Consider the following 72089-nt stretch of genomic DNA (forward strand, 5'->3'; position numbering starts at 1 on the left):
ACTCATTACGACAAGCGTGACCCTTGCCTTTGCCTCGATTCAGCAGTCTCACCCAGATCATCATGGCATTTGTAGTTCTTTATGATAGCCACATTAGCAGCTAATTAGCATTTCATTTTTGGGGGGGTAAATACAGGCAAATATATTGATAAGTCACCTTGTCCTAGAAGGATTTGCATGGTTATTGAAACGTCAAGCCAGCGTAAACCCACACGAAGCACAGCCCTTATTTGAAGTGTTTCTAAAAAAATAATTTAAAAAATTGGGAAAATTTGATGGAAAAACAATTGGAACTCTGTTTGACCACTAGGTTTTGTGGGTGTTATGACTCATACAGTGGTACTCTATGACCTGACAAGTCTACTAGATGCTAATAGGTGCTCCTGTCCCTAGTGGCTGGTGTAGCGTCCACATTTCGCCAGGTCCAAACATAATCTGATACCTGCACAATCGGCACCTCCTGGCGTATTCCAGAAGAGAATAGGCTGGAGATAATCGCACATTTATAAAATAATGGTTTTGTTTTATGGTTTAATTAGTTGGTTTCAATCTGATAGGCTACTGTGTTGATAGCTTCCTCTCCTTCTCTCCTTTCCTTTAACTACACTGGTGTGAAAGAACAGTACAGGTCAAATTAAATTCAGGTGGGGTGAAAGTAAATTAGTTAGCATCACCAATATTACTTTCTCCTCCCCTACATTTTCAGATCAGTGCAGAAAGACTACAGGAGAGGAAACAAAGGGGATGAGAAAGGGAAGGAGTGGAGAAGAGGAGAGGAGACAAGGAAGGTGAGGAGAGGAAGCCAGCCAAGACCATTGAGATGAAGAGGCAAGGAGGTAGGAGAGGTAAAGCTAAATGAGATGTTCATGTTAGCTCATTGAGCTGTACCACTGATGTTTTCTGTCAGTAAAAGGAGCTGGTAGGTCCATATTTATCAAGTGTAAAAGGACAGAACGTCCCTCACCTCTCCTCTCAGATCAATCATCTCCTGTGGGACACATTCGCTTGGTAATCTGTCAACTAGCGACTCTCTCACCTAGATAGATTTTTGTAATGTGTATTGAACAAAACTATAAAGGCAACATGTAACCATTTAAAATATTTGACTTATTAACAGTTCATATAAGAAAATCAGTGAATGGATCAGAAAACCAGTCAGTATCTGCTGTGACCACCATTTGTCTCATGCAGCGCGACGCCATACACGTGGTCTGCGTTTGTGAGGCCAGTTGGACGTACTGCCAAATTCTCTAAAACAACATTGGAGGCGGCTTATGGTAGAGAAATTAACAAAACTTGAGACATCAGTGGCATTGTGTTGTGTGACAAAACCGCACATTTTAGAATGGCCTTTTATTTTCCCCAGCACAAGGTACACCTGTGTAATGACCATGCTGTTTAATCTTGAAGCTAGGGGGCACTATTTTTATGTTTGGAAAAATAACGTTTCCAAAGTAAACGGCCTATTTCTCAAGACCAGATGCTAGAATATCCATATAATTGACAGATTAGGATAGAAAACACTCTAAAGTTTCCAAAACTGTCAAAATATTGTCCGTGAGTATAACAGAACTGATATTGCAGGCGAAACCCTGAGAAAAATCAAACCAGGAAGTGGCTTCTATTTTGAAAACTCCATGTTCCATAGCTTCCCGTTGCTCCATTTAAAGGGATATCAACTAGATTCCTTTTCCTATCGCTTCCTCAAGGTGTCAACAGTCTTCAGACATAGTTTCAGGCTTTTATGTTGAAAAATTAGCCAGAAAGATCACATCGCGTCAGACATGAGTTTAGCTCGCGCAACAGAGTTTGGACAGCTATTGTTTTTCCCTCTCCTACTGATAAAGACATTGCGGTTGATATATTATCGATTATATATTTTAAAAACAACCTGAGGATTGATTATAAAAAACGTTTGACTTTTTCTGTGGACATTACAGCTATTATTTGGTATTTGTCTGCGTTGTCGTGACCGCTCCTTCCTGTGGATTTCTGAACATAATGCGCCAAACAAACGGAGGTATTTTGGATATAAAAATCATCTTTATGGAACAAAAGGAACATTTGTTGTTTAACTGGGAGTCTCGCGAGTGAAAACATACGAAGATCATCAAAGGTAAACGATTAATTTGATTGCTTTTCTGATTTTCGTGACCAAGCTACCTGATGCTAAGTGTACTTAATGTTTTGTCATGCGATCGATACAATTTACACAAACGCTTGGATTGCTTTCGCTGTAAAACATAATTTCAAAATCTGAGACGACTAACAAAAGGCTAAGCTGTGTTTTGCAATATTGCACTTATGATTTCATGAATATGAATATTTTTAGTAATATTATTTGACTGTGGCGCTATGCTATTCAGCGGTTGCTGATGACAATTATCCCGCTTAAGGGATGGGTAGCGTCAAGAAGTTAAGGCCTTAGCAGCCTGTACGATTTTAGCCGTCTTATGCCACGATTTTGCCGTCCCAGACAACATTTAAGTTGTGGGAAAAATGTTAGGTCGTAAACGATTGTCAGACATCTTTGCTCCTCAGTGTGGTAGGGTCTAGGCCTGCCGATTAAGTACCACTATGTGTGGTCGTAGGCTCAGACAAAGTTCTGGTAGTGTCCTTTATCGTGTAGTGTAGCGTGGCTGGTGTTACGAGCCGATCGCAGTGACTGACCAATAGGAACACGATCAGCACTGAGTATGCGCACAATAATGAGATCATTGTGAAGTTATATTAATATAATAGTTTGATATAAACATTTACCTTGCTGTGCAAGAAGAACGATTTCCCCAATAATCTTGTTTACATGACACATCTGTAATCCGGCTACCTGATGGGATTTTGATAAATTCACAAATAAACTTTCTACCACAGCGACCATGTTGTTTTGGGGAAGGTTATTGGATTCTGAATTCGGACATATAACGCTTGTAAGTAAAAAACGATTTCTAAGATACATAGGCCTACTTTCAGTTTTTCCAAACTCACTTCACTCGCGTATAAGCGTTAGGGCCGGGACGATACCAGTATGAAGATACTTGTTAGAGTATCAAGAGGAGAGGAAACAAAACACAAAGCAAACTTAATTAACTTCTTGAGAAAAATGGCCCTTATGTTGGAAACAAACATATTCAGAGCATTCTCTCAAGCTTTCAGAACGTTTGTTGCTAGCTGGGATCTTTGTGTCCCTTTCTCCCTCCCTGTCTCTCTTTCTACTTCCTCCCTCCCTCCCTCTCTGTATTTCTCTCTCAGTAATGCAATCCATCTCTGAGAATCAGGAACTCATTATCAAAGTAAATTGCGAACAATTGTGAACAAAGGCAGCTCTACAATCTGCTTGTTCTCCTTTTCACAGTCGGCAGCAGTTATTCTGAACAATGTGTGAACTCAGATTGCACAGTGAATGCAACTTCCCTGAAGTTTCTAAAGAACATTAGCAATGATCCCCCCCCAAATGATTTGGCCCCATAGAGACGTGTGGCATCATGTCCATACAGACAAAGAGAGAGTAGAGGCCTGTTGAGCACTGACACACGCACACTGATTCCCAATTACTCATGGTAGACAGGAACTCTACTTACATCTATGATTAAGGCAGCCAATCTAACTCCTGGGCTATAAAGGTCAGGGTTTATAGTGTCCTCACATACAGGGAAGCTCCACTGAACAAAAATATAAACTCCACATGTAAAGTGTTGGTCCCATGTTTGGTGGGGTTTCAGGTGTCACCACCTTCCGGAGACACCTGAAACCCCACCTCTTTAAGGAATACCTAGGATAGGATAAAGTAATCCTTCTCACCCCCCTTAAAAGACCTAGATGCACTATTGTAAAGTGGCTGTTCCACTGGATGTCATAAGGTGAAAGCACCAATTTGTAAGTCGCTCTGGATAAGAGCGTCTGCTAAATGACTTAAATTAAATGTAAATGTAAATGTAAATGTTTCATGAGCTGAAATAACAGATCCCAGAAATGTTCTATACCCACTAAATGCTTATTTCTCTCAAATAGTCCATCCACCTGACAGGTGTGGCATATCAATAAGCTGATTAAGTAGTTGGAGTCATTCAGTACTCAATTACCATCTCATTTTGATGAATCATCAATTCCTAATTACTGATTGGTTTGTTAATTGTTTGTAGATAGCGGTAGTGTTGTGTGTGTGTGTGGATGCATTCACAGACACAGCGATCAGCTTGTTGGGGGGTGAACTGGGAGCACAGTGCTATAATAGAGGTGGGACCAAGGAGATGGCAACAGAGAGGGCTTTGTCATGAGCCCTATACTACAAATCAGGTTGAAGGAGTAAGCGAGGTAACTCTGGTCAGCTCTGAGTTCAACTTGGGATAACCGGTACCATGAAAGTGGCTCACCTTGTAGCCAGGTAAATTTGTATGGCAACAAATTCTTCAGAACTAACTTGCTCCAGGGCAGGCAAGCTTAAGTCCTAACTCCATTTATCCTGAATAAAGTGTCTGAGCCACGAGTTGAGGACTAATGAAATCAAACACCCTCCCTCTCGGAAAAGATTGTGTCATCATCCCCTTCGTTTGAGGAAAACAAGTGATTCAATATTTTATTAATATAATCCAAAAATGATCATGTTAAAATATCTATCACAAAACACATTTAGTTAGGACAGCATTTGCTTTCCCAAACGGTATGTTTGTAGCGTGATTGTATGTCACAGCCACATACCAACCGTAGGCACATAATCCATAGCCTTTGTTACTGTACCCATGAGTTTAATAACAGTCAAATTGCCAGGGTTAGAGGTTCCAAAACCCTTCAATGGGTTATACAGTATGTCTATGGCCCACAACAAAACAAGCTGTTCCAGAAGGATCGAGTGAGAAAAAGGTGCTTGTGCATTGATGAGCACACCAAAGCACACCAAAGCACACCAAAGCACACCAAAGCACAGCGTTAACAATAATTCAAATCAAACTTTATTTGTCACATGCGCCGAATACAAGAAGTATAGACCTTACCGTGAAATGCGTGCTTACAAGCCCTTAACCAACAGTGCAGTTCAAAAAGGGTTAAGAAAATATTTAACAATTAATCTAAAGTAAAAAAATATATGAAAGATGTAAAGTAACACAATAACATAACAATAATGAGGCTATATACAGGGGGTACAGCTATATACTGAGTCGGTGTGAGGGGGTACAGGTTAGTAGAGGGTCATTTGTACATGTAGGTAGGGGTGAAGTGCATAGATAATAAACAGCGAGTAGCAGCAATGTACAAAACAATTGGAGGGGGGTCAATGTAATTGTCCGGTGGCCATTTGATTAATTGTTCAGCAGTCTTATGGCTTGGGGGTGGAAGCTATGGGGGTGGAAGCTGTAAAGGAGCCTTTTGGTCCTACACTTGGCGCTCCAGCATCGCTCGCCGTGGGGTAGCAGAGAAAACAGTCTATGACTTGGGTGACTGGAGTCTCTGACAATTTTATGGGTTTCCTCTGACACCGCCTATTATATAGGTCCTGGATTGCAGGAAGCTTGTCCCCAGTGATCAAATCAAATCAAATGTTATTAGCCACATGCGCCGAATACAACAGGTAGACCTTACAGTGAAATGCCGAATACAACAGGTAGACCTTACAGTGAAGTGCTTACTTACAAGCAATAATGCAGTTGAAAAAATATGAATACAAATAAGAAATTAAAGTAACAAGTAGTTGAAGCGCAGCAGTAAAATAACAATAGTGAGACTATATACATGGGTTACCGGTACAGAGTCAATGTGCGGGGGCACCAGTTAGTCAAGGAGATTGAGGTAATATGTACAGTTGAAGTCGGAAGTTTACATACACCTAGGTTGCATGGCACAAGTAATTTTTACAACAATTGTTTACAGACAGATTATTTCCTTTATCATTCACTGAATCACAATTCCAGTGGGTCAGAAGTTTACATAGACTGAGTTGGCTGTGCCTTTAAACCAGAAAATTATGTAATGGCTTTAGAATCTTCTGATAGGCTAATTGACATCATTTTAGCCAATTGGAGGTGTATCTGTGGATGTATTTCTACCTTCAAACTCAGTGCCTCTTTGCTTGACATCATGGGAAAATTTTAAAAAATCAGCCAAGACCTCAGAAAAAAAATGATTGACCTCCACAAGTCTGGTTCATCCTTGGGTTGCAATTTCCAAATGCCTGAAGGTACCACGTTCATCTGAACAAACAATCGTACGCAAGTATAAACACCATGGAACCAAGTAGCCGTCATACCTCTCAGGAAGGAGACACGTTCTCTCCTAGAGATTAATGTACTTTGGTGGGAAAAGTTCAAATCAATCCCAGAACAACAGCAAAGGACCTTGTGAAGGTGCTGGAGGAAACAGGTACAAAAGTATCTATATCCACAGAAAAATAAGTCCTATATCGACATAACCTGAAAGGCCACTCAGCAAGGAAAAAGCCACTGCTCCAAAACCGCCATAAAAAAGCCAGACTACGGTTTGCAATTGCAAATGAGGACGAAGATCGTACTTTTTGGAGAAATGTCCTCTGGTCTGATGAAACAGAAATACAACTGTTTGGCCATAATGACAATAATTTTGTTTGGATGAAAAGGGGGAGGCTTGCAAGCCGAAGAACACCATTCCAACCGTGAAGCACGGGGTGGCAGCATCATGTTGTGGGGGTGCTTTGCTGCCGGAGGGACTGGAGCACTTCACAAAATAGATGGCATCATGAGGCAGGGAAATGATGTGGATATATTGAAGCAACATCTCAGGACATCAGTCAGGAAGTTAAAGCTTGGTCGCAAATGGGTCTTCCAAATGGATAATGACCACAAGCATACTTCCAAAGTTGTGGCAAAATGGCTTAAGGACAACAAAGTCAAGGTATTGGAGTGGCCACCACAAAGCCCTGACCTTAATCCTATAGAAAATGTGTGGACAGAACTGAAAAAGCATGTGCGAGCAAGGAGGCCTACCAACCTGACTCAGTTACACCAGCTCTGTCAGGAGGAATGGGCCAAAATTCCCCCAACTTATTGTGTGAAGCTTGTGGAAAGCTACCCAAAATGTTTGACCCAAGATAAATAATTTAAAGGCAATGCTACACAATACTAATTGAGTGTATGTAAACTTCTGACCAACTGGGAATGAATGTACTGAATGAAATCAAATCTGAAATAAATAATTCTCTCTACTATTATTCTGACATTTCATATTCTTAAAATGAAGTGGTGATCCTAACTGACTGAAGACAGGGAGTTTTTACTAGGATTAAATGTTATAAATCGTGAAAAGCTGAGATTAAATGTATTTGGCTAAGGTGTATGTAAACTTCCAACTTCAACTGTACATGTAGGTAGAGTTATTAAAATGACAATGCATAGATAATAACAGAGAGTAGCAGCGGCGTAAAAGGGGGGATGGGCAATGCAAATAGTCTGGGTAGCCATTTGATTAATTGTTCAGCAGTCTTATGTCTTGGGGGTAGAAGCTGTTTAAAAGCCTCTTGGACCTAGACTTGGTGCTCCAGTACCACTTCCCGTGCGGTAGCAGAGAGAACAGACTATGACTAGGGTGGCTGGAGTCTTTGGCCATTTTTAGGGCCTTCCTCTGACACTGCCGGGTACAGAGGTCTATGGCAGAAATCTTGGCCACAGTGATGTTGTGGGTCATACGCACTATCATCTGTAGTGCCTTGCGGTTGGAGGCCGAGCAGTTGCCATACCAGGCAGTGATGCAACCAGTCAGGATGCTCTCGATGGTGCAGCTGTAGAACATTTTGAGGATCTGAGGACTCAAGCTAAATCTTCAGTCTCCTGAGGGAGAATAGGTTTTGTCGTGCCCTCTTCACGGCTGTCTTGGTGTGCTTGGACTATGCTAGTTTGTTGGTGATGTGGACACCAAGGAACTTGAAGCTCTCAACCTGCTCCACTACAGCGACGTCGATGAAAATGGGGACAGCTCGCCATTTCCTGTATATTCCACAATCATCTCCTTTGTCTTGATCACGTTGAGGGAGAAGTTGTTGTCCTGGCACCACACGGCCAGGTCTCTGACCTCCTCCATATAGGCTGTGTCGTCGTTGTTGGTTATCAAGCCTACCACTGTTGTGTCATCGGCAACCTTAATGATGGTGTTAGAGTCGTGCCTGGCCGTGCAGTCATGAGTGAACAGGGAGTACAGGAGGGGACTGGGCACACACCCCTGAAGGGCCCCTGTGTTGAGGATCAGCGTGGCGGATGTGTTGTTACCTACCCTTACCACCTGGGGGTGGCCCGTCAGGAAGTCCAGGATCAAGTTGCAGAGGGAGGTGTTTAGTCCCAGGGTCCTTTTTATTTTATTTATTTATTTATCCGTTATTTTACCAGGTAAGTTGACTGACAACATGTTCTCATTTGCAGCAACGACCTGGGGAATGGTTACAGGGGAGAGGAGGGGGATTAATGAGCCAATTGGAAACTGGGGATTATTAGGTGACCATGATGGTTTGATGGCCAGATTGGGAATTTAGCCAGGACACCGGGGTTAACACCCCTACTCTTACGATAAGTGCCATGGGATCTTTAATGACCTTAGAGAGTCAGGACACCTGTTTAACGTCCCATCCGAAGACGGCACCCTACACAGGGCAGTGTCCCCGATCCTTAGCTTATTGATGAGCGTTGAGGGCACTATGGTGTTGAACGCTGAGCTGTAGTCAATGAATAACATTCTCACATAGGTGTTCCTTGTGTCCAGGTGGGTAAGGGCAGTGTGGAGTGCATCTGTGGATCTGTTAGGGCCTTATGCAAATTGGAGTGGGTCTAGGGTTTCTGTTAATGGTGTTGATGTGAGCCATGACCAGCCTTTCAAAGCACTTCATGGCTACAGACGTGAGTGAAAACACATGCCAGTTGGTCAGCACATGCTCGCAGTACACATCCTGGTAATCTGTTTGGTCATGCGGCCTTGTGAATGTTGACCTCTTTCAAGAACTTACTCACATCGGCTGCGGAGAGCGTGATCACACAGTCGTCCGGAACAGCTGGTGTTCTCATGCATGTTTCAGTGTTATTTGCCTCGAAGTGAGCATAGAAGTAGTTCAGCTTGTCTGGTAGGCTTGTGTCACTGAGCAGCTCTCGGCTGTGATTCCCTTTGTAGTCTGTAATGGTTTGCAAGCCCTGCCACATCAGACGAGTGTCGGAGCCGGTCTAGTACAATTTGATCTTAGTCCTGTATTGACACTTTGCCTGCTTGATGGTTCATGGGAGTGCATTTCTTATAAGCTTCCGGGTTAGAGTCCCACTCCTTGAAAGCGACAGCTCCTGCCTTTAGCTCAGTGCGGATGTTGCCTGTAATCCATGGCTTCTGGTTGGGGTATGTACGTACAGTCACTGTGGGGATGACGTCATTGATGCACTTATTGATGAAGCCAGTGACTGATGTGGTGTACTCCTCAATGCCATTGGAGGAATCCCAGAACATATTGGAGTCTGTACTAGTGAAACAGTCCCTCATCTGCTTCATCTGACCACTTTTTTATTGGGTCACTGGTGCTTCCTGCTTTAATTTATGCTTGTAAGCAGGAATCAGGAGGATAGTATTATGGTCAGATTTGCCAAGTGGAGGGCGAGGGAGAGCTTTACACGAGTCTCTGTATGTGGAGTAAAGGTGGTCTAGATTTTTTCCCTCTGGTTGCACGTTTAAAATACTGATAGAAATTTGGTAAAAACGGATTTCAGTTTCCCTGCATTAAAGTCCCTGACCACTAGGAACGCTGCCTCTGGATGAAAATTTAACTGTTTGCTTATGGATGTATACAGCTCATTGAGTGTGGTCTTAGTGCCAGTATCCATCTGTGGTGGTATGTAGACGGCTACGAAAAATACAGATGAAATCTGTCTAGGTAGATAGTGTGGTCTACAGCTTATCATGAGATACTCTACCTCAAGCGAGCAAAACCTCGAGACATCCTTAGATATCGTGCACCAGCTGTTGTTTACAAATATACATAGACCGTCACCCCTTGTTTTACCAGAGGCTGCTGTTCTATCCTGCCAAAGCATTGTATAACCCACCAGTTGTATGTTATTCATGTCGTCGTTCAGCCGCGACTCGGTGAAACATAAGATATTACAGTTTTGAATGTTCCATTGGTAGGATATATGTGCTTCTTATCATGCCTCAGGACTCTAGAGATGGGAAAGGGACCAATGAAACAGGGAGACAGCTTGCGGGACTCCACCCGAAGGGGCAGATCAAGAGTGAAAAGCCATACCCTCTGCCCAATGCAGTAGCAGGGAGCTGGGGTCCGGCGACGGTCCGCTTGTCAACGATACCTGGAGTTTGTCTTGAGAATAGCCGCCCTGGCTCTGAGGGTACGCTGACCTCCTGCTCTTGTTCCAGGAAGAGTGGAGGCTGATACCCCATTGAGCACTCGAAAGGGGAGAGTCCCGTAGCAGAACAGGGAAGGGTATTCTGGGCATACTCCACCCAGAACAGTTGACGGCTCCAGGTAATGGGGTTGGTTGAGATCAGGCATCTTAAGGTGGTCTCCATGTCCTGATTAGCTCTCTCCAACTGGCCGTCAGATTGGGGATGGAATCTGGAGGATAGACTGGCCGATGCCCCAATAAGGGTGCAGAACGCCTTCCAAAACTGAAATGAGAATTGAGGACCCCGGTCGGACACCATATCCACCGGGAGACCATGGATCCGGAAGATGTGCTGCACCATGAGCTGGGTCATCTCCTTGGCAGACGGTAGTTTATGGAGCGGGATGAAATGAGCGGCCTTAGAAAACCAATCCACCACTGTCAGAATGACGGTGTTGCCATCAGACAGGGGAAGCCCAGTGACAAAGTCCAGAGAGATATGGGACCAGGGACGATGAGGGACCGGTAGATGCTGAAGAAGGCCAGAAGGAGCTTGCCGTGAAGTCTTGTTCTGAGCACACACGTGCATGCAGCGACAAAAGGAGAGACGTCAGGAACCATTGTGGGCCACCAGAAACGTTGTTGAAGGAAGGCTAGGGTCCGGTGGGAACCAGGGTGACAGGTTAGCCTGGAGGAATGAGCCCATTCCAGGACCCGGGACGGACTGAGTTGGGGACAAACAGCCAGTTACCCGGGCCCCTTTCAGGTCCAGTCTGGGAGCGTTGTGCCTTGCGAACCAGGGTCTCAATACCCCAATCCACTGTGGCTGCTAGGCATGAGGTAGGGAGAATGGTTTCGGTGACCGAGGATGTGACGGAGGAACTGTATAGGCGAGAGAGAGCGCCAGGCTTCACATTTTCGGACCCTGGGCGGTAGGAAATGGTGAAGTTGAATCTGGTAAACAACAGAGCCCACCGGGCCTGCCTGGAGCTAAGGCGCTTGGCTGTAGGGAGATATTCCAGATTTTTATGGTCGGTCCAGACCAAGAATGGCTGTTCTGCTCCTTCCAGCCAGTGCCTCCACTCTTCCAACGCCCACTCTTGACTGCCAGGAGTTCTCGGTTGCCTACGTCGTAGTTCCTCTCTGCAGAATTGAGACGATGGGACAGGAAGGCACAGGGATTAATATTTTGGTCCTGGGCAGATCGCTGGGACAGGATGGCCATCCACCTCAACCACAAATTTCAAACAGCATGACCTGATACTCATAATGTCCGCTGGCTGTGTTGAGGGCTGTCTTCCACTCACCCCCTTCATGTATCCAAACCAGGTGGTAGGCATTCCGAAGGTCCAACTTGGAAAAAATGGTGGCCCCCTGGAGAGGTTCAAAAGCTGAGGAGAGGAGTGGTGGGGGTAATGATTTTTGATAGTAATGTCATTCAGTCCCTGGTCGTCAATGCACGTACGCACAAAGGAAAACCCTGCGCCGGCAGGAGATGCAGACAGACGGACAGCACCAGTTGCCAGAGACTCCTCTATGTACTACTCCATAGCCTTGGTCTCCGGCCCGCATAGAGAATATAGCCGACCCCGAGGTGGTGTGGTGCCTGGAAGAAGATCAATGGCACAATCATAAGGACAGTGCGGGGGTAGGGAAGTAGCATGTGCCTTACTGAAAACTTCAAGTAGATCATGGTATTCAGTGGGAATGACAGAAACACCCAAAGCCTTGCTGGCGTCCTGAGGAAGACGTCTAGGGGAAGGCTGTGCTGCTTGAAGAATGGAAATGGCAAAATGGGCTCCAACCCATGATGGAGCTTGTGGTCCAGTGAATAACAGGGTAAAGTTTTTGGAGCCAGGAAAACCCCAAGACAACAGGAACATGGGGAGATGCAATGAGGAGGAACTGTATGGTATCACTGTGGTTACCGGAAATCCGTATTTGAATGGGCACAGTACAATGAGTGACTGTTCAGTGCTCTAGCACCGTCCAGTGCCCTAGCATCCCTGGGAAACGAGAGAGATTGAATGGGAATACCTAGCTCAGAAGCAATAGTAGCATCCATAAAGCTTTCATCTGCCCCAGAGTCAATAAGCACTCGGAGAGACTTAGATTGGTCTCCCCACAGCACAAGCACAAAAAGGTGTGCGGGTGATGGGAATTAGGGAACTCCCAATCTGACTCACCAAATTACTTGTACCCACCAGAGACATGGGGTTTTCTAACAGGGCAGGTAGCTATGTAATGTCCTGCCCCTCCACAGTACAGACAACAGTTGCAATTCAGCCTACGTGAGCGTTCCTCAACCGATAACCTAGCTCTTCCCAATTGCATAGGCTCAGGAGAATCCAACTCACCCATCATTGATAATTCACGAGGGAGCTCGCGTGGCTTCGGATCCTCTCTGGGAAACTGCCTTCGGGAACTTCCGGATTCCTTCGAAGGTGAGCGAGCCATAGCGGGTGAACGAGTGTGCCCGAGGCCAGGGAACAAAAACATCTCATTCCTGCGTTCTCTTAAGTGTCCATCAATTTTTATGGTTAGGGCATTGAGGGAGTCGAGATCCACCGCCAATTATTTTACCACCTCAGATAATCCGTGAAGAAAGGTATCGAAGAGAGTGCCTGGAATCCGGAGTCTCTTGGTGGCCAACGTGCGAAAATCAACCACGTTGTCTGCTACACTACGGGAGTTTTGACGTAAATCAAGAAGTTTACTGGCCGCCTCTCTCCCGGATACTGGAGACTCGAATACCTTCCTCACCTCCGCCATGAATTCCCCCAGATGACAACAAAGGGTGGATTGTTGCTCCCAAACAGCCATGGCCCAGGAGAGCGCCCTTCCTGACATTAGCGTAATAATATATACGTTATCTTCGATCGGTCCGAAGGGAAAGAAGATGGCTGTAGCTCAAAAATAAGCAAGCACTGAAAAATAAAGCCCGACAGGTACCAGGATCTCCAGAATATCGCTCCGGAGGAGGTAAGCAGAGTTCTCGGGGAACCGGGGTAGGCTGTACCAACTCACCACTAAAAGCAAAAAAATTGGGTCTCTCAGAGATGGCAGATGAGTTAACTCCTTAATTAGCTCCATAGTAGCCTTAAACCCTTGGTCGTGGCGTTCTGTCAGGGAACAAAGCCCTTCCAGAAGATCCTGTAACAGCTCCTCATGTCTCCCAATGGTGGATCCCTGCAGGGAGACAGCGTGGTGAAGCTGGTCCAAGTCTGTTTTGTCTGTCATGGCCAGTTCGTACTATCATGGCAAAAGGTGAGACCCAGATGCAGAAACAGGAGGCAGATGGTTGGAGTCTAAATTCAATCATCCAAAAAGGAGTAGGCAAGAGAATGGTCGTGGACAGGCAAACGGTCAAAACCAGTTCAGAGTCCAGGAGGTACAGAGTGGCAGACAGGATCGAGGTCAAGGCAGGCAGAATGGTCAGGCAGGTGTGTACAGAGTCCAGAAACAGGCAAGGGCCAAAACCGGGAGGACTAGAAAAAGGTGAATAGCAAAGGCAGGTGAATGAGAAAAAATGCTGGTTGACTTGTCACATACACGACGAACTGGCTCAGAGAGACAGAAAACACAGGGATAAATACACTGGAGAAAACAAGCGACACCTGGAGGGGGTGGGGACAATAACAAGGACAGGTGAAACAGATCAGGGTGTGACACTTTTAGCTCGCCCAATTTATTTTCCGGCGATTGTACGTTGGCCAGTAGTACAGATGGCAAGAACAGATTAGCCACTTGTCGGCGAATCCTCACAAGGCACCTGATCTCTTTTCGAGATATATTTTCTGTCGTTTTATCCTGCGAATGATGGGGATGAGGGCCTGTTCAGGTGCCTGGAGTAAATCCCTCTCGTCCGACTCATTAAAGAGAAATTCTTCGTCCAGTTCAAGGTGAGTAATCGCTGTTCTGATTTCCAGAAGCTCTTTTCAGTCAAAAGAGACGGTAGCAGCAACATTATGTACAAAATAAGTTGCAAAAAATGCCAAAAAAGCAAGCAAAATAGCATGGTTGGTTAAGAGCCCATGAAACGGCAGCCATCTTCTCCGGTGCCATCTTAGTCAATGTAAATCAATGTAATGGAGGTTACGTAGTCAGTTGTACAACTGAATGCCTTCAACTGAAATGTGTCTTCCACATTTAACATAATCGACATCCACGTCTTCGGCGCCCGAGGAACAGTGAGTTAACTGCCTTAAGACATTAGCACAGTTAGCATTCCCATAGAGAAAACATGGATGGTTAGTTAGCTAGCGCATTAAGACTGTATCTAGTGTATCTATTTCCCTTTTCAATCAAAGAGTAATGCTTGAAAGGACAATGTTGCTAGAGACAGAATACGATTAACAAAGGACCAAAACAATGGAAATATTGTTTATGTGGATAACTGTTGTGCCACATTTCGCTAGCTAGCTAACCATCAATGTTATCTTTATAGGAATGCTAACTGCGCTAACGTCTGCGTAATTTTGCTTATACAGGATTAAAACAAACGTTGAAATTCCTCAACACAGAATAAACATATCTTTCAGATTATGTGCATTTTATTTAATACTTTTGATACATTTAATTTATATTCAGGACATCTCCTCCCTGTTTGTTGAAGTTGAAAAATGATTGCAATAAATATGTCCGGGTCCGTGTTGTCAAGATACATAAGGTGAATACATTTAGTAGAATTTGAAGAATGTCTCATCTCTTTATGTAGCACCGGCAACAATGGAAATAGCCTGTGTGGATAACGATCATTAGATACAGTCAAATTGCGCTAGCTAGCCAATCATCCACTTTATCTCTATGGGAATTCTAACTGCAATAACGTTGTTATCCACCAGCACCAACCGTGTCCCACACACGTCCGGCCTCTCCTCACACTCCTCTGGGTCACTGCAGAGGGGCTGGCCTGGGCCCAAAACTCCTCTCTGACCAGGACGGTGTTTCCTGCTGCACTCCTCCCACCCTCAGTCCTCCCCAGCAGCACCAGTCTCAGCTCAGACACACTGGGAGACACTGGGGAGTCTGGACTGCTGCTGTCTCCTCCCACTGGAACACAACACACAGCACTGCTCAACACATTGACTCTCTGGAGGTTGGACCACTTTTAATTTTTGTTGTTGCAAGATTGTATTTGATATTTTATAAACAATACAGCACATACACATACAAATGACAACATCATACAAACATCAACCACATCACCCACTAGCACACACCCCTGTCTCCAGAACCCGAATCACTTTCCGCCACATGTCCTGAAACTGCACCATTTTTTTGTTTCTCTCCGCACGCACTTTCAATGTTTAATATGAAATCATTCGATTTTCCAATTGTGTCAATGATGGCGGATTGATTGACTTTTTTTTAGTATACGTTTTTTCAAGATGAGTGAGAGAGAAGTGTAGAGAAGTGTATTGTCCAGGCCATTGTGTATCTCACTACACCCTCATATGCAATGTCTTGAAAAATGCAGACATGCGGATTCAAAGTCAAAGTTTGTAATGCTTCTAGTTCTGCCCACAAATTCTGGATTTTATAGCATTTTATAAAATAATTGATTATTGAGTCATCATTCGTTTTATACTGCTGTTGTGCTGTAAAATGTGTGAATTTTGTCTCTTGTATAATACATTATATACATGACTTTATACTGGAATAAGTGTACATTTTCATGAACTGTCATTTAATTAGTTATGCTCCAACTTTCCCTCCATCTTGTGCCAACATCAGTTATTTTTAAGTCTTGGTTCCAATAGTTTATATTTTTTTCTAAGAGATTGTCAGTTGGATATTCTCTCTGCAAGGTTTTGTATATCTTCCCTGTCATATGAACAAAATGTTCTGATTCAAATAGGGTTCCCTCAAGGTTGCTCTGATGTCCAAAAGATTTTAAATCAACATTTTGTGATATGCAACTTTTAAGTTGCATGTATTTGAAACTATCTACATTGGTCAGTCCAAAATCACTTTTTAACTCAGTCATGGAAATAAATGTATTTTCTGTTACCAAGTACTTCACGGTTTCTATGCCTTTAGTTTTCCACGTGGACCGAATTATCAGTGAATTCTGAAATTCTATACAAGGATTGTTCCATAATGTTGTGGTTTTAGGGTTGGACCACTTTAAAACACACAGTAAGCGTCATCCACATAATTATGTACGTATTGTTGTCAAAGATATATGTGTAGGAAAAGCGTGAGATAATCAGCAACATTCAGTCCAGTTTATTGCCATCAGATAATAAAGTCTGATTGGTTCCTGAGGCTGAACATTCTGGTTCCAAAGGTCAGTGACAATGACAAAATCACCAACTCAAACTGAGGATCAACTTTGATCATAGATCACATTATATACTTTACTGTTACCTGCTGGCAATAAACTTTACTGCATGTTGGTGATTCTGATGCCAGTAACCACTCCAGCTCACTCCTGCTAGATTAACCCCGTCAGCCCTGCCATTCAGACCAGCAAACCTCTGGTTACTCTGCCCACCACTCTAATCTTGATGTTACCACCACCCCCTAGTGCCACTCCCTGTAGATAAGAGATGGGTGCGCACAGGAAAAGTAATAGCCTTTTTTTGTATTTATTTTACATGGATTTATTGATATACAGTACGTTTTACTAACTTCATAAGTACTGTTCAAGTAACAAGCATTGAACAATAAACACATGCATCACTCATCATTCCTTCACTGTAGAGGTATGTTTCAAGTTGAAACATGAAACATACAGTATGTCTGTGCACTTGGCTTGATTAAAACATCAATATTGTGGGGTAAATAGTGTCGTTCTCTCTCTGCCAATAGTAAACCTTCTCCAACACTAAGTAAAAGTCTCACTCATCTTTAGAGTTCTCTGACTCTCCCAGGTCGTCCAGCCTACCTGACACAACACCCCTAGCAAGCCTATCCATCCTAAAAGTGTGCAGGGCAAGGTCACTAATGTACCTTGGTTTGGAATTTTGTTCTAAATTTCATCAAGACCTTTACAGACGTCCCTCCCTCTCCTTCTCTAGACCCAGTAGACAGGACCAGACGCTGACCGGTATTCCCCATGGCACACACCACGGTTCAGTGGACAGTAGATCTGATCTGGTTCTACACATGGACTGTGATGGTGAATCCTATCAGATTGTGAAGAAGCCAACTTGATGAGTTTCTCCTGACCCAGCCCAACATATCTCACTAAGTGGAGGTCCCTACATGCTCTTTCTTCTCTTCAGTGGAGGTTTGGGGTCACTTCTCCCACTGCAACATACCACAGGACAACATATTGACTGATCAGAGACCCATTTAAGACGGTTGTTAAATAATGTTGGATCTTATTTGGTGTCAACATTAGACATCATCTAAGAATTTTTCCTCAACAGAGAATAAACATTATCTTTCAGATTATGTGCATTTGATTTAATATTTTTGATAAATGTAGTTTCTTTTCAGGACATCTCCCTGTTTGTCAATGTGCCGGAAGTTGAAAAACAATTGCAATAAATATGCCCTTGTCGGGATACATAAAGTGAACATATCTAGCCTTGCAACAAGGGAAATAGCCTGTGTGGATAACGACCATTAGATACAGCCAAAATGCGCTAGCAAGCTAAACATCCATGCCATCTCTATGGGAATGCTAACTGCAATAACGTTGTCATCGTCGTGTTTGCACTAGCTACAGGAAAACAAACATTTAAAAAAATGCAATATTTGTCCTCAACATAAACATATAGTAGTTACAGTATATGAAGCCAACACCTAGTGACCTCGTCAAGAGATTTGGACCTCTTGGCATAACGGGTAAGGTTGGCTTCACAGTCACTAGATCTGGGCTTGAGTCCCGGTCGGGGCTACCTCCCGAATTCACTATGTTTCAAGTTCTGTGCACTTTAGTACATCGTTTTGACAAATGTAATTCACATTTACTGATGGTTTTGCTTGCCTGTCAATGGGCCGGCAGTTGAAAGACAAACACACGATAATGCAACCTACTCCGAGAGCGTTTGGGGAGCGTATTGTTAAATGTAAGCAAGCGGATATACTTTGAGCCTTGAAGTCACACTGCTGTTCACAACGCCTCTACTTCTTTATAGTATTAGTGTCATTGGTACAAAACAGACATAAGTATTTACCCACCCAATATCCCTCCTGACCATCCATTATCTACGACGGAGAGTCATGAATAATGATCATTATCATTTAAAACAAAATAGTTGAGTTATCACTCACTACCTTCAAATCACTATCTGGCACGTCATCCAATTAAATGCCAGTGAGATGTAATATGCATCAGAGGGGCATGAGCGTTCATCACATGTATTACTAATGAGAATCAAATGCTTCGGGACATCAAGCCAAGAGTGATTGTAATATGCATTATAACTAGTTCATATTCAGAATTAATATTGTCTATTAATCCTAACTACTGTGCATGGAAGGTAGAAGTGTGCTGTACAAGGAAACGTTTTGTCGTTTAGATGTTCATAAGCATGCACTGTAGTGTACCGCACTCACTTATCTTTGACCGATAAACCCACTGCAGCCGCCTTCTGTTCTCCATGGATGACCTCCATAGATTTAAAAAAATATATTTTACCTTTATTTAACCAGGCAAGTCAGTTAAGAACAAATTCTTATTTTCAATGACGGCCTAGGAACAGTGGGTTAACTGCCTGTTCAGGGGCAGAACGACAGATTTGTACCTTGTCAGCTCGGGGATTTGAACTTGCAACATTCCGGTTACTAGACCAACGCCCTAACCACTAGGCTACCCTAAGATGACCTTTTAGTAAGTGAGAAATGATCCAGAGTTTAGTAGGACGCTTATAAGTGTGGTATGACTTTGTAAAGCATTTGTGTAGAGCTTACAAATGAATGCCTTATAAAGTCTTTTTGTCTGTTTGTTTCATAAAATGTGACCCAAGTTACAGGTGTAACTGAACTGGGTCACAATGTCGAAAAGACTTCATAGCAGCCTGTTGGTTATGGTTCTAATTAATTCTATATAAAACACAGACACCTCCAACAGCAGTCATTAACTTATTTATTATACTGAATTTACAAAATGAAAAGTAAAAGACTTGAATAAACAGTATTGTACATTTTTATTCCTGTATTTAATGATCTTCTTTAGTCGTTGACTTTTTTTGAAAAGTGTTCCACTGTACACAAGGCTGATGAAGTTTAGAACCTTTTTAAAAACACCCAGAAGATAAAGTGGACTTCCCCGGTGTCGGGGCACGGAAGGAAGGCGGACACAGGTTCGGACACAACCTCTTTACTGCCAATGAGATGCAGGGAACCCAGCTTAGCCATAATAACACCCAGACTTCTACTGGTACATGAGGGGGAATAGATGGTAGAAACCAACTGATAATACTCTGCCATCTTGTGCTTCTACATGCTTATTATGAGAATGGTCTTACTACAGTCTATAGCAACTAAACATCGCTCAATGTTTCTATCCCATACATACACTTAAAATAACAGTTGCATATTTAACAGTTAATCCCCACCATGGTTTAAATGGAGCCTTTGGAGATGAAAAACTAAAATGTTTTGTCGGAGGATCTCAGTGGCCTTCCCTTGACCGCTAACACTGAGATTAGAGTTCAACCCAGGTTTAGGATCAGATAAACAATCAAACAATCTGAAGGTTAACCAGTTGGGTGATGAATAAATCTGACCCTGCTTCAGTGGTTAGGGGAGAATTAAGACCTCAAAATGTAACCTGTCCAGGTACACATCTCTCAGACCAGTCTCTCTGTCCAACACAGAGCACTAATAACTGGAACACATCTGATGTTGGCCTAAATGCAAACTTTGTCAGACACATTTTTTATAAGGCATTCAAGTTCAGCTTTCATATCTTTAACCGGTCAATTAGAAATAGTAATGGTCACAATGTGTAAATCCCCATATTGGGTTTTGTACTGAGTGAGGAGGGTACATCTCATCACTCCTCTGTTGTCAAACCATTTCACAAACACAGCTAACTGAATGGAGATACTGTCTATTTTGCCACATCAATATAAGGAAGTGTTAAACATCGCTGCCGTCTAAACATGTCCAGTAGTCATGGTTGTTAAACACCTGTAGGAGGGATGGCGGAGAGAGAAGTTCCTTTAATGTTTTATGAGCCCATGTCAAACACAGTGGTATTCTTTACCCCAGACCACACAGAGCAGCGTGACCTATTCCAATACGAACTAATTCAACAAATGGAAACTAAAACAACGGTGACTTCAACATGGTGATTTGTAACCGTGATGACCGAAATATTAAAAAATAATTGTAAAAAGCAAAAGTCAATCTCTTCGGTTTGGAATGAAATTCTTACAGTATCGAGAAAAAAAACAAAAAAAACATTCACCTTCATTGTCACTGAATGATATGATGCTAGGTATCGTACAGGGCAGATAGGAAAGTAATATAAATACTTCAGGGTTGGGTCGAGTATAGCATTGCCCCCTTAAGAACAGAAAAACAGATACTCCACAGTATTGACAGATGCCCACACAGCCCTGGGTGTGTGTGTGTGAGGGTTATCTTTAGGGTTCGAGGGGTGTGTGTGTGTGTGTGTGTGGAGGGAGGAGGTGATGGGAGTCACAGGTTTACCTGAAGGGGCACCCTGCTCTCTCCCTACACCTATGGGTGCGATGGGTGGCAACAAAAGGCATGCTGAACTGAGGGAGGGTGTATATAGAAACTCCCCTGGCCAGAGGATGGGGGACGAAAAGGGGCGGGGAGCCAGCAGGGGGTGGGGCAGACACTGGGCTGTATGGCGTGGTAATGGAGGGATGGGGGACAAAAAGGGGCGGGAAGCCAGCGGGGGGTGGGGCAGACACTGGGCTGTATGGCGTGGTAATGGAGGGCAATGTGGGGCAATTATCTGGGGCAAATTGGTAATGTGGAGCAACTGAGGGCTGATACAGGAGCATTGGATGGTAGTGTGAGGGAAGGTTGGGGACAGATAGCTAACGTTGAGAGCAGTTTAAGGGCCGCGGTGTTAGAAGGTCTTCCTGTGGATGGCCCGTGCTCTGTCCTCCTCATACTCCTTCTTACTGACCCACATCTTCTTAAAGGTGTCCAACGACGCCAGGATGGAGCCACTACACAGAACACAAGAGGGATGAGAGGTGAGTGAGAGCCATCAGGTCGGAAATCACAGCTGGCCTGGAACATTGCTTGCTGCCTCCAGCCATTAGGGATTCAGTCTCAATGACTCAATATTTTGGACAAAACGTCAACACGTTTAAACTAGCAAGGGCAATGATCACAAATGAGTCATAACGTGACTAATAGTCTAGGTTATCTATTTGTGTGGCCATTCATTTAGCGAGCTACAAACACAGAGCCTAATGTCCGCTAGCCATCTTCTGGAACGATGTCATGTCATTGGACGAATGGGTGAGTGGCCGACTTTTTGCGGCTACAGCTAGAAATGCAGGTGTCATATGGTTAGCTAGCAAGACATATGAAGCACTTTGCTAGCTAGCTATGCTGAACTCGAACGACTGTTATCCGCAGTTAGCGTCTTAGTTGTCCATCCAATGTATTTGGCATCAGTCAAAATGGGCAGGGAGGCAGGCAAGTTCCCATTCAGTTATTCAAATGTGGGTTGGGACCAGCATGCATTGGGTGACAAGCATGCGTTGGCAGGCAAGCTGCAGAATGGCGAGCAGGCTACAATTCCCCATCGTTTATCAGTGCTATTTTGGCGGCCAACCTCGAGCGGAAAAAGTTTGAGAGAGTTTATCTACTGTTCACTCATTAGATTTTAGCTCATCTCGCTCTGGCTAACATTAGTTGTTCATCTTGCTGATGTGGATAGGAAACTGAGGGAGAGAGAGCCTAACTTTTCATGGTTGTTTGAACAAAAAGACTGTAAAGTTCCCAAAAGTAAGAGGACTCCTGTGGTGTTTCCATATTTTCAGGTGTATTTTGTGGCTTTTGGTGAATGTGTTGTAATGATCTAAAGTCACGCTGTTCCAACTGCCTGTAAACACACAGTCCAGTTCAAAGTGAATGACGACAGGCCTGTGTTGCACATGGCTTATTTGCAAATAGGACTACTGTAGCTCTGATTGGCTATGGCGCACCGGTCTGTGTAGAGTCCGGTCCTGGACAAGACAGATGTTTTTATTAGGTTTTCATTTACCTTGGTGTCTATCAATTTTCCAAACACACGGCCGCTTTCCCACTCTATATTGCTATAGAATTTTCACAAATGCCTCACTCTACGTCATTCCCAAGCATTCTATGAAAGTATGAACACTTAAGATATGGTAATTTTCAAGTTGTCGCTTGTCAGAAAATGTAAAAATATGAACAGATTTTAATACGATTTCATGTTTCTAAAAACCCTTTGAAAACAGCCTGCGCCATGGTTCATAAAATTATATAAAACGCGCAGGAATTCGTGGTAGAAAGGTAGCTCCAGTAAATGGAGCAGAACTTCTGAATGGTTTAGGCTAGAGACATACGGTTTTCAGCGATGTAAAACACACGTGATTTTGAACGGAGCACTGATCCTGATCTGACGTCATGCTATTCCCTTATTAGAATGCGTAGGGATGCATTCTGTGCTCAGTCAACGATTTCCATACTTTTTTCCCCCTCTTCGGATCTACATGGACAGCCTATTCTGAGATCAAAAACGGCGAACACCACCAATAAGCGACGAGTTTGCATCCCTGGTGTGTGTGTGTGTGTGTGTGTGTGTGTGGTGATCTCTTACCCAATCCACGTGGAGTACAACCTCTCCTGAGGGGCGGAGATCTAGACATGAAACAGAGCAAGGGAGACAGGAAGTCAGCAGGGGTTTGCTGATGTGACAACATCCTGCCAACATATGCTAAAAAACATCAGGCGTATATACTAACATGCTGAGCTCTGGCCAAGAAGAGGCCCCTGGGCATGAACTTGTTAGCTACTATACCTTGATTTTCACATCTTTGGGAGCGAGCTTCTTCACTTCGCTTAGTAGCCTGTCACCGAAGCCTACAGCAGAAAAGACAATGTTAGCTAACAGGGTGTGTGTGTTTCTGTGCAATGCTGAGCTAAGAAGCCTTAAACCACATGAGAAAACAACCACTTCCCATTCACAACATACTGGTACTGGTTGAACAGTCCGTTTGTGTGTGTGTGTAACCTTTGAGCAGTGTGGATCCTCCAGACAGTACGATGTTGGAGAAGAGTGTGCGTCGGAGGTCCATGTCAGACTTCTGGATAGCGAAGGCCAGCACCTCGTGGATCCCCTCGCTCTCGTCTCCGATCAAGTCTGGCCTGAACAGCAGCTCTGGTGCTCGGAAACGGGCTGGACCAATCTGGACAGGGGGGCAGAGGTCAAAAGTCAAAGTTAGGGTCAACTGGGTGTCAGAGATTAGGCACAGGGTCATCATGATGTGGTTGATGTTTGTAAACCTTCAAAAGAAAACAAAAAAGGTGTGTGTGTGTTAAACACTAACATCCAGCGTGCTGCCGTCGGGGAGGGTGTACTGGGCCTTATCTGTCTCCAGAGTCTCATCCTTCTGGGGGTTCAGGGACAGGTAGCAGGCTCTCTGAGGACAGAAACACACACATTATCCACACATTCCTATAGACAGCTATAAAGCCCAGTGTTTCTTTTTGTTTGGTGACACGTGTGTGTGTGTGTGTGTGTGTGTGTGAGTGTGAGTGTGGGTCACACACGCACACAGTCCGTCCCGTACCTCTTTGATGGTGCGAACCACCTCAAACTCGGCGGAGGTGTGAAAGTCGTAGCCCTCCTTGCGTAGCAGCAGTCGGAGGTAGCGGGACACGTCCCTGCCAGCGATGTCCACCCTCATGATGGAGTGGGGGATGGCAAAGCCCTCGTAGATGGGCACCGCGTGGGTCACCCCGTCGCCCGCATCTAACACCACTCCCGTGGTGCGCCCTGTCGCATAGCTGAGCAAGAGAGGTATGAGAGTATAACATACACACAAAAGCGTGAGTGAGACACTACCACACACAAACACACAGTGAAACACACTCACAGACTGAGGACTGCCTGCATGGAGATAAAGAGGGCAGGGACATTGAAGGTCTCGAAGAAAACCTCAGCCGCCTTCTCCCTGTTCTTACTGGGGTTCAGGGGAGCTTCAGTCAACAGGACAGGGTGCTGGAGGGAAGGAGAGAGAAGGACAGTTTTATCGTCTGTGACTAAAGCCAGTGACCATGGCTACTGAAGGAAGCGTGTAGTAGTCGACTGTTCGGCAATGACCACCAAAACAAGGAATGAGGTTGTGAAGAGAGGAGAGCTCACCTCCTCTGAGAAGGTCTGCAGCTGTTCCTTGGAGTAGACGTACTGCCAGATCCTCTCCATGTCGTTCCAGTCCTTCACTATGCCGTGCTCCATGGGATACCTCACTGACAGCAACCCTCTGTGCTCCTGAGAGGGGAGGGGGTAAGAGAATGGTTAGATAGAGGCTTGTTGAGACAGGCCCACTCATAGTGTGTGTGTGTGTGTGTGGAAGCCTATGGTGTGAAGCCTACCTCTGCTTTGGGTCCGATGAAGAGGTCCCCCTCCAGGGCTCCTGCCATTACACGCACATGCTTGGGACGGCCCACACTGGATCACACACACAGTGGAACACAACAGAGTCATAAACACAACACAAATCCCTTGGATGCTATCTGACTGAATATCAGCGGTGTGTTGTTAGTGTAGGATAAGTAAAAATGGAGATCTTACTAGTTGGGGAAGCAGTATTTGGGGATCTGGTCTCCAGCAAAGCCAGCTTTGACAACGCCTGAACCCTGGGGAGAGAAAGAACGATATAGGTAAATAGGAGTAGAAATTAAAACAGAGAGGAGAGAAATGGGTCCATATTGAGCTAAAAACGGCTTGTGTTGTCTGTCCCCACCCAATGCAATTAGCACTCCTCGTGTGTGTGTGTGTCTCACAAGACACCGCCTGAAGCTGAAGAAGGCATCATCCCTCTCTGGATGAGATATTACACTGTGCAGCCTTTGTCTGCTGGGTCATGGCAGCATCACAGTCCCTTCTTTATAATTCAACTTTTCATAAGGGTTTTGAGTACCATTCTAGTAAAACAGTATGCTACTTGTATAGCTTTAAAAACAGAGCCCATGACAGGCCTCGGAGCTAATCAGGGCAACAGATGACACAGGTAGTACTACGGTGACAACAACCTGAAAGTTCGAGTACACTCATTCAGGATAAATATTCTAGCAAATAAAATTGAAAATGCACTTTCAAGTAGGTCTTTTTTGGATTGAAGTTGTTCATTTTTAGACTGGTATGCCCTAAGGCGCATGATCAGAGACTGATGGCGATAGTTAGCGCTTGCTAATGCTGCTAGCTAGCAAATTTCTCTGGCAATGCAGGGCTGGCATCAGGGTCGTTCCACTTCAAAAAGCATAAGAAAATGGATTGACACCCAACATCTCAGATTGCTCTTAAAATGCTGATGTAGCAACTAACAGATACAATTAGCATTCCCTAAAAATTCCCCCCAAAATTGTCAAAATCAATCCACATACTCCCCACGCCAATCCCACTCCAACAACTGGTAAACAGTATAAGTTATGTATGTTAGACAAGTAGTATGAAGCTGTGACTTGGAGTATTGCTTCTCCATACTATGTCATGTATTCCCTGTAAATCTGGTGATGTTTCTCCTCCTGTTCTGAGAATGTGTAATTGAAGTCGCTTGCAATATTTACCATTATACCAAGTTGACCACTAGAGGTCATTGTTTCTGCTATACCACCACACTATTCATTTGGCTGGACTCTTGTGTGTATTAAATATCTCACAACATTTCCTTTGCAACTTTAGATGGTAAACCAATCGATTTAGCTCAATTCAAGCCAGTCCGCCATGAAAGCAATTCAGTTTGCCCATCTCTTAGCAACCTAATACTTCAACCCAACTCTCCTTGAATAGTCCAACAAGTGGCAGCTATCTGAGAGGGCTATCCCTATTCAATTCCCATATGAATACGTTTTCCGACAAGCCCAAAATGTTGATGGATAAATGGGCTAAAATAAAACACAAATGGTGCAAAAATGTTGTGACAACCCTACTAAAATAATGAATTGAAAATGTTGTGACAACCCTACTAAAATAATGAATTGCATGGCAGTCTTATGTTTCCCAATTGTTTTTATTTTTTATCAGGAAACAGCTCTATATGTATGTGATTAGTGACATTTATCAACAACAACAAAAAACACCAATTGCAAAAACTCTATACTTTCACCATTAAAGACCATCAGAGACCATAACATTGAAACCATTAGAACTCCTCTAGTCGAATAGTTTGCTTGTTCACCAGGAATGGTCTAACAAAAATGTCCAATTTGGGTGCAATCAAATAGCTTAATTTCTCCAGGACAAAATTACATTTTATGAAAATAATGTTTCAGGAATGTCAATCCTATCGGTTTCTAACTACTGCAACAAAATATCAGAACAATCGGAGATGTGGGTGTCATGGCTTGCTGAAATGACATGGAACGACTCAGCATAGATGGCTAGCCGTTAGCAAGCCAAGGTGGGGTTCGTCTCCCGGCGAAATAATGTGTCTAGCCGGTGTTGCAGCTAGTTACCTAGTAGCTGATGCGACTATAATTTTATCATATGCATCTTGTTATTCTTCCAGCACAGAAAATATGATGGAGATGTGAGATGTAGTTAGCGTTATACAGCGTTTAACTGAAAAACCACGTAACGTAAGCTGGATAGCTAGCACTCGCAAGCTGGTTCTACAGCACAAGTTAGCTAGCAAGCTATGCAATGCAACAAAACTTCGACAAAGAGACATTCTACACGCCATGCACATGGGAAGAGCTAACTAGCTAGGTGCAACTGGAATATATTGATGAATAGCAAGCTAGTACACAGTATTCAATACTGTCAGCTAACAAAGCTTCCGACACAATAAGCTAGCTAACCTTCCTGGCTAGTCATTTAGCGGGCAAGTCAGGGTGTGGGTGAGTGACATCATACTTACATTATCGATCACAACCGGTTGGTTAGCTATAATGTCATAGGACTCCATGACGAACTGATTGTTTAAGATATGTTTCAATAATTCCTTCAATAAAATGTGGCCTATTGGATATTTTAATCATGTAAATAACGCCCTGTCACTCTGGGCTCATACGACTCGCTGCCGATGCTTGCTTTGATCACAACCGAACATGGTGTCTGGTTGTCTCGACGGACACTGGCAACAGCCAATCGCAATGCTGCCAGCTGGAGTTTACGTGCTCACTGTTAAACCCTGTATTCAGGCTTGTCAGCGTGTGCACCGTCTTTGGCTGGCTGGCTTTTCCATCATCTTCATGAATACGTTTATCTTCAGCTAAATCAACTTTGCTCCCTTTACAAGATGACTAGATGAGCATTAGAGAAGTTATATTTATGTGCATGTTTTTAAAATCATGGTTAATTAGCATTGGTAATGAGCTATTACTGAATATAAGTTATGTGTAGTGTATCTATCGTAAATTCCAGAACACCCAAAAATGCTTAGATAAAAAAAATGACAGTGTTTCTTTCCCTTTAAGAATAAAGTATCTGTAATCAGAAGGACTGTTGTGTATTTTTGGCACTGAGGTACGGATTTTTGGCGGTCAGTAGGACAGTCAGACCTCTGAGAAGCAAAGCAAGAAAAAGCAAGACCTAGAAAGAATAACGCGATGACGTTGGCGATTTCCCTTCAAAATAAAAGTATTATAATGACGATGGTAAAAAATTATACAAATGGAAAAAAAATTGTGAGGAAATGTTAGCACTTACAATTTTGTTTAACCAGTTAAATTAAACTAAATGTCATCGAAAATGTAATCAACATTATACCCAAAAGTAATTATCACGAGAGGGCAAAAAACAACTAGTAATGCTGTATACTCCAATAAAGTAAAAATAGCTGAAATACACAATACAAATATAATGAAATTATGAAATATTATGTATTTCTATTCAACCAAACTGTATGAATAAGGCTTGAAATTAAAGTCAGAAGTCAGTTGAAGTCAGAAGTTTACATACACCTTAGCCAAATACATTTAAACTCAGTTCTTCACAATTCCTGACATTTAATTCCAGTAAAAAGTCCCTGTTTTAGGTCAGTTAGGATCACTTTATTTTAAGAATGTGAAATGTCAGAATTATAGTAGAGAGAATGATTTATTTCAGCTTTTATTTCTTTCATCACATTCCCAGTGGGTCAGACAATTACATACACTCAATTAGTATTTGATAAAATTGCCTTTAAGTTGTTTGACTTGGGATCAAACATTTCAGGTAGCCTTCCACAAGCTTCCACAATAAGTTGGGTGAATTTTGGCCCGTTCCTCCTTACAAAGCTGGTGTAACGGAGTCAGGTTTGTAGGCCTCCTTGCTCGCACATGCTTTTTCAGTTCTGCCCACAATTTTTTTATGGGATTGAGGTCAGGGCTTTGTGATGACCACTCCAATATATTGACTTTGTTGTCCTTAAGCAAAATTGCCACAACTTTGGAAGTCTGCTTGTGGTCATTGTCCATTTGGAAGACCCATTTGCGACCAAGGTTTAACTTCCTGACTAATGTCGTGAGATGTTGCTTCAATATATCCACATAATTTTGCTTCCTCATGATGCCATCTATTTTGTGAAGTGCACCAGTCTCTCCTGCAGCAAAGCACCCCCACAACATGATGCTGCCACCCCCGTGCTTCACAGTTGGGATGGTGTTTTCCGGCTTGCAAGCCTCCCCCTTTTTCCTCCAAACATAACGAAGCATTATGACCAAACAGTTCTATTTTTGTTTCATCAGACCAGAGGACATTTCTCCAAAGAAATACAATATTTGTTCCCATGTGCAGTTGCAAACCGTTGTCTGGCTTTTTTATGGCGGTTTTGGAGCAGTGGCTTCTTCCTTGCTGAGCGGCCTTTCAGGTTGTATCGATATACTGTGGATATAGATACTTTTGTACCGGTTTCCTCCAGCATCTTCACAAGGTCCTTTGCTGTTGTTCTGGGATTGATTTTCACTTTTCCCACCAAAGTACGTTAATCTCTAGGAGAGAACGTGTCTCCTTCCTGAGTGGTATGACGGCTACTTGATCCCAAGGTGTTTATACTTGCGTACTATTGTTTGTACAGATGAACGTGGTACCTTCGGGCATTTTCAAAATTGCTCCCAAGGATGAACCAGACTTGTCTACAATTTTTTGTCTGAGGTCTTGGCTGATTTATTTTAATTTTCCCATGATGCCAAGCAAAGGGGCAGTGAGTTTGATGGTAGGCCTTGAAATACATCCATAGGTACACCTCCAATTGACTCAAATGATATCAATTAGCCTACAGAAGCTACTAAAGCTTCTAGTTGTTGTTGAACAATGTCAGTGGTTTCTTACCTCAATAATGCCTCTATATAAATACCCCGAAGTACCTCACAGTCAGTTTTAAACTAGAGAATGACAAGAGAAGTTTTGTTTTCAGGAATTTTCCAAGCTGTTTAAAGCCACAGTCAACTTAGTGTATGTAAACATCTGACCCACTGGAATTGTGATGCAGTGAATTATAAGTGAAATAATCTGTCTATAAACAATTGTTGGAACAATTACTTGTGTCATGCACAAAGTAGATGTCCTAACCAACTTGCAAATAGAAATTTGTGGAGTTGTTGAAAAACACGTTTTAATGACTCCAACCTATGTAAACGTCCGACTTCAACTGTATGTACACTATATATATATACAGTAGTATGTGGACACCTCTTCAAATTAGTGGATTTGGCTATTTCAGCCACACTCATTGCTGATAGGTGTATAAAGTTAAGTACACAGCCATGCAATCTCAATTGATACATTTTTTAGTAAAGTGGCATTACTGAAGTGCTCAGTGACACCGTCATAGGAGTCCACCTTTCCAACAAGTCAGTTCATCAAATTTCTGCCCTGAGCTAGAGCTGCCCCAGTCAACTGTAAGTGTTGTTATTGTGAAGTGGAAACGTCTAGGAGAAACGTAAAAATCATCTGTCCTCAGTTGCAACACCCACTACCGAGTTCCATACTTCCTCTAGAAGCAGAGTCAGCACAATAACTGTTTGTCGGGAGCGTCATGAAATGTGTTTCCATGGCCGAGCAGCCGCACACAAGCCTAAGATCACCGTGCTCAATGCCAAGCGTCGGCTGGAGTGGTGTAAAACTTGCACCATTTGACTCTGGAGCAGTGGAAAAGTGTTCTCTGAGGTGATGAATCCCGATTCACCATTTGTCAGTCCGATGGACGAATCTGGGTTTGGCGGATGCCAGGAGAACGCTACCTGACCCAATGCATAGGTCCAACTGTAAAGTTTGGTGGAGGAAGAATAATAGTCTGCGGCTGTTTTTCATGGTTCGGGCTAGGCCCCTTAGTTCCAGTGAAGGGAAATCTTAATGCTACAGCATACAATGACATTCCAAATGAATCTGTGCTTCCAACTATGTGGCAAAGGTTTGGGGAAGGCCTTTTGCTGTTTCAGCATGACAACGCCCCTGTGCTCAAAGCGGGGTCCATACAGAAATGGTTTGTCGAGATTGGTGTGGAAGAAATTGACTGGCCTGCACAGAGTCCTGACCTCAACCCCATCGAACACCTTTGGGATGAATTGGAACGCTGACTGCGAGCCAAGCCTAATCTGCCAACATCACTGCATGACCTCATTAATGCTCTTGTGGCTGAATGAAACCAAGTCCCCGCAGTGTTCCAACATCTAATGGAAAGCCTTCCCAGAGGTGTGGAGGCTGTTATAAGGGGGACCAACTCCATATTAATGCCCATGATTTTAGAATGAGATGTTCGACGAGCAGGTATCCACATACTTTTGGTCATGTAGTGTGTGTGTATATATATATATAATATATATATATTATCAGTGAAAAGTTTGGACACCTACTCATCCCAGGTTTTTTTTTTTCATTTTTACCATTTTCTACATTGTAGAACAACAGTGAAGACATCAAAACTATGAAATAACACATATGGAATCATGTAGTAACCAAAAAAGTGCTAAACCAATTAAAATATATTTTATATTGTGATTCTTCAAAGTAGCCACTCTTTGCCTTGATGACAGCTTTGCTGCTCATTTTGCAGCCCTTAAAGAGTGGCCAGTCAGCTTAAATGCAGTATGTTTTTCATATTGGACATAGATATTGCACCATAGACAAGTACCTGTACAAAACAGATGAGTTTGAACAAAAACCTAGGCCAGAGGAAGTGTTTCTGGACCTTCAGTGCTCTAGTTATTCTGTATTGCTGAAGCGTTACAGATTGCACAATAGAAATGTAAAGATAATTTCCGATTGAGCCGATATGTGCAGCGTTTACTGTCAATGCAGTCTTCACTAACACAAGAATATTGCCTTTAAATGTCAATAGCGCTGTAACGCTGAACTTCTGCGATACAGATTGAATAGAACCCTTACTGTGGCCAAACAAAAACTTAGGTCAGGAAGTGTTGCTAGATGTGGCCCTGGACATTATATGGTACAAATATAGCACTATTCGGGAAAATTGATTGATTGTGTGTCCATAAACCTAGGGTCCAGTATACTCACTAGAGTCCCTAAAGTACAAAACAGGTGAGTTTGAATAAAAAACTGAGCCACAGGACGCATTGCATACCAAAATAGCTTACAATGTAAAAGTCAAAGCCTTCTGGTGGACACTATACAAAGAATAATAATAAATGACTACATTAAAAAAGTCAAGAAAGATGCAAGTACATTTCTTTTTAAAAAAGCATGCTTTATTCATAACACATATCACAATGAAGTTACTTGATCGTCAACAGAAATTGATCATCAACAGTAACACTCATCGCTAGAATCAGCACACTGGGCACAAATCTACAGGGTTTCCCCGGCATTTTAAGAAATATAAGCAATCTGATGATTGGCGTGATACTAACCTATTCACATGATCTTACTAGTATAATATTTTTTATTTGTCCAGCCAAAACGCTTGACCCTGAGGCATATTTTGTTACAAAAGGCTGGCCTTGCACCGATTTAAAGTCTGATTTAAGGTCTGCAGCCTGCCCATCATCATTTAAAAAAGTAAGTAATTTACAGGAATGCCAGTCAGTTAACACTCCATCTACTGATCATACTGTTTCCATTGTTTCGCTTAAGCAGTTCGTTTCTCACCTAACCACCTGCTAATTGTCGGAATTATAGCGTAAATCAAGAGCGCAAGCTTTGGATTGGTGTTTTATTTCACACTGGAAGCAAACAAAGAGTAAGCTAAAGTAGTTTATTTGTTCCTTTGTAAATAAGATATCGTCCTGAATTAGTCGGTCAGCAGAGAGTTAAATTGATTGTACAAAAGTGTAGACTGGTCCCTGGTTTGATGAACACAAACAATAGTTTGTCCTTTACAGTGCTATGTTTGTACCATATAGTGTTCAGGGGCCCTACGCAAACTTTTGGTTGAAACTCATCTGTTTTGTATATTAGGGACTCTAGTAATTAGGGCTCTGGTTTTATGGACACACAATAGATTACGTACAGTGCAATATTTCAGGCCGATATGAAAAAACAACTGGATTTCAGCTGATTGGACTCTCTTGAAGGGCCGGAAAACAAGCAGTGACGCTCCTCTTGGTGTAACTCTGTGGATTTGGAAACTAGAAGTGCTCCTAAGTAGAATGGAACCTCCATTTATACTGCAAGACAACCTACAGGAAATTGTGTCTGGTTCTCTAAATGATAGGAGTGCACTGTGCATGCACCAAAAATATTGTTCACCATTTAGGCTCAATATTTATAAAATAAATATATGTCATAGAAATACTTGAAAGTATTCTTTATAATTCTGCACAATTTCGCTCTAATTATTAATTCAGCTATGAACTATGCAGAACCGAACTCTTATTCTGAAGGATTCCAAAAATCCGTAACCCGGAAGTACTTTATTATTCTTGTCTGCTTTATGGTGGTGACATAAAGCAGTTGACGAAGATTATTTAGCGATCAAAACTCTTCTCTTGTCATTCTCTAGTTTAAAACTGACTGTGAGGTACTTCGGGGTATTTATATAGAGGCATTATTGAGGTAAGAAACCACTGACATTGTTCAACAACAACTAGAAGTTATGAATTCCTCCATAGCTACTAAACTATTTTTCTAGTCTATTTACGGTAACGTTATACACTTGACGCAATCTCGGCCTTAACAAAAATCACAAAGCGATTAAAACGTTTGTCATTTTATGATCTAACTAAAACACAGAAAACCAGCTAGCGTTATCTCAGGTTAGCTTGCAGTTGTTCACTGATTGGGGCATTTATTTACCTTTATTTAACTAGGCAAGTCAGTTATTCTTATTTTCAATGACGGCCTAGGAACAGTGGGTTAACTTGCCTGTTCAGTGGCAGGACGACAGATTTGTACCGTGTCAGCTCGGGGATTTGAACTTGCAACCTTCTGGATACTAGTCCAACGTTCTGACCACTAGGCTACCCTGCCGCCCCATATCAGTTTGGCATGGCCAAGACAGCTAAATTAGTTATAAGTTTGGCCAAAACAAAAGTGAGTTAGTTGAATGTAGAAGAAGCAATCTAATACAAACAGTTGGTAAATGTTGTCTGTAATTTAACCAGATGCAGTATGTAGAGAAAGTGAAAATGACTGTTTGTGTGTAGGTCCTTCCTGGCTGGCCCATGCTGAGACAGGGACCTAGAGGAACTGAACGGACTCAACATGGCCTGTGTAGAGGAGCCCCCTGAAAGTGTGTGTGTGTCCTTTGTCTGTGTGTGTGTGTGTCCTTTGTCTTTGTGTGTGTGTCCTTTGTCTGTGTGTGTGTGTCCTTTGTCTGTGTGTGTGTGTCCTTTGTCTGTGTGTGTGTGTCCTTTGTCTGTGTGTATTCACCTGTGTCTCCCACTGTGTATGCCCAGGCACTGCTGGGTGTGTTTTGCGACAGAGAGAGAGGACCGCGTGGCAGAGTGGGTGAGCCCCTGCAGGTGTAAAGGCTGTACCAAGTGGATCCACCAGGCCTGCCTGCAGCGCTGGCTCGATGAGAAGCAGAAAGGAAACAGTGGAGGAGCTGTCAGCTGCCCTCAGTGTGGCACAGAGTACAGCATCGTCTTCCCCAAGATGGGTAACTGACACACACAGAGTATAGTCTTTCCCGATATGGGCAACTTGCAGCACACATGCACACACACACAAGGTAGTTCTACTCTAGTGTCTTCTGTCCAGGTGTGTGTATTTTACTGACTGTGTATATGTCGGTCTGTCCCCCCCTCCAGGGCCATTGGTGTACTTCCTCCAGCAGGTGGACAGGGCTCTGTCGCGGGCCAGTCCGTTCGCTGCTGCTGGGGTGGTGGTGGGGACAGTCTATTGGTCAGCTGTCACCTATGGAGCTGTGACTGTCATGCAGGTACAAGACCCTCTACTCCTGACCCCTGAACCTCAAACCATTATACCCTTGCCCTAGACCCCATAACCTTTGACCATAACTAACACTAACTTACTAACTAGTTCAGTGAATCCATTGCGAACGCCAAATGCAACACAGAACACGAGATTCACAATTCGCTCCCTCCTTACCTCCCTCCCTCTCCCTCCTCCCCCTATTTCTCCAGGTGGTGGGCCATAAGAAGGGCTTGGATGTGATGGAGAGAGCAGATCCTGTGTTCCTCCTGATGGGTCTACCTACCATCCCTGTGATGCTGGTCCTGGGCAAGATGATACGCTGGGAGGACTACATACTGAGGCTGTGGCAGAGACACTCCTCTAAACTACAGCTGCTAGTTCCAGGTACACACACACAGTGCAGTCGGGAACGTATTCAGACGCCTTGACTTTTTCCACATTTTGTTCCGTTACAGCCTTATTCTAAAATGGATCAAATGTTTTTTACCTCTTCAATCTACCCACAATACCACATAATGACAAAAGCAAAAAACAGATTTTTAGAAATGGTTGCAAATATATAAAAATATTCAGACCCTTTATTCATAACTTTGTTGAAGCATCTTTGGCAGCGATTACAGCGTCTTCTTGGGTATGACTCTACAAGATTGGCACACCTGTGTTTGGGTAGTTTCTCCCATTCTTCTCTGCAGATCCTCTCAAGCTCTGTCAGGTTGGATGGGGAGCGTCGCTGCACAGCTATTTTCAGGTCTCTCCAGAGATGTTCGATCGGGTTATAGTATGGGCTCTGGATGGTCCACTAAAGAACTTGTCCCGAAGCCACTCCTGCGTTGTCTTGGCTGTGTGCTTAGGGTCGTTGTCCTGTTGGAAGGTGAACCTTCGTCCAAGTCTGAGGTCCTGAGCGCTCTGGAGCAGGTTTTCATCAAGGATCTCGCTTTATTTTGCTCTTTTCATCTTTCCCTCGATCCTGACTAGTCTCCCAGTCCCTGCCGCTGAAAAACATCACCACAGCATGATAATGATGCTGCTACCGCCACCATGCTTTACCATTGAGATGGTGCCAGGTTTCCTCCAGATGTGACACTTGGCATTCAGGCCAAAGAGTTCAATCTTGGTTTCATCACACCAGTGACTCTTTAGGTGCCTTTTAGCAAACTCCAAGAGTGCTGTCAGGTGTGCCTTTTACTGAGGAGTGGCTTCCGTCTGGCCACTATACCATAAAGGTGTCATTTATGGAGTGCTGCAGAGATGGTTGTCCTTCTGGAAGGTTCTCCCATCTCCGCAGAGGAACTTTGGAGCCCTGTTCGAGTGACCATCGTGTTCTTGGTCACCTCAAGGCCCTTCTCCCCAAATTGCTTAGTTTGGCCGGGCGGCCAGCTCTAGGAAGAGTCTTGGTTGTTCCAGACTTCTTCCATTTAAGAATGATGGAGGCCACTGTGTTCTTGGGGACCTTCAATGCTACAGAAACCTGTTTTTGCTTGGTCATTATGGGGTATTGTGTGCAGATTGATGAGGGGGAAGAAAAACATTTGATACATTTTAGAACAAGGCTGTAACCTAACAAAATGTGGAACAATTCAAGGTGTCTGAAAAATTTCCAAAGGCGCTGTGGTACATTCCTGCAAATGAAATTCACTTGATACATTTTTTTTAACTCTCTTTTTGTCTCTCTCCTCCCCTGACACCCATCCCACACAGGTATAGGGCGTCCGTTGCCCCGTGTGCCAGCTGATGGGAGTAATGGAGGGGACCACCTGTCAGTGTCTCGTACTTTGTGTGGAGCTCTCATCTTCCCCTCCGTGGCCAACCTGGTGGGACGGCTGATTTTCAGCAGGGTACCTTCATCTCTGCAACGCACCGTTCTGGTGAGTGTGTGTGTGTGTGTGTGTGTGTGTGTGTGTGTGTGTGGTGTACAGAATGTCTGGGGTGGCAGGTGTTTTATGCTTCTCTTTTTCTCCCTCTCTCTCTCTCCCTCTGTGTTGTAGGGTGGTATAGCGTTTGTGGTGATGAAGGGAGTGTTGAAGGTGTATTTCAAACAGCAGCAGTACCTTACCCAGGCCAACCGCCACATCCTCAACTACCCAGAGAGAGAGAGGGACATGGATGGAGAGGGGCGGAGTGAGGGAGGAGAGGACGACACAGAGGATAGTGGAAACGAGTGAACACCCCCCCCTAACCCTAGAGGGCGAAGGAGGGACGGAGAGGTAGAGCGGAGATATAATTAGTTGGAGCAGAAACGATTGACAGCCTCCCAGAATCCTCTCTGTTCCCTGACCTCACACAAAGAGAAACCTGCAATCAAGCACAATGTAGTTTTATTTTACTCAGACAAGGGGTGTGTTTAAGAGGTGTGTTACGTTTCCAAACAGATAACTTGTCAAATAGAAATGCAGTTGTGAGTTTTTTCCTTTGAAAGTGTTTTCTCCCATTGGTGTTTCCTGAACTCAACCATGCTCTGGTATTTCATTGTAAGATATCCACCCAATCGTGTGTGTGTGTGTGTGCGCGTGTGTCTACACCTGGGGTATCGAATCCGGCCCGTGGGTGGTTTGAGTATATATATAAGAACCATTTTTTGCAACCAATTTTTAGTGCTGCCCTTTGGAACTTGTTGAAGACCAAACACCCTGGTCTACGTTGAACCCTTGCTATTTTATTTGCTTGTAAGAATGAATGAGCTAATAAAGTGATTTGATTGTTAAATACTACATTCTCTCTGTTATTATTGACGTGGGATGACTTCTACTTTCCCTTACCTGCCCCTGGCTGATGAGGTTATTATTGACGTGGGATGTCTTCTACTTTCCCTTACCTGCCCCTGGCTGATGAGGTTATTATTGACGTGGGATGACTTCTACTTTCCCTTACCTGCCCCTGGCTGATGAGGTTATTATTGACGTGGGATGACTTCTACTTTCCCTTACCTGCCCCTGGTTGATGAGGTTATCATTGACGTGGGATGACTTCTACTTTCCCTTACCTGCCCCTGGCCGATGAGGTTATTATTGACGTGGGATGACTTCTACTTTCCCTTACCTGCCCCTGGCTGATGAGGTTATTATTGACGTGGGTTGACTTCTACTTTCCCTTACCTGCCCCTGGCTGATGAGGTTATTATTGACGTGGGATGACTTCTACTTTCCCTTACCTGCCCCTGGTTGATGAGGTTATCATTGACGTGGGATGACTTCTACTTTCCCTTACCTGCCCCTGGCCGATGAGGTTATTATTGACGTGGGATGACTTCTACTTTCCCTTACCTGCCCCTGGCCGATGAGGTTATTATTGACGTGGGATGACTTCTACTTTCCCTTACCTGCCCCTGGCCGATGAGGTTATTATTGACGTGGGATGACTTCTACTTTCCCTTACCTGCCCCTGGCCGATGAGGTTATTATTGACGTGGGATGACTTCTACTTTCCCTTACCTGCCCCTGGCCGATGAGGTTATTATTGACGTGGGATGACTTCTACTTTCCCTTACCTGCCCCTGGCCGATGAGGTTATTATTGACGTGGGATGACTTCTACTTTCCCTTACCTGCCCCTGGCCGATGAGGTTATTATTGACGTGGGATGTCTTCTACTTTCCCTTACCTGCCCCTGGCCGATGAGGTTATTATTGACGTGGGATGTCTTCTACTTTCCCTTACCTGCCCCTGGCCGATGAGGTTATTATTGACGTGGGATGACTTCTACTTTCCCTTACCTGCCCCTGGCTGATGAGGTTATTATTGACGTGGGATGACTTCTACTTTCCCTTACCTGCCCCTGGCTGATGAGGTTATTATTGACGTGGGATGACTTCTACTTTCCCTTACCTGCCCCTGGCTGATGAGGTTATTATTGACGTGGGATGACTTCTACTTTCCCTTACCTGCCCCTGGCCGATGAGGTTATTATTGACGTGGGATGACTTCTACTTTCCCTTACCTGCCCCTGGCCGATGAGGTTATTATTGACGTGGGATGACTTCTACTTTCCCTTACCTGCCCCTGGCCGATGAGGTTATTATTGACGTGGGATGACTTCTACTTTCCCTTACCTGCCCCTGGCCGATGAGGTTATTATTGACGTGGGATGACTTCTACTTTCCCTTACCTGCCCCTGGCCGATGAGGTTATTATTGACGTGGGATGACTTCTACTTTCCCTTACCTGCCCCTGGCCGATGAGGTTATTATTGACGTGGGATGACTTCTACTTTCCCTTACCTGCCCCTGGCCGATGAGGTTATTATTGACGTGGGATGACTTCTACTTTCCCTTACCTGCCCCTGGCCGATGAGGTTATTATTGACGTGGGATGACTTCTACTTTCCCTTACCTGCCCCTGGCCGATGAGGTTATTATTGACGTGGGATGACTTCTACTTTCCCTTACCTGCCCCTGGCCGATGAGGTTATTATTGACGTGGGATGACTTCTACTTTCCCTTACCTGCCCCTGGCCGATGAGGTTATTATTGACGTGGGATGACTTCTACTTTCCCTTACCTGCCCCTGGCCGATGAGGTTATTATTGACGTGGGATGACTTCTACTTTCCCTTACCTGCCCCCTGGCCCCTGGCCGATGAGGTTATTATTGACGTGGGATGACTTCTACTTTCCCTTACCTGCCCCTGGCGATGAGGTTATTATTGACGTGGGATGACTTCTACTTTCCCTTACCTGCCCCTGGCCGATGAGGTTATTATTGACGTGGGATGACTTCTACTTTCCCTTACCTGCCCCTGGCCGATGAGGTTATTATTGACGTGGGATGACTTCTACTTTCCCTTACCTGCCCCTGGCCGATGAGGTTATTATTGACGTGGGATGACTTCTACTTTCCCTTACCTGCCCCTGGCCGATGAGGTTATTATTGACGTGGGATGACTTCTACTTTCCCTTACCTGCCCCTGGCCGATGAGGTTATTATTGACGTGGGATGACTTCTACTTTCCCTTACCTGCCCCTGGCCGATGAGGTTATTATTGACGTGGGATGACTTCTACTTTCCCTTACCTGCCCCTGGCCGATGAGGTTATTATTGACGTGGGATGACTTCTACTTTCCCTTACCTGCCCCTGGCTGATGAGGTTATTATGGGATGACTTCTACTTTCCCTTACCTGCCCCTGGCCGATGAGGTTATTACGTGGGATGACTTCTACTTTCCCTTACCTGCCCCTGGCCGATGAGGTTATTATTGACGTGGGATGACTTCTACTTTCCCTTACCTGCCCCTGGCCGATGAGGTTATTATTGACGTGGGATGACTTCTACTTTCCCTTACCTGCCCCTGGCCGATGAGGTTATTATTGACGTGGGATGACTTCTACTTTCCCTTACCTGCCCCTGGCCGATGAGGTTATTATTGTGGGATGACTTCTACTTTCCCTTACCTGCCCCTGGCCGATGAGGTTATTATTGACGTGGGATGACTTCTACTTTCCCTTACCTGCCCCTGGCCGATGAGGTTATTATTGACGTGGGATGACTTCTACTTTCCCTTACCTGCCCCTGGCCGATGAGGTTATTATTGACGTGGGATGACTTCTACTTTCCCTTACCTGCCCCTGGCCGATGAGGTTATTATTGACGTGGGATGACTTCTACTTTCCCTTACCTGCCCCTGGCCGATGAGGTTATTATTGACGTGGGATGACTTCTACTTTCCCTTACCTGCCCCTGGCCGATGAGGTTATTATTGACGTGGGATGACTTCTACTTTCCCTTACCTGCCCCTGGCCGATGAGGTTATTATTGACGTGGGATGACTTCTACTTTCCCTTACCTGCCCCTGGCCGATGAGGTTATTATTGACGTGGGATGACTTCTACTTTCCCTTACCTGCCCCTGGCCGATGAGGTTATTATTGACGTGGGATGACTTCTACTTTCCCTTACCTGCCCCTGGCCGATGAGGTTATTATTGACGTGGGATGACTTCTACTTTCCCTTACCTGCCCCTGGCCGATGAGGTTATTATTGACGTGGGATGACTTCTACTTTCCCTTACCTGCCCCTGGCCGATGAGGTTATTATTGACGTGGGATGACTTCTACTTTCCCTTACCTGCCCCTGGCCGATGAGGTTATTATTGACGTGGGATGACTTCTACTTTCCCTTACCTGCCCCTGGCCGATGAGGTTATTATTGACGTGGGATGACTTCTACTTTCCTTACCTGCCCCTGGCCGATGAGGTTATTATTGACGTGGGATGACTTCTACTTTCCCTTACCTGCCCCTGGCCGATGAGGTTATTATTGACGTGGGATGACTTCTACTTTCCCTTACCTGCCCCTGGCCGATGAGGTTATTATTGACGTGGGATGACTTCTACTTTCCCTTACCTGCCCCTGGCCGATGAGGTTATTATTGACGTGGGATGACTTCTACTTTCCCTTACCTGCCCCTGGCCGATGAGGTTATTATTGACGTGGGATGACTTCTACTTTCCCTTACCTGCCCCTGGCCGATGAGGTTATTATTGACGCCCCTGGGATGACTTCGTGGGATACTTTCCCTTACCTGCCCCTGGCCGATGAGGTTATTATTGACGTGGGATGACTTCTACTTTCCCTTACCTGCCCCTGGCCGATGAGGTTGACTTTATTGACGTGAGGATGACTTCTACTTTCCCTTACCTGCCCCTGGCCGATGAGGTTATTATTGACGTGGGATGACTTCTACTTTCCCTTACCTGCCCCTGGCCGATGAGGTTATTATTGACGTGGGATGACTTCTACTTTCCCCTTACCTGCCCCTGGCCGATGAGGTTATTATTGACGTGGGATGACTTCTACTTTCCTTACCTGCCCCTGGCCGATGAGGTTATTATTGACGTGGGATGACTTCTACTTTCCCTTACCTGCCCCTGGCCGATGAGGTTATTATTGACGTGGGATGACTTCTACTTTCCCTTACCTGCCCCTGGCCGATGAGGTTATTATTGACGTGGGATGACTTCTACTTTCCCTTACCTGCCCCTGGCGATGAGGTTATTATTGACGTGGGATGACTTCTACTTTCCCTTACCTGCCCCTGGCCGATGAGGTTATTATTGACGTGGGATGACTTCTACTTTCCCTTACCTGCCCCTGGCTGACGTGGGATGAGGTTATTATTGCCGATGAGGTGGGATGACTTCTACTTTCCCTTACCTGCCCCTGGCCGATGAGGTTATTATTGACGTGGGATGACTTCTACTTTCCCTTACCTGCCCCTGGACGATGAGGTTATTATTGACGTGGGATGACTTCTACTTTCCCTTACCTGCCCCTGGCCGATGAGGTTATTATTGACGTGGGATGACTTCTACTTTCCCTTACCTGCCCCTGGCCGATGAGGTTATTATTGACGTGGGATGACTTCTACTTTCCCTTACCTGCCCCTGGCCGATGAGGTTATTATTGACGTGGGATGACTTCTACTTTCCCTTACCTTTCCCGATGAGGTTATTATTACGTGGGATGCCCCTGCCCCCGATGAGGTTATTATTGACGTGGGATGACTTCTACTTTCCCTTACCTGCCCCTGGCCGATGAGGTTATTATTGACGTGGGATGACTTCTACTTTCCCTTACCTGCCCCTGGCCGATGAGGTTATTATTGACGTGGGATGACTTCTACTTTCCCTTACCTGCCCCTGGCTGATGAGGTTATTATTGACGTGGGATGACTTCTACTTTCCCTTACCTGCCCCTGGCCGATGAGGTTATTATTGACGTGGGATGACTTCTACTTTCCCTTACCTGCCCCTGGCCGATGAGGTTATTATTGACGTGGGATGACTTCTACTTTCCCTTACCTGCCCCTGGCCGATGAGGTTATTATTGACGTGGGATGACTTCTACTTTCCCTTACCTGCCCCTGGCCGATGAGGTTATTATTGACGTGGGATGACTTCTACTTTCCCTTACCTGCCCCTGGCCGATGAGGTTATTATTGACGTGGGATGACTTCTACTTTCCCTTACCTGCCCCTGGCCGATGAGGTTATTATTGACGTGGGATGACTTCTACTTTCCCTTACCTGCCCCTGGCCGATGAGGTTATTATTGACGTGGGATGACTTCTACTTTCCCTTACCTGCCCCTGGCCGATGAGGTTATTATTGACGTGGGATGACTTCTACTTTCCCTTACCTGCCCCTGGCCGATGAGGTTATTATTGACGTGGGATGACTTCTACTTTCCCTTACCTGCCCCTGGCCGATGAGGTTATTATTGACGTGGGATGACTTCTACTTTCCCTTACCTGCCCCTGGCCGATGAGGTTATTATTGACGTGGGATGACTTCTACTTTCCCTTACCTGCCCCTGGCCGATGAGGTTATTATTGACGTGGGATGACTTCTACTTTCCCTTACCTGCCCCTGGCCGATGAGGTTATTATTGACGTGGGATGACTTCTACTTTCCCTTACCTGCCCCTGGCCGATGAGGTTATTATTGACCCTGGGATGACTTCTACTTTCCCTTACCTGCCCCTGGCCGATGAGGTTATTATTGACGTGGGATGACTTCTACTTTCCCTTACCTGCCCCTGGCCGATGAGGTTATTATTGACGTGGGATGACTTCTACTTTCCCTTACCTGCCCCTGGCCGATGAGGTTATTATTGACGTGGGATGACTTCTACTTTCCCTTACCTGCCCCTGGCCGATGAGGTTATTATTGACGTGGGATGACTTCTACTTTCCCTTACCTGCCCCTGGCCGATGAGGTTATTATTGACGTGGGATGACTTCTACTTTCCCTTACCTGCCCCTGGCCGATGAGGTTATTATTGACGTGGGATGACTTCTACTTTCCCTTACCTGCCCCTGGCCGATGAGGTTATTATTGACGTGGGATGACTTCTACTTTCCCTTACCTGCCCCTGGCCGATGAGGTTATTATTGACGTGGGATGACTTCTACTTTCCCTTACCTGCCCCTGGCCGATGAGGTTATTATTGACGTGGGATGACTTCTACTTTCCTTACCTGCCCCTGGCCGATGAGGTTATTATTGACGTGGGATGACTTCTACTTTCCCTTACCTGCCCCTGGCCGATGAGGTTATTATTGACGTGGGATGACTTCTACTTTCCCTTACCTGCCCCTGGCCGATGAGGTTATTATTGACGTGGGATGACTTCTACTTTCCCTTACCTGCCCCTGGCCGATGAGGTTATTATTGACGTGGGATGACTTCTACTTTCCCTTACCTGCCCCTGGCCGATGAGGTTATTATTGACGTGGGATGACTTCTACTTTCCCTTACCTGCCCCTGGCCGATGAGGTTATTATTGACGTGGGATGACTTCTACTTTCCCTTACCTGCCCCTGGCCGATGAGGTTATTATTGACGTGGGATGACTTCTACTTTCCCTTACCTGCCCCTGGCCGATGAGGTTATTATTGACGTGGGATGTCTTCTACTTTCCCTTACCTGCCCCTGGCCGATGAGGTTATTATTGACGTGGGATGACTTCTACTTTCCCTTACCTGCCCCTGGCCGATGAGGTTATTATTGACGTGGGATGACTTCTACTTTCCCTTACCTGCCCTTCTACTTTCCCTTACCTGGCCGATGAGGTTATTATTGACGTGGGATGACTTCTACTTTCCCTTACCTGCCCCTGGCCGATGAGGTTATTATTGACGTGGGATGACTTCTACTTTCCCTTACCTGCCCCTGGCTGATGAGGTTATTATTGACGTGGGATGACTTCTACTTTCCCTTACCTGCCCCTGGCTGATGAGGTTATTATTGACGTGGGATGACTTCTACTTTCCCTTACCTGCCCCTGGCCGATGAGGTTATTATTGACGTGGGATGACTTCTACTTTCCCTTACCTGCCCCTGGCCGATGAGGTTATTATTGACGTGGGATGACTTCTACTTTCCCTTACCTGCCCCTGGCCGATGAGGTTATTATTGACGTGGGATGACTTCTACTTTCCCTTACCTGCCCCTGGCCGATGAGGTTATTATTGACGTGGGATGACTTCTACTTTCCTTACCTGCCCCTGCCCCGATGAGGTTATTATTGACGTGGGATGACTTCTACTTTCCCTTACCTGCCCCTGGCCGATGAGGTTATTATTGACGTGGGATGACTTCTACTTTCCCTTACCTGCCCCTGGCCGATGAGGTTATTATTGACGTGGGATGACTTCTACTTTCCCTTACCTGCCCCTGGCCGATGAGGTTATTATTGACGTGGGATGACTTCTACTTTCCCTTACCTGCCCCTGGCCGATGAGGTTATTATTGACGTGGGATGACTTCTACTTTCCCTTACCTGCCCCTGGCCGATGAGGTTATTATTGACGTGGGATGACTTCTACTTTCCCTTACCTGCCCCTGGCCGATGAGGTTATTATTGACGTGGGATGACTTCTACTTTCCCTTACCTGCCCCTGGCCGATGAGGTTATTATTGACGTGGGATGACTTCTACTTTCCCTTACCTGCCCCTGGCCGATGAGGTTATTATTGACGTGGGATGACTTCTACTTTCCCTTACCTGCCCCTGGCCGATGAGGTTATTATTGACGTGGGATGACTTCTACTTTCCCTTACCTGCCCCTGGCCGATGAGGTTATTATTGACGTGGGATGACTTCTACTTTCCCTTACCTGCCCCTGGCCGATGAGGTTATTATTGACGTGGGATGACTTCTACTTTCCCTTACCTGCCCCTGGCCGATGAGGTTATTATTGACGTGGGATGACTTCTACTTTCCCTTACCTGCCCCTGGCCGATGAGGTTATTATTGACGTGGGATGACTTCTACTTTCCCTTACCTGCCCCTGGCCGATGAGGTTATTATTGACGTGGGATGACTTCTACTTTCCCTTACCTGCCCCTGGCCGATGAGGTTATTATTGACGTGGGATGACTTCTACTTTCCCTTACCTGCCCCTGGCCGATGAGGTTATTATTGACGTGGGATGACTTCTACTTTCCCTTACCTGCCCCTGGCCGATGAGGTTATTATTGACGTGGGATGACTTCTACTTTCCCTTACCTGCCCCTGGCCGATGAGGTTATTATTGACGTGGGATGTCTTCTACTTTCCCTTACCTGCCCCTGGCCGATGAGGTTATTATTGACGTGGGATGACTTCTACTTTCCCTTACCTGCCCCTGGCCGATGAGGTTATTATTGACGTGGGATGACTTCTACTTTCCCTTACCTGCCCCTGGCCGATGAGGTTATTATTGACGTGGGATGACTTCTACTTTCCCTTACCTGCCCCTGGCCGATGAGGTTATTATTGACGTGGGATGACTTCTACTTTCCCTTACCTGCCCCTGGCCGATGAGGTTATTATTGACGTGGGATGACTTCTACTTTCCCTTACCTGCCCCTGGCCGATGAGGTTATTATTGACGTGGGATGACTTCTACTTTCCCTTACCTGCCCCTGGCCGATGAGGTTATTATTGACGTGGGATGACTTCTACTTTCCCTTACCTGCCCCTGGCCGATGAGGTTATTATTGACGTGGGATGACTTCTACTTTCCCTTACCTGCCCCTGGCCGATGAGGTTATTATTGACGTGGGGATGACTACCTGCCCCTCGATGAGGTTACTTTCCCTTACCTGCCCCTGGCCGATGAGGTTATTATTGACGTGGGATGACTTCTACTTTCCCTTACCTGCCCCTGGCCGATGAGGTTATTATTGACGTGGGATGACTTCTACTTTCCCTTACCTGCCCCTGGCCGATGAGGTTATTATTGACGTGGGATGACTTCTACTTTCCTTACCTGCCCCTGGCCGATGAGGTTATTATTGACGTGGGATGACTTCTACTTTCCCTTACCTGCCCCTGGCCGATGAGGTTATTATTGACGTGGGATGACTTCTACTTTCCCTTACCTGCCCCTGGCCGATGAGGTTATTATTGACGTGGGATGACTTCTACTTTCCCTTACCTGCCCCTGGCCGATGAGGTTATTATTGACGTGGGATGACTTCTACTTTCCCTTACCTGCCCCTGGCCGATGAGGTTATTATTGACGTGGGATGACTTCTACTTTCCCTTACCTGCCCCTGGCCGATGAGGTTATTATTGACGTGGGATGACTTCTACTTTCCCTTACCTGCCCCTGGCCGATGAGGTTATTATTGACGTGGGATGACTTCTACTTTCCTTACCTGCCCCTGGCCGATGAGGTTATTATTGACGTGGGATGACTTCTACTTTCCCTTACCTGCCCCCTGGCCGATGAGGTTATTATTGACGTGGGATGACTTCTACTTTCCCTTACCTGCCCCTGGCCGATGAGGTTATTATTGACGTGGGATGACTTCTACTTTCCCTTACCTGCCCCTGGCCGATGAGGTTATTATTGACGTGGGATGACTTCTACTTTCCCTTACCTGCCCCTGGCCGATGAGGTTATTATTGACGTGGGATGACTTCTACTTTCCCTTACCTGCCCCTGGCCGATGAGGTTATTATTGACGTGGGATGACTTCTACTTTCCCTTACCTGCCCCTGGCCGATGAGGTTATTATTGACGTGGGATGACTTCTACTTTCCCTTACCTGCCCCTGGCCGATGAGGTTATTATTGACGTGGGATGACTTCTACTTTCCCTTACCTGCCCCTGGCCGATGAGGTTATTATTGACGTGGGATGACTTCTACTTTCCCTTACCTGCCCCTGGCCGATGAGGTTATTATTGACGTGGGATGACTTCTACTTTCCCTTACCTGCCCCTGGCCGATGAGGTTATTATTGACGTGGGATGACTTCTACTTTCCCTTACCTGCCCCTGGCCGATGAGGTTATTATTGACGTGGGATGACTTCTACTTTCCTTACCTGCCCCTGGCCGATGAGGTTATTATTGACGTGGGATGACTTCTACTTTCCCTTACCTGCCCGATGAGGTTATTATTGACGTGGGATGACTTCTACTTTCCCTTACCTGCCCCTGGCCGATGAGGTTATTATTGACGTGGGATGACTTCTACTTTCCCTTACCTGCCCCTGGCCGATGAGGTTATTATTGACGTGGGATGACTTCTACTTTCCCTTACCTGCCCCTGGCCGATGAGGTTATTATTGACGTGGGATGACTTCTACTTTCCCTTACCTGCCCCTGGCCGATGAGGTTATTATTGACGTGGGATGACTTCTACTTTCCCTTACCTGCCCCTGGCCGATGAGGTTATTATTGACGTGGGATGACTTCTACTTTCCCTTACCTGCCCCTGGCCGATGAGGTTATTATTGACGTGGGATGACTTCTACTTTCCCTTACCTGCCCCTGGCCGATGAGGTTATTATTGACGTGGGATGACTTCTACTTTCCTTACCTGCCCCTGGCCGATGAGGTTATTATTGACGTGGGATGACTTCTACTTTCCCTTACCTGCCCCTGGCCGATGAGGTTATTATTGACGTGGGATGACTTCTACTTTCCCTTACCTGCCCCTGGCCGATGAGGTTATTATTGACGTGGGATGACTTCTACTTTCCCTTACCTGCCCCTGGCCGATGAGGTTATTATTGACGTGGGATGACTTCTACTTTCCCTTACCTGCCCCTGGCCGATGAGGTTATTATTGACGTGGGATGACTTCTACTTTCCCTTACCTGCCCCTGGCCGATGAGGTTATTATTGACGTGGGATGACTTCTACTTTCCCTTACCTGCCCCTGGCCGATGAGGTTATTATTGACGTGGGATGACTTCTACTTTCCCTTACCTGCCCCTGGCCGATGAGGTTATTATTGACGTGGGATGACTTCTACTTTCCCTTACCTGCCCCTGGCCGATGAGGTTATTATTGACGTGGGATGACTTCTACTTTCCCTTACCTGCCCCTGGCCGATGAGGTTATTATTGACGTGGGATGACTTCTACTTTCCCTTACCTGCCCCTGGCCGATGAGGTTATTATTGACGTGGGATGACTTCTACTTTCCCTTACCTGCCCCTGGCCGATGAGGTTATTATTGACGTGGGATGACTTCTACTTTCCCTTACCTGCCCCTGGCCGATGAGGTTATTATTGACGTGGGATGACTTCTACTTTCCCTTACCTGCCCCTGGCCGATGAGGTTATTATTGACGTGGGATGACTTCTACTTTCCCTTACCTGCCCCTGGCCGATGAGGTTATTATTGACGTGGGATGACTTCTACTTTCCCTTACCTGCCCCTGGCCGATGAGGTTATTATTGACGTGGGATGACTTCTACTTTCCCTTACCTGCCCGATGAGGTTATTATTGACGTGGGATGACTTCTACTTTCCCTTACCTGCCCCTGGCCGATGAGGTTATTATTGACGTGGGATGACTTCTACTTTCCCTTACCTGCCCCTGGCCGATGAGGTTATTATTGACGTGGGATGACTTCTACTTTCCCTTACCTGCCCCTGGCCGATGAGGTTATTATTGACGTGGGATGACTTCTACTTTCCCTTACCTGCCCCTGGCCGATGAGGTTATTATTGACGTGGGATGACTTCTACTTTCCCTTACCTGCCCCTGGCCGATGAGGTTATTATTGACGTGGGATGACTTCTACTTTCCCTTACCTGCCCCTGGCCGATGAGGTTATTATTGACGTGGGATGACTTCTACTTTCCTTACCTGCCCCTGGCCGATGAGGTTATTATTGACGTGGGATGACTTCTACTTTCCCTTACCTGCCCCTGGCCGATGAGGTTATTATTGACGTGGGATGACTTCTACTTTCCCTTACCTGCCCCTGGCCGATGAGGTTATTATTGACGTGGGATGACTTCTACTTTCCCTTACCTGCCCCTGGCCGATGAGGTTATTATTGACGTGGGATGACTTCTACTTTCCCTTACCTGCCCCTGGCCGATGAGGTTATTATTGACGTGGGATGACTTCTACTTTCCCTTACCTGCCCCTGGCCGATGAGGTTATTATTGACGTGGGATGACTTCTACTTTCCCTTACCTGCCCCTGGCCGATGAGGTTATTATTGACGTGGGATGACTTCTACTTTCCCTTACCTGCCCCTGGCCGATGAGGTTATTATTGACGTGGGATGACTTCTACTTTCCCTTACCTGCCCCTGGCCGATGAGGTTATTATTGACGTGGGATGACTTCTACTTTCCCTTACCTGCCCCTGGCCGATGAGGTTATTATTGACGTGGGATGACTTCTACTTTCCCTTACCTGCCCCTGGCCGATGAGGTTATTATTGACGTGGGATGACTTCTACTTTCCCTTACCTGCCCCTGGCCGATGAGGTTATTATTGACGTGGGATGACTTCTACTTTCGTTACCTACTTTCCCCCTGGCCGATGAGGTTATTATTGACGTGGGATGACTTCTACTTTCCCTTACCTGCCCCTGGCCGATGAGGTTATTATTGACGTGGGATGACTTCTACTTTCCCTTACCTGCCCCTGGCCGATGAGGTTATTATTGACGTGGGATGACTTCTACTTTCCCTTACCTGCCCCTGGCCGATGAGGTTATTATTGACGTGGGATGACTTCTACTTTCCCTTACCTGCCCCTGGCCGATGAGGTTATTATTGACGTGGGATGACTTCTACTTTCCCTTACCTGCCCCTGGCCGATGAGGTTATTATTGACGTGGGATGACTTCTACTTTCCCTTACCTGCCCCTGGCCGATGAGGTTATTATTGACGTGGGATGACTTCTACTTTCCCTTACCTGCCCCTGGCCGATGAGGTTATTATTGACGTGGGATGACTTCTACTTTCCCTTACCTGCCCCTGGCCGATGAGGTTATTATTGACGTGGGATGACTTCTACTTTCCCTTACCTGCCCCTGGCCGATGAGGTTATTATTGACGTGGGATGACTTCTACTTTCCCTTACCTGCCCCTGGCCGATGAGGTTATTATTGACGTGGGATGACTTCTACTTTCCCTTACCTGCCCCTGGCTGATGAGGTTATTATTGACGTGGGATGACTTCTACTTTCCTTACCTGCCCCTGGCTGATGAGGTTATTATTGACGTGGGATGACTTCTACTTTCCCTTACCTGCCCCTGGCTGATGAGGTTATTATTGACGTGGGATGACTTCTACTTTCCCTTACCTGCCCCTGGCTGATGAGGTTATTATTGACGTGGGATGACTTCTACTTTCCCTTACCTGCCCCTGGCTGATGAGGTTATTATTGACGTGGGATGACTTCTACTTTCCCTTACCTGCCCCTGGACTTCTACTTTCCCTTACCTGCCCCTGGCTGATGAGGTTATTATTGACGTGGGATGACTTCTACTTTCCCTTACCTGCCCCTGGCTGATGAGGTTATTATTGACGTGGGATGACTTCTACTTTCCCTTACCTGCCCCTGGCTGATGAGGTTATTATTGACGTGGGATGACTTCTACTTTCCCTTACCTGCCCCTGGCTGATGAGGTTATTATTGACGTGGGATGACTTCTACTTTCCCTTACCTGCCCCTGGCCGATGAGGTTATTATTGACGTGGGATGACTTCTACTTTCCCTTACCTGCCCCTGGCTGATGAGGTTATTATTGACGTGGGATGACTTCTACTTTCCCTTACCTGCCCCTGGCCGATGAGGTTATTATTGACGTGGGATGACTTCTACTTTCCCTTACCTGCCCCTGGCCGATGAGGTTATTATTGACGTGGGATGACTTCTACTTTCCCTTACCTGCCCCTGGCCGATGAGGTTATTATTGACGTGGGATGACTTCTACTTTCCCTTACCTGCCCCTGGCCGATGAGGTTATTATTGACGTGGGATGACTTCTACTTTCCCTTACCTGCCCCTGGCCGATGAGGTTATTATTGACGTGGGATGACTTCTACTTTCCCTTACCTGCCCCTGGCCGATGAGGTTATTATTGACGTGGGATGACTTCTACTTTCCCTTACCTGCCCCTGGCCGATGAGGTTATTATTGACGTGGGATGACTTCTACTTTCCCTTACCTGCCCCTGGCCGATGAGGTTATTATTGACGTGGGATGACTTCTACTTTCCCTTACCTGCCCCTGGCGATGAGGTTATTATTGACGTGGGATGACTTCTACTTTCCCTTACCTGCCCCTGGCCGATGAGGTTATTATTGACGTGGGATGACTTCTACTTTCCTTACCTGCCCCTGGCCGATGAGGTTATTATTGACGTGGGATGACTTCTACTTTCCCTTACCTGCCCCTGGCCGATGAGGTTATTATTGACGTGGGATGACTTCTACTTTCCCTTACCTGCCCCTGGCCGATGAGGTTATTATTGACGTGGGATGACTTCTACTTTCCCTTACCTGCCCCTGGCCGATGAGGTTATTATTGACGTGGGATGACTTCTACTTTCCCTTACCTGCCCCTGGCCGATGAGGTTATTATTGACGTGGGATGACTTCTACTTTCCCTTACCTGCCCCTGGCCGATGAGGTTATTATTGACGTGGGATGACTTCTACTTTCCTTACCTGCCCCTGGCCGATGAGGTTATTATTGACGTGGGATGACTTCTACTTTCCCTTACCTGCCCCTGGCCGATGAGGTTATTATTGACGTGGGATGACTTCTACTTTCCCTTACCTGCCCCTGGCCGATGAGGTTATTATTGACGTGGGATGACTTCTACTTTCCCTTACCTGCCCCTGGCTGATGAGGTTATTATTGACGTGGGATGACTTCTACTTTCCCTTACCTGCCCCTGGCTGATGAGGTTATTATTGACGTGGGATGACTTCTACTTTCCCTTACCTGCCCCTGGCTGATGAGGTTATTATTGACGTGGGATGACTTCTACTTTCCCTTACCTGCCCCTGGCTGATGAGGTTATTATTGACGTGGGATGACTTCTACTTTCCCTTACCTGCCCCTGGCTGATGAGGTTATTATTGACGTGGGATGACTTCTACTTTCCCTTACCTGCCCCTGGCTGATGAGGTTATTATTGACGTGGGATGACTTCTACTTTCCCTTACCTGCCCCTGGCTGATGAGGTTATTATTGACGTGGGATGACTTCTACTTTCCCTTACCTGCCCCTGGCTGATGAGGTTATTATTGACGTGGGATGACTTCTACTTTCCCTTACCTACCCCTGGCTGATGAGGTTATTATTGACGTGGGATGACTTCTACTTTCCTTACCTGCCCCTGGCTGATGAGGTTATTATTGACGTGGGATGACTTCTACTTTCCCTTACCTGCCCCTGGCTGATGAGGTTATTATTGACGTGGGATGACTTCTACTTTCCCTTACCTGCCCCTGGCTGATGAGGTTATTATTGACGTGGGATGACTTCTACTTTCCCTTACCTGCCCCTGGCTGATGAGGTTATTATTGACGTGGGATGACTTTACTTTCCCTTACCTGCCCCTGGCTGATGAGGTTATTATTGACGTGGGATGACTTCTACTTTCCCTTACCTGCCCCTGGCTGATGAGGTTATTATTGACGTGGGATGACTTCTACTTTCCCTTACCTGCCCCTGGCTGATGAGGTTATTATTGACGTGGGATGACTTCTACTTTCCCTTACCTGCCCCCTGGCTGCCCCTGATGAGGTTATTATTGACGTGGGATGACTTCTACTTTCCCTTACCTGCCCCTGGCCGATGAGGTTATTATTGACGTGGGATGACTTCTACTTTCCCTTACCTGCCCCTGGCCGATGAGGTTATTATTGACGTGGGATGACTTCTACTTTCCCTTACCTGCCCCTGGCCGATGAGGTTATTATTGACGTGGGATGACTTCTACTTTCCCTTACCTGCCCCTGGCCGATGAGGTTATTATTGACGTGGGATGACTTCTACTTTCCCTTACCTGCCCCTGGCCGATGAGGTTATTATTGACGTGGGATGACTTCTACTTTCCTTACCTGCCCCTGGCCGATGAGGTTATTATTGACGTGGGATGACTTCTACTTTCCCTTACCTGCCCCTGGCCGATGAGGTTATTATTGACGTGGGATGACTTCTACTTTCCCTTACCTGCCCCTGGCCGATGAGGTTATTATTGACGTGGGATGACTTCTACTTTCCCTTACCTGCCCCTGGCCGATGAGGTTATTATTGACGTGGGATGACTTCTACTTTCCCTTACCTGCCCCTGGCCGATGAGGTTATTATTGACGTGGGATGACTTCTACTTTCCCTTACCTGCCCCTGGCCGATGAGGTTATTATTGACGTGGGATGACTTCTACTTTCCCTTACCTGCCCCTGGCCGATGAGGTTATTATTGACGTGGGATGACTTCTACTTTCCCTTACCTGCCCCTGGCCGATGAGGTTATTATTGACGTGGGATGACTTCTACTTTTACCTGCCCCTGGCCGATGAGGTTATTATTGACGTGGGATGACTTCTACTTTCCCTTACCTGCCCCTGGCCGATGAGGTTATTATTGACGTGGGATGACTTCTACTTTCCCTTACCTGCCCCTGGCCGATGAGGTTATTATTGACGTGGGATGACTTCTACTTTCCCTTACCTGCCCCTGGCCGATGAGGTTATTATTGACGTGGGATGACTTCTACTTTCCTTACCTGCCCCTGGCCGATGAGGTTATTATTGACGTGGGATGACTTCTACTTTCCCTTACCTGCCCCTGGCCGATGAGGTTATTATTGACGTGGGATGACTTCTACTTTCCCTTACCTGCCCCTGGCCGATGAGGTTATTATTGACGTGGGATGACTTCTACTTTCCCTTACCTGCCCCCTGGACTTCTACTTTCCCTTACCGATGGCCGATGAGGTTATTATTGACGTGGGATGACTTCTACTTTCCCTTACCTGCCCCTGGCCGATGAGGTTATTATTGACGTGGGATGACTTCTACTTTCCCTTACCTGCCCCTGGCCGATGAGGTTATTATTGACGTGGGATGACTTCTACTTTCCCTTACCTGCCCCTGGCTGATGAGGTTATTATTGACGTGGGATGACTTCTACTTTCCCTTACCTGCCCCTGGCTGATGAGGTTATTATTGACGTGGGATGTCTTCTACTTTCCCTTACCTGCCCCTGGCTGATAAGGTTATTATTGACGTGGGATGACTTCTACTTTCCCTTACCTGCCCCTGGCTGATGAGGTTATTATTGACGTGGTTTGACTTCTACTTTCCCTTACCTGCCCCTGGCGGATGAGGTTATTATTGACGTGGGATGACTTCTACTTTCCCTTACCTGCCCCTGGCTGATGAGGTTATTATTGACGTGGGATGACTTCTACTTTCCCTTACCTGCCCCTGGCTGATGAGGTTATTATTGACGTGGGATGACTTCTACTTTCCCTTACCTGCCCCTGGCTGATGAGGTTATTATTGACGTGGGATGAGTTCTACTTTCCCTTACCTGCCCCTGGCTGATGAGGTTATTATTGACGTGGGATGACTTCTACTTTCCTTACCTGCCCCTGGCTGATGAGGTTATTATTGACGTGGGATGACTTCTACTTTCCCTTACCTGCCCCTGGCTGATGAGGTTATTATTGACGTGGGATGACTTCTACTTTCCCTTACCTGCCCCTGGCTGATGAGGTTATTATTGACGTGGGATGACTTCTACTTTCCCTTACCTGCCCCTGGCCGATGAGGTTATTATTGACGTGGGATGACTTCTACTTTCCCTTACCTGCCCCTGGCCGATGAGGTTATTATTGACGTGGGATGACTTCTACTTTCCCTTACCTGCCCCTGGCCGATGAGGTTATTATTGACGTGGGATGACTTCTACTTTCCCTTACCTGCCCCTGGCCGATGAGGTTATTATTGACGTGGGATGACTTCTACTTTCCCTTACCTGCCCCTGGCCGATGAGGTTATTATTGACGTGGGATGACTTCTACTTTCCCTTACCTGCCCCTGGCCGATGAGGTTATTATTGACGTGGGATGACTTCTACTTTCCCTTACCTGCCCCTGGCCGATGAGGTTATTATTGACGTGGGATGACTTCTACTTTCCCTTACCTGCCCCTGGCCGATGAGGTTATTATTGACGTGGGATGACTTCTACTTTCCCTTACCTGCCCCTGGCCGATGAGGTTATTATTGACGTGGGATGACTTCTACTTTCCCTTACCTGCCCCTGGCCGATGAGGTTATTATTGACGTGGGATGACTTCTACTTTCCCTTACCTGCCCCTGGCGATGAGGTTATTATTGACGTGGGATGACTTCTACTTTCCCTTACCTGCCCCTGGCCGATGAGGTTATTATTGACGTGGGATGACTTCTACTTTCCCTTACCTGCCCCTGGCCGATGAGGTTATTATTGACGTGGGATGACTTCTACTTTCCCTTACCTGCCCCTGGCTGATGAGGTTATTATTGACGTGGGATGACTTCTACTTTCCCTTACCTGCCCCTGGCTGATGAGGTTATTATTGACGTGGGATGACTTCTACTTTCCCTTACCTGCCCCTGGCTGATGAGGTTATTATTGACGTGGGATGACTTCTACTTTCCCTTACATGTCCCTGGCCGATGAGGTTATTATTGACGTGGGATGACTTCTACTTTCCCTTACCTGCCCCTGGCCGATGAGGTTATTATTGACGTGGGATGACTTCTACTTTCCCTTACCTGCCCCTGGCCGATGAGGTTATTATTGACGTGGGATGACTTCTACTTTCCCTTACCTGCCCCTGGCCGATGAGGTTATTATTGACGTGGGATGACTTCTACTTTCCCTTACCTGCCCCTGGCCGATGAGGTTATTATTGACGTGGGATGACTTCTACTTTCCCTTACCTGCCCCTGGCCGATGAGGTTATTATTGACGTGGGATGACTTCTACTTTCCCTTACCTGCCCCTGGCCGATGAGGTTATTATTGACGTGGGATGACTTCTACTTTCCCTTACCTGCCCCTGGCCGATGAGGTTATTATTGACGTGGGATGACTTCTACTTTCCCTTACCTGCCCCTGGCCGATGAGGTTATTATTGACGTGGGATGACTTCTACTTTCCCTTACCTGCCCCTGGCCGATGAGGTTATTATTGACGTGGGATGACTTCTACTTTCCCTTACCTGCCCCTGGCCGATGAGGTTATTATTGACGTGGGATGACTTCTACTTTCCCTTACCTGCCCCTGGCCGATGAGGTTATTATTGACGTGGGATGACTTCTACTTTCCCTTACCTGCCCCTGGCCGATGAGGTTATTATTGACGTGGGATGACTTCTACTTTCCCTTACCTGCCCCTGGCCGATGAGGTTATTATTGACGTGGGATGACTTCTACTTTCCCTTACCTGCCCCTGGCCGATGAGGTTATTATTGACGTGGGATGACTTCTACTTTCCCTTACCTGCCCCTGGCCGATGAGGTTATTATTGACGTGGGATGACTTCTACTTTCCCTTACCTGCCCCTGGCCGATGAGGTTATTATTGACGTGGGATGACTTCTACTTTCCCTTACCTGCCCCTGGCCGATGAGGTTATTATTGACGTGGGATGACTTCTACTTTCCCTTACCTGCCCCTGGCCGATGAGGTTATTATTGACGTGGGATGACTTCTACTTTCCCTTACCTGCCCCTGGCCGATGAGGTTATTATTGACGTGGGATGACTTCTACTTTCCCTTACCTGCCCCTGGCCGATGAGGTTATTATTGACGTGGGATGACTTCTACTTTCCCTTACCTGCCCCTGGCCGATGAGGTTATTATTGACGTGGGATGACTTCTACTTTCCCTTACCTGCCCCTGGCCGATGAGGTTATTATTGACGTGGGATGACTTCTACTTTCCCTTACCTGCCCCTGGCCGATGAGGTTATTATTGACGTGGGATGACTTCTACTTTCCCTTACCTGCCCCTGGCCGATGAGGTTATTATTGACGTGGGATGACTTCTACTTTCCCTTACCTGCCCCTGGCCGATGAGGTTATTATTGACGTGGGATGACTTCTACTTTCCCTTACCTGCCCCTGGCCGATGAGGTTATTATTGACGTGGGATGACTTCTACTTTCCCTTACCTGCCCCTGGCCGATGAGGTTATTATTGACGTGGGATGACTTCTACTTTCCCTTACCTGCCCCTGGCTGATGAGGTTATTATTGACGTGGGATGACTTCTACTTTCCCTTACCTGCCCCTGGCTGATGAGGTTATTATTGACGTGGGATGACTTCTACTTTCCCTTACCTGCCCCTGGCTGATGAGGTTATTATTGACGTGGGTTGACTTCTACTTTCCCTTACCTGCCCCTGGCGGATGAGGTTATTATTGACGTGGGATGACTTCTACTTTCCCTTACCTGCCCCTGGCTGATGAGGTTATTATTGACGTGGGATGACTTCTACTTTCCCTTACCTACCCCTGGCTGATGAGGTTATTATTGACGTGGGATGACTTCTACTTTCCCTTACCTGCCGCTGGCTGATGAGGTTATTATTGACGTGGGATGAGTTCTACCTTTCCCTTACCTGCCCCTGGCTGATGAGGTTATTATTGACGTGGGATGACTTCTACTTTCCCTTACCTGCCCCTGGCTGATGAGGTTATTATTGACGTGGGATGACTTCTACTTTCCCTTACCTGCCCCCCGGCTGATGAGGTTATTATTGACGTGGGATGTCTTCTACTTTCCCTTACCTGCCCCTGGCTGATGAGGTTATTATTGACGTGGGATGACTTCTACTTTCCCTTACCTGCCCCTGGCTGATGAGGTTATTATTGACGTGGGATGACTTCTACTTTCCCTTACCTGCCCCCCGGCTGATGAGGTTATTATTGACGTGGGATGTCTTCTACTTTCCCTTACCTGCCCCTGGCCGATGAGGTTATTATTGACGTGGGATGACTTCTACTTTCCCTTACCTGCCCCTGGCCGATGAGGTTATTATTGACGTGGGATGACTTCTACTTTCCCTTACCTGCCCCTGGCCGATGAGGTTATTATTGACGTGGGATGTCTTCTACTTTCCTTACCTGCCCCTGGCCGATGAGGTTATTATTGACGTGGGATGACTTCTACTTTCCCTTACCTGCCCCTGGCCGATGAGGTTATTATTGACGTGGGATGACTTCTACTTTCCTTACCTGCCCCTGGCTGATGAGGTTATTATTGACGTGGGATGACTTCTACTTTCCCTTACCTGCCCCTGGCTGATGAGGTTATTATTGACGTGGGATGACTTCTACTTTCCCTTACCTGCCCCTGGCTGATGAGGTTATTATTGACGTGGGATGACTTCTACTTTCCCTTACCTGCCCCTGGCTGATGAGGTTATTATTGACGTGGGATGACTTCTACTTTCCCTTACCTGCCCCTGGCTGATGAGGTTATTATTGACGTGGGATGACTTCTACTTTCCCTTACCTGCCCCTGGCTGATGATTGGTGGGATATTATTGCCCCTGGTGAGGGATGACTTCTACTTTCCCTTACCTGCCCCTGGCTGATGAGGTTATTATTGATGTGGGATGACTTCTACTTTCCCTTACCTGCCCCTGGCTGATGAGGCACTACGTTTGATAGTAGGGGTGGTGTAGAACTTTAAGTGAGGAAAGAAGTGGAACAAATGATGACCAATGCCATCTCGGTAAGTCCATGTGAGTTACTGCCTCCATTGCAATTGGACAACATTTACTCATTGATCGCTGATTGGCTGACATTATTGCAACACCTAGTGAAGGAACATTTTATGTTTGTGCTTTTCTAATAACCAATTTGACTGGGTTCATGCAAGTGACTGATTGATCGTGCCTGGGAGGAATCTTCACTATCAGTCTAAGCAATTTGGCAGCACGCCCAGAACAAAGGGATATCTCAGTTTCAAGGTCTCAGCTTGGAGAGAAGAAGCCTCGTGAGGTATTGGTCGGTCACATGCATGAACCAAACGTTAATTATGAATTAATTCTGAATAAGCTAAATCCGAGCCCCACATTTTTACAGGCAGGGACTTGCCTGTTTTGCATGTTATTTTGGCATTAATACTTGTCACATATGTTATTTTGGCATTAATACTTGTCACGCATTAATACTTGTCACATTAATACTTGCAAACAATGTAAAAAATATATATATCATAAACACATGGTCTCATTTTTGTTTCCTTGAGTAAGGTAGCTCCAAAATGCAGGTGTTTCAGCCCAGCTCAGTTCTTTCTGTGGTGGTGGGGCGAGCCAGCAAAAAAATAGGAGCATTGCGCCATGTTTGGCAAAGTGTTCTGTCACTCATGGGGACACTACGTCATCGCGAAGTTTATATCCTTAGTAAGGGTAGACATCCAACATTTCCGCCCTTTGTATCCTGCCAGAGTTAGAAACTCAGCAAAAAAGAAACGTCCCTTTTTCAGGACCCTGTCTTTCAAAGATAATTCATAAAAATCAAAATCATTTCACAGATCTTCATTGTAAAGAGTTTAAACACTGTTTCCCATGCTTGTTCAATGAACCATAAACAATTAATGAACATGCACCTGTGGAACGGTCGTTGAGTCACTAACAGCTTACAGACGGTAGGCAATTAAAGGTCACAGTTATGAAAACTTAGGACACTAAAGAGGCCTTTCTACTGACTCTGAAAAACACCAAAAGAAAGATACTCATCTGCGTGAACGTGCCTGAGGCATGCTGTAGGAGGCATGAGGACTCCAGATGTGGCCAGGGCAATAAATTGCAATGTCCGTACTGTGAGATGCCTAAGACAGCGCTACAGGGAGACAGGATGGACAGATGATCGTCCTCGCAGTGGCGGACCACGTGTAACAACACCTGCACAGGATTGGTACATTCGAACATCACACCTGCGGGACAGGTACAGGATGGCAACAACAACTGCCCGACTTACACCAGGAACGCACAATCCCTCCATCAGTGCTCAGACTGTCCGCAATAGGCTGGGAGAGGCTGGACGGAGGGCTTGTAGGCCTGTTGTAAGGCAGGTCCTCACCAGACATCACCAGCTACAAAGTCGCTTATGGGCACAAACCCACCATCACTGGACCAGACAGGACTATCAAAAAGTGCTCTTCCCTGGTCTGAGAGCAGCGGTTGATGAGCAGAGAATGTGACATGAGTTGGTCTCGGACACACAGGAATGTACCAGATCTAGGATCTACTGTACACACGTTTGTAATGTTGAAAAAAGGTCCCACGTGTATTTAAAATGCTAGATGTATTTTTAAAAGTAGATTCGGCGGTGCACAAAGTAAGCAACCGAGGAGGGCCGACTTCCGCTACAACTAAGAATATGAGGCAAGAGGCTAAACTTCTTTGCTGTTTTGGTCCCGCAGCTCTCACGTCGATGCAACATGAAATGCACCCGTTCACATGCGCAGATACTCTGTGAGTGCACCGTCTTGCCTTGTTCTTATCTGCGGTTCATTCTGCTGCTCGTGGCAATGTACACTGGTCTACACGGGCCATGTTCTCCATGTCATGGCTGGTGTTGGATTCCCATCACATGGTGCTGCTACACTGTATCTAATTATCTCATCACTGGATAATTACTATTTTATCATGTAGTTCTTTACAGTAAGTCTCTAGCCTGTTTTTATCTATACTGAACACATCTAAATACAATTTGAACGGTTCTACTGAGTTAGTTTGAAATCAATTCATTAGGATCTACTCGGTTCTCTGCATTCAAATTGCCATCGATAAAATGCCATTTTCTTTGTCCGGCGCTTATGCCTGCCCATATTATAACCCCACTGCCACCATGGGGCACTCTGTTCACAACGTTGACATCATCAAACCGCTTGTCCATACGACACCATACACGTGGTCTGCGGTTGTGAGGATGGTTAGATGTACTGCCAAATTCTCTAAAACGGCATTATGGTAGAGAAATAAACATTGAATTCTCTGACAACAGCTCTGGTGGACATTCCTGCAGTCAGCATGCCAATTGCACACTCCCTCAAAACTTGAGACATTTGTGGCATTGTGTTGTGTGAAAACTGCACATTTTAAACGGCCTCTTATTGTCCCCGGCACAAGGTGCACCTGTGTAATGGTCATGCTGTTTAATCAGCTTCTTGATATGCAACACCTGTCAGGTGGATGGATTATCTTGGCAAAGGAGAAATGGGCACACAGAGCGATGTAAACAAGTTTGTGCACAAAATTAGCGAGAAATACGTTTTTGAGAGTATGCAACATTTCTGGGATCTTTTATTTCAGCTCATGAAACAATGGGACCAACATTTTACAGGTTGCGTTTATATTTCAGTTCAGGGTAGTTGTGTTATTATGTCAAAGGCCCCTCCTTAGTGATCCGCAAACAGGAATGTACCACACTGTGAGGGTTTTGGTTTGAAATCTGGCACATCACTAAGGAATTAACATGGTCCACACACACCAACACAGTCGTGAAGAAGGTATGACAATGTCTCTTCCCCCTCAGGAGGCTGAAAAGACTTGGCATGGGGCCCTCAGATCCTCTAATAGTTCTACAGCTGCACCGTTGAGAGCATCTTGACTGGCTGCATCATTGCTTGCTCTGGCAGTTGCTTGGCATCCGACCGCAAGTCTCTACAGTGAGCAGTGCCTACAGCCCAGTACACCACTGGGGCCGAACTCCCTGTCATCCATGATCTTTATACCAGGCGGTGTCAGATGAAGGCCCGAAAAATTGTCAACGACTCCAGCCACCCAAGTCATAGACTGTTCTCTCTGCTACCGCACGGCAAGCGGTACCGATGCACCGTCTGAAACCAACAGGACCCTGATCAGCTTCTACCCTCCCAAGCCATAAGACTGTTAAATTGTTAACCAAGTAGCTACCCGGACAATCTGAATTGATCCTCTTTCGACTCATCACATACGTTGCTGTTACTGTTTATCATCTGTCCTGTTTTCTAGTCAATTTACCCCTACCTATATATCTAGCTCAATTACCTCGTACCCCTGCACATCGACTCGGTACTGGTACCCTGTATGTAAAGTATAGCCAAATGATCGTTACTCATTGTGTGTTTATTCCTCGTATTATAATCATTTTTAATTTTTCCGGTCTGCATTGTTGGGAAGGGTCCGTAAGTGTAAGCATTTCACTGTTATCCTACACCTGTTGTTTACAAAACATGTGACAAATAAGATTGGATTTGAGAAACAGTTTCCTACTACTGGTTCTGGCTGTAATTCCCTCTATATCCAGATGAGGGCAGTGGTGTCTCAGTACCAGTGGCCAGGCTTGGTATCAAGTGCTAAGCCTAAGCACATGTCAGATGCCTGCCCATATATATATACTGATATATATACATACTGATATATATATATATATCATACAGGATATCATACAGGATTCCTTCAGAAGTTGTTGAAAAGAGTGCAGTGATTTTCCCTGGGTGATTACTGTGGGTTTTCCTTTTGGAATTTTACGGACTTTTTTGTATAATCGATCAATCAAGGTCATTCATTAGCTTGGTCTGCAGACCCTGTTTTCCAGGTATAAATTCATTGGAAAGAATGAAAGACGATCCATCACATTTACATCCAACCTTTTAGTCACTTAGCGGTCACTTAACAGTTGGTCCCTTCATCTTAAGATGGCTAGGTGAGACTACTGCACGTTGCCAGGATTTATTTAAGATACTCTTTGAAGAGGTCGGGTTTCAGACGTTTTCAGAAGATAGACAGGGACTCCGCTGTCCTGACTTTAGGAGGAAGCTTGTTCCACCATCGGGGTCCCAGGACAGAGAAGCCTCCTCTCTTTAAAAAAACTCAATGAGCGTGGCTTTAAAAAAAATCCTTGCAGACAAAATAATGGTGATAAACAGTCAGCTGTCAATCTCCTTTTCCTTGTTTCTTTAGACAAACCACAGGGCTGATTGGATGGATGTGGCTTTCACTAACAAGCTGTGTCTGATGGGGAAGCGTGTGTGCATGCGTGCGTGTCGAAGAAGGTGGTTAAATGGGGATGTGGGTAGGGGGCCTTGTTTGGATGTTTGAGGTTGTGGGGGCGGGGGCGGGACCACGGGAGAGGTGTGGGGGGGGGTGTGGACAGTGGTCCAATCAGAGAGGGCGATGAGGTACACATCACAGGTAGAATGACTGTTCATGAGTGTTTACTTCAGCAAGAACTCTCATGTTATTACTGAGCATCAACTCTTACTATTTGTTTTCTCCCTATCTTTCAGTACAAGTGAAAACGGCTCCCACTCGTTTACACAAAGCCAGACATACCAAAACAACTTAATATCTATTTTTGGGTCAGAGACACAAAGTTTCTCTCCCTCTCTCTCTCTCTCTCTGTCTCTGTCTCTGTCTCTTTCTGTCTCTCTCTATCTCTCTCTCTCTCTCTCTGTCTCTGTCTCTCTCTCTCACTCTCTCTGTCTCTGTATCTGTCTCTGTCTCTGTCTCTGTCTCTGTCTCTCTCTCTCTCTCCCTCTCTCGCTCTCTGTCTCTCTCTCTCTCTCGCTCTCTGTCTCTGTCTCTGTCTCTCTCTGTCTCTCTCTCTCTCTCTCTCTGTCTCTCTCTCTCTCTCTCTCTCTCTCTCTCTCTCTCTCTCTCTCTCTCTCTGTCTCTCTCTCTCTCTCTCTCTCTCTCTGTCTCTCTCTCTCTCTCTCTCTCTCGGTGGGTCATAAATGTGGGCTGTGTAACTGTTCTTTTGGTGAGTTTCAAATTGTCAGACCCAGTGAACTCTAAAATAACGACAGAGTCGTTTAGAGTCTTGATACTGGGCTAGATTGTGTGTGTGCGGGCTTGGACGGCGTGTGTGAGCACTTGTGTGTGTGTGTGTGCTCACTGCACATGTGTGTGCAAAAGGGTGTGTATAATATGCATGGTAATGCATTGTATTTATAGTGCAGCCTTGTGTATGGTGGAGAAGCTTGATGACCAGATGATCCAGCTCTGTGTGTGGCCATAATTTGCGCGAGTGTTCGTATGTGCCCCTCCTCTCCCAACAAAGCAGAACTGAGGGTCAGCAAGGCCATTCACGGAGGGATTGCTGGGTAACCCCTGGTATGCATCGTGGGTAATGGCGTGGTGTGTGTGTGTGTGTGTGTGTGTGTGTGTGTGTGTGTGTGTGTGTGTGTGTGTGTGTGTGTGTGTGTGTGTGTGTGTGTGTGTGTGTGTGTGTGTGAGAGAGAGAGAGAACGCGAGAGAGGGTGTGCCTGTTGTGGTGTGGGCTAAAGTCCTCAGTGTAAATCCTCTTGAATGATAGGGCAACCGTTTTATTTCCGCCTAAATAGACATACCAAGCATAATTTGTTTTCATGAGATGGCCATAAACCATAACTGGTAATGTTGTATAGTTTTAGAAAGGTCTGGAACTCACCTTTCTGGGGGGAAAAAATGGCTATACATTTCTGAGGTGTACTCACTTCTGAGGACACAAGCTCAAGTACATAGCACAAATTTGATGAAAATATGAAAAATCATACCGTATGTTTTTATTCCTATTCAATGAAAGTGGGTCAATAGGGCTTGAAATGACTGGAATGCTTTCTAAATATAGTACCAATCAAATTATAAAGGACTTACTATACGATGTCACCTGTCTTATAACTGTAGAATAACTATGATCATACTTAGTGACAATTTCATATAACAAAGAATTTTCTCCTAAACGTCCACTGAATGGCGCAGAGACACCATTCGAACGTATGCAGACAACTTCAGCTTTAAGCACGGCGTGATTTAGTCCCTCTATGACCAAGAGAAAGTGGTCTTGTTTCAATTCTATTAAATGATTTAGTCATTTTTCCTGTTGAGAGCTGTAAATCCGGCTGAGAATATCACAGCGAGTTGAAACCACAACCGTGTGATTCGCTAGACTGTCACCTTTCAACATGCCGTCTCTGTCGCTCTGCGGAAGTGCAAATCAATTCTTTTGTCTGGATATGCCAGAAATGTCATGTCACACCCTATGTCACGTCCCTCCCTACATAAACGTGGGGTAACCTAACACTTCAAGTCAGCTCCGTTGAGAGAGTGGTAGTGCAGAGCAGACAGGTGGGGCTTTCTGGGACTATAAGGCACAGGACCCTACGACGTTCACAGAGCGCTTTGTACACCAACATGTCAGTCTGAACCGATCCAGAACCGCTCAACGTCCCCCTAGGAGATTTAACATCTAAGAGGTTTCCATTCCTAAACTCCACAAGGCCTCTTCCCCTCCTGGGCTTATGGGAGGACAACACACATACACTTATGGTGCAGGCAGGCATGAGCAAGGTCTTGATCTATCTTTGGAAGCAATTATTTCTTATTTCTAAAGCATACTTATTCAACAGGTTGAAGAGCATGAATATAGTCTTGGCCCCAGTCCTTCCTTTTCAGAGAGACTGACAGACCACCAGCTCTGGAACGTGGCGTTTACACGGCCAGGCAGTTTTAATTGGAGAACAGAGAATGTCCCTTCAGTCAGCCCAGAACTCACTTCCTTCCTAAAGACACTCTCCTCTCTCCGCTAAGCTCAGACATAGCTGTAAAGCTCAAAGAAGACGAACAAGTTCACACTCACTCACACACACATGGACTGACATAAACACACACACACACACACCCGTGCATGCTCACGCAAACACATGCACACATCCGCGTGCACACACTCACATGTACACATATATACACACACATACACACACACTCACAGGTCAGCGTGCCAGTCTGAACACACCCAGTGTGCACACACTGGTTGAATTGTTTTAACATAATTTGTCAACATGGAACATAAACTGGATTTGAAAAAAGTCATCAACCAGTATTGTTTTCATCTCATTTCAACCAGCATTGTAAACATTACAATTAGGGTAAAACTTAAACTTAATACACTGAGGTCGAAATGTATCCAAAGGTAAAAGTGTATTGTTAATATCATTAATTTGGCATCCTATTTATAGGGCTAATGGTAACTACCCTATATATATAAAAGTATGTGGACCACCCTTCAAATTAGTGGAATCGGCAATTTCAGCCACACCCGTTGCTGACAGGTGGATAAAATTGAGCACACAACCATGCAATCTCCATAGACAAACACTGGCGATAGAATGGCCTTACTGAAGAGCTCAGAGACTTTCAACGTGGCACCGTCAGAGGATGCAACCTTTCCAACAAGTCAATTCATTAACTAGTAGAAAGCCTTCCCAGAAGAGTGGAGGCTGTTATTGTAGCAAAGGGGGGGGGGGGGGGGGACCAACTCCATGTTAATGCCCATGATTTTGGAATGAGATGTTTGACGAGCACGTATCCACATAGTTTAGGTCAGGCAGTGTACTTCTATTCTTCCAAAGATCCAATCAACCATGGAGGAATGATAATATACCTAGCCACATGATGGTGTCCTTTGTTGGACAAATCAGAGCCAACCTCCCTCCGAATTTACTTTCACATGCTGCTTGGAGTCACTTTCAACTGTTCAATGTGATTTAGGTACTCTACGCAAATGAGCATGGATGCTGATCAATGTGAATGTGTTGACATGGTAACTCAGCTGAAACGAGCACGTCTTGTTTCCAACGCGAAACAGGGCACATAGAGGAAAGCATCTAGATGATAGACTCGTCCTCACTGAAGTGCATTACCCCTCATATACCAGTAGGGGTCACTGTTCAGGCAGGAATAGTTGGACTTTTTGGCTTCACATTTTATTTCAATGTACCTCTTTATTAAGGGTTCATAGCATGATGGTGAAACAATAATGTTTATTCAAACATGCCATTTTTACTATCAACATTGGAACAAGGTCAACTGAAATATGTTTAATCACATCTAAAAATGCAATAAAAAATCTGTCGTTCTGCCCCTGAACAGGCAGTTAACCCACTTCCTAGACTGTCATTGAAAATAAGAATTTGTTCTTAACTGACTTGCCTGGTTAAATATATGAAAAATAACGCAATTTCAACGTATACATAGATCTGATGATTATGTTGAAACTAGAATGATGTAACAACTTGCTAGTCAGGTTAAGTCAACGTATTTAAGTTGAAGTTTTACCCTAATTGCAGTGTTTACAAACGGTTGTTAATAAGATGAGATGAAAACAGTACTGGTTGATTACTTTAAAAAAAATCAAATGTATTTTCCACGTTGATTCCACGTCACAATACGTTGACACATTACGTTGAAACAACATTGATTCAACCAGTGTGTGCCCTGTGGGCAGTTGGTGACTCAGCAACAGCAACCATTTTCCCTCCAGCAGCTGGTCCTTAGATGAGCTCATCTAAGGACCAGGTCCTTAGTTGAGCTGGCATACTGTCACTGAAGACAGACAGAAGAGAGGGAAGGAGAGAAAGAGAAGGCAGAGATGTGGAGAGGATAGCTGATAAAGATAAGATGAGGTGATCGAGTGGGTGCGTGTAATGAGAGGTTAGGGTTTGACTGCTTGAGGGTTGTGTGTTTATTTCACTTCTTGAGCTGTGTGTATGGTTTAGTTAATGTTAGCTGATTCTGTGCCTATTTAAGTGAGAGTGAAGAGGTGGGGACCTGACCATACACAGAGAGGCAGGCATGGTCATCACTCATGCCCATCTTGGCTCACCCTGCCTGTGGAGCGAATCTAGGACTACTGGAGGAGGTGGCTAAATGCACCAAGTGTCCTCTCCTTCGACACACAGACGTAGTGACGCGTTTCGACAGACCATGAATGTCTTTAAGAAGGCTCCTTCCAGGATGTTCCTGTTGATTCGTGGGAATGTTTCATATTTTAAATCCTGTTCTAGGATGTTATGTGCCTCACATAAGAACTGTGGTTTCGAGGGTTTGGGAGTCTCCCCATCCTCCTCCCTCTCCTTCTCCACCCTCCTCTCTTTGCTTCCCTCCCCCCCATCCCCCCTTTCTACCTCTGCCCTCCTCTTTCTCTCTCGGCAACCATTTTGGTTCCTCATGTCATGTCACCCTCTGTGTTCCGAGGTCGTCCCGGGCGACGCCCAATAAAACAGCCTCATATAAAGCCACATACAAACACATACACACACACATACATATACAAACACATTTTTCACTGCTCTTCTGAGGTCAGCCTGACCACACAGGGCTAGGCCAGAAGACAGAAGGCACACACACACAGCTTGGCAGGCCTGAAAAAAATGTGCATACTAAGCAGTAGTGGTCATGACTTGATGTCCTTGTGTGCTCCTGCGTGTGCTTGAGCGTATGTACAGTATCTGTGTGTTGGGGTTACAGTGACTTAGACAGGCCTGAGATCAGTGGCATGGTCAGGGCTGAGAACAAGGGTCTCACAGTATTTACTGTGCTATAGAGGGAGAGGACTGGTGTGACTTGACAAGGCCAGGTTAGGGTCTGGGGAGAGGATTGGGGCTGGACTGGACCGAGCCTGCTACAGTTGGTAACGTCCTTATGTGTCCTGGTGTGTATGTGTGTGTGTCAGCTGTGTAGGCCGGGTTGGTCTGGGTCCCGGGCCCACCCACTGGGGAGCGAGGTCCACCCAATCAGATTGAGCAATAACAAAAAAAGTGTTTTATTGTAATACTTCTTTTATGCTCTCTACTTGTCAGTGTTCCAAACGGGACATTATTATTTTTACCTAAGCATGCAAAAACCATCAGATTGTATTCATAGCAAGCAGTGCACTGGAATGACATTCGGATGAACTGGAATGACATTGACTCTCATGGGATGGGTGGCCAAAAATAACTAACTGAAAGCCACATCCCCAATAAGACACAAATACAGTGGCGGTCGGTGCTGTTTAAAATGAGGGAAGGCGATTATTTGTTTTCATGAGCATGGCCTTATTTCTATTATAGCATATTCGACGACTGTCATTCATATTCCATTCACGCAGCATTGATGGGTGTATGCTACTATATGATGGTCAAATGTTCCCCATACCCACATCATGAGGTTGCTACAACCTAGCCTATGAATGAAAGTGTACAACGTAGATGCAAACAGGTTGAGAGAAAAATTTGAGGTGACATACAGTGACACATGGACATTCAATAGCGCCTTGCACAAAAACCACTACAATCATCATGGGTAGTTGTTTTCTGTGTTGTGTGTCTGCACCAGCCAGAACTGTTTCGGTCGTTTGCTTTGTTATTTTTGTGATTTCAGTGTTCATTAAATAAATATGGACACATACCACGCTGCACCTTGGTCCTCTCCTTCCAACAGCCGTTACACCAGTGTTATGTTGGATAGTCATAGACAGGTGTTTGAGTAGGCTAAACCAGCTAGCTGAATTTGCTAGCTAAGTAAGTGAAAGTGGAAAAAAATGACAAAACATCTCTCTTGCTTCTCCTTGATTTTTGAATAAATTAATTTTTCAAAACAGTTTAACTGTTGTCTTTCTATCTCTTTGAGTCAACTACTCACCACATTTTATGCACTGCAGTACTAGCTAGCTGTAGCTTATGATTTCAGTACTAGATTAATTTTCGGATCCTTTGATTGGGTGGACAACATTTCAGCATGCTGCAAGAGCTGTGATAGGTTGGAGGACATCCTCCGGAAGTTGTCATAATTGCTGTGTAAGTCTATGGAGGGGGGTGAGAACCATGAGCCTCCTAGGTTTTGTCTAGGTTTTGTCTAGTCAATGTACACAGAGGAGGATGGAAGCTAGCTGTCCTCCGGCTACACCATGGTGCTACCATACAGACTGCTGTATTATTATTTGGTGACGTGAATATATTTACTGTAGTTGTATTATTTTATTATAACTTTTTAAGTGTTTCGCTATTTTTATGAAATTCACTGAAGAGGATGGTCCTCCCCTTCGGAGCCTCCACTGCTCGAATATGACCACATTGAGGCATATGTCATTGTGCTTCTAAGGCTATATGCAGAACTAGCTCTCACAGCCTCGCGTCAGAATTAGACACTCATCCAAGTTTCTCAAATGTCAAATTTCTTCCAAACATCAAATTTCAACGTGTTAAAGGTTACATTTAGGCATTAACTCCAAAATCTTAAGGTTAGGCATTAACTCTTGATGGTTAAGGTAAGAGATAAGGTTAGGCATTAACTCTTGATGGTTAAGGTAAGAGATAAGGTTAGGGATTAACTCTTGATGGTTAAGGTAAGAGATAAGGTTAGGCATTAACTCTTGATGGTTAAGGTAAGAGATAAGGTTTGGGATTAACTCTTGATGGTTAAGGTAAGAGATAAGGTTAGGCATTAACTCTTGATGGTTAAGGTAAGAGATAAGGTTAGGCATTAACTCTTGATGGTTAAGGTAAGAGATAAGGTTAGGCATTAACTCTTGATGGTTAAGGTAAGAGATAAGGTTAGGCATTAACTCTTGATGGTTAAGGTAAGAGATAAGGTTAGGGATTAACTCTTGATGGTTAAGGTAAGAGATAAGGTTAGGCATTAACTCTTGATGATTAAGGTAAGAGATAAGGTTTGGGATTAACTCTTGATGGTTAAGGTAAGAGATAAGGTTTGGGATTAACTCTTGATGGTTAAGGTAAGAGATAAGGTTTGGGATTAACTCTTGATGGTTAAGGTAAGAGATAAGGTTTGGGATAGGCTTAAAAATAACATCTCAAAAACAACTTTCTATTGCTGGATTTAAACATGCAACCTTGGACCAGAGGCACATGCTTACAACCATAGGCTTACAACCATATGCCATCTCCACCCCCAATGACCTAGCAAAACGAAAACCCTACTAGAAGGTAACAGCACTCACTGTTGCCCCGAGTGGCCGGTTTCCACATCGTCTCCCGCCGTCCTCGGACCGGGACTGATTTGTATCGCGGATGGCCTGGCTGTATATGCACCATGCCACTGCCTTCTTCATTTGTTCATTTAGCCAACAAGACAGGTCATAATCCAGCACCTTTATCAAAGTCAACACACCTATATTTGTGCTTGAGTTAGCTTAAAAAATGCTAAATGTTCTCTCAGCCTCATGGCAAAATGTGTAGAATAGCATGAGATTAGCTATAAACGGCACATTTTTCTCTTTACCACATTGCAAAATGTCTACAATTGCAAGAAGTTAGCTGCCCCCCCACCCAAATTTCCGCAGGCCCACCCACCAACACATTTCTGGCTACGCTACTGTGTGTGTGTGTGTGTGTGTGTGTGTGTGTGTGTGTGTGTGTGTGTGTGTGTGTGTGTGTGTGTGTGTGTGTGTGTGTGTGTGTGTGTGTGTGTGTGTGTGTGTGTGTGTGTGTGTGTGTGTGTGTGTGTGTGTGTGTGTGTAGCGGTGTGTATTAGGCAGATCTCTGGTCACCTTTTAAATATAGTAGAGGGGTGGTTGGGGCTCCGCAATAACGAGGCAATCAGAGCTGTTTATTCTCTAATCCAGAGGATAAACACACGGTGTTAGTGTTAGGGTTAGTGTTTCCTTAATGGTATGTGAAGCTGATTGGCTCCGGGGCTAGAGACAGTGCTGGCTGGGGTGGAACTAGAAACAATTGTGCTTAAAAAAATAAACCACTGGTTTAGGACCTCCTGTTCCCCTCCTCATTCTCATCTCTCATCGTCCAGTCCCCCCTCCCACTCCCCCACACACACCCCCAATACGGCGTCAGCA

General features: G+C 45.4%; 2 protein-coding genes across 2 annotated transcripts; one reads left to right on the top strand and one right to left on the bottom strand.

The window, feature by feature from the left end:
* Positions 1 to 19353: 19353 nt before the first annotated feature.
* actr1b (actin related protein 1B) lies at positions 19354 to 27537 on the bottom strand. The gene is made up of 11 exons (XM_029620172.2): positions 27332 to 27537; positions 25045 to 25109; positions 24846 to 24921; positions 24616 to 24741; positions 24347 to 24471; positions 24041 to 24257; positions 23798 to 23890; positions 23482 to 23656; positions 23269 to 23330; positions 23068 to 23108; positions 19354 to 21439 (listed from the first exon to the last, which is right to left on the bottom strand). Exons 1-11 carry the CDS (start codon positions 27377 to 27379, stop codon positions 21337 to 21339), a joined length of 1131 nt encoding a protein of 376 aa, XP_029476032.1. The 5' UTR covers positions 27380 to 27537; the 3' UTR covers positions 19354 to 21336.
* Positions 27538 to 33266: 5729 nt separating this feature from the next.
* On the top strand, positions 33267 to 37439 carry marchf5l (membrane-associated ring finger (C3HC4) 5, like). The gene is made up of 6 exons (XM_065004707.1): positions 33267 to 33408; positions 33999 to 34453; positions 34605 to 34735; positions 34941 to 35115; positions 36430 to 36596; positions 36717 to 37439. Exons 2-6 carry the CDS (start codon positions 34057 to 34059, stop codon positions 36891 to 36893), a joined length of 1047 nt encoding a protein of 348 aa, XP_064860779.1. The 5' UTR covers positions 33267 to 33408; positions 33999 to 34056; the 3' UTR covers positions 36894 to 37439.
* The last annotated feature ends 34650 nt before the right edge of the window (positions 37440 to 72089 follow it).

This window comes from Oncorhynchus nerka, linkage group LG19, assembly GCF_034236695.1.
Source record: "Oncorhynchus nerka isolate Pitt River linkage group LG19, Oner_Uvic_2.0, whole genome shotgun sequence".
Classification (NCBI taxonomy): Eukaryota; Metazoa; Chordata; class Actinopteri; order Salmoniformes; family Salmonidae; genus Oncorhynchus; species Oncorhynchus nerka.

Coding starts and splice junctions, on each gene's coding strand:
- actr1b (XM_029620172.2), bottom strand. CDS start 27,379: ATGGAGTCCTATGACATTATAGCTAACCAACCGGTTGTGATCGATAAT. Junction 24,258..24,346: donor ATGCAGGCAGTCCTCAGTCT/GTGAGTGTGTTT, acceptor TCTCTTGCTCAG/CTATGCGACAGGGCGCACCA. Junction 23,109..23,268: donor CCAAAGATGTGAAAATCAAG/GTATAGTAGCTA, acceptor TTTCATGTCTAG/ATCTCCGCCCCTCAGGAGAG.
- marchf5l (XM_065004707.1), top strand. CDS start 34,057: ATGGCCTGTGTAGAGGAGCCCCCTGAAAGTGTGTGTGTGTCCTTTGTC. Junction 34,454..34,604: donor CATCGTCTTCCCCAAGATGG/GTAACTGACACA, acceptor CCCCCCCTCCAG/GGCCATTGGTGTACTTCCTC. Junction 36,597..36,716: donor CTCTGCAACGCACCGTTCTG/GTGAGTGTGTGT, acceptor TCTGTGTTGTAG/GGTGGTATAGCGTTTGTGGT.